The sequence below is a fragment of the Triticum urartu genome, chromosome 1A (assembly GCF_056163025.1).
Source record: "Triticum urartu cultivar PI428250 chromosome 1A, HENAU_Tu73, whole genome shotgun sequence".
Lineage (NCBI taxonomy): Eukaryota > Viridiplantae > Streptophyta > Magnoliopsida > Poales > Poaceae > Triticum > Triticum urartu.
Genome location: NC_141873.1, coordinates 326,379,054 through 326,451,142, shown reverse-complemented (window position 1 = coordinate 326,451,142; position 72,089 = coordinate 326,379,054). Strand labels below are relative to the sequence as shown.

At 43.3% G+C, this 72,089-nt stretch overlaps 1 long non-coding RNA gene across 8 annotated transcripts; it reads right to left on the bottom strand.

Annotated features, from left to right (window-relative positions):
- Window positions 1-31,392: 31,392 nt before the first annotated feature.
- On the bottom strand, window positions 31,393-44,173 carry LOC125532911 (uncharacterized). Of its 8 annotated transcripts, none has more exons than XR_015602241.1 (12): window positions 43,627-44,173; window positions 41,376-41,604; window positions 40,688-40,873; window positions 39,244-39,534; window positions 34,988-35,054; window positions 34,826-34,909; window positions 34,654-34,734; window positions 34,401-34,516; window positions 32,431-33,228; window positions 32,219-32,334; window positions 31,999-32,137; window positions 31,393-31,899 (listed from the first exon to the last, which is right to left on the bottom strand). It is a non-coding gene; the product is annotated as an uncharacterized LOC125532911 (long non-coding RNA). The 8 variants fall into 8 exon arrangements; XR_015602240.1 differs by having other exon boundaries at window positions 32,039-32,137; XR_015602243.1 differs by adding an exon at window positions 33,588-33,658 and having other exon boundaries at window positions 31,457-32,137.
- Window positions 44,174-72,089: the final 27,916 nt, after the last annotated feature.

Sequence of the window (72,089 nt, the reverse complement as noted above, 5' to 3'; positions counted from 1 at the left end):
TATATGAGTATACCGTTATGTCATTTGGCCTGACTAACGCACCTGCTTACTTTATGAACATGATGAAAAAGTGTTTATGGAGTTTTTGGATAAGTTCGTCGTAGTGTTCATTGATGATATTATGGTCTACTCGAAGAATGAAGAGGAACATAAGGAACATTTGCGTTTGGTACTTGGGAAGCTCAGGGAACATCAGCTATACGCCAAGTTCAGCAAGTGTGAATTTTGGCTGAAGGAAGTTGGATTTCTTGGACATGTTATATCCGGAGAAGGAATAGCAGTAGACCCCAACAAAGTTGTCACCGTGACAAATTGGGAAGCACCCACGACAGTTGGAGAGATCCGGAGTTTTCTTGGACTCGCAGGATACTACCAGAGGTTCATTGAGAATTTCTCAAAGATTGCTAAGCCCATGACGGAGTTGTTAAAGAAGGACACCAAGTTCAATTGGACTAAGGAATGTGAGGCCAGTTTTCAAGAGTTGAAGAGACGCTTGGTTACATCGCCAGTGTTGATCCTGCCAGATCAACGCAAGGATTATGATGTGTATTGCGATGCTTCTCATCGAGAACTTGGAGTCGTGCTTATGCAGGAAGGAAGAGTTGTTTCATATGCCTCACGACAGGTTAAACCCCACGAGTTAAACTATGCTACACATGATTTGGAGTTAGCAGCCGTAGTGCATGCGTTGAAGACATGGAGACATTTTCTCATCGGAAACCATTGTGAGGTATACATGGTTCACAAGAGTTTGAAGTATATCTTCACACAGAAGGAGTTGAATCTCATGCAGAGGAGATGGTTGGAACTCATTAAGGATTATGACATGAAGTTGCACTATCATCCCGGAAAGGCTAATGTAGCAGCCGATGTGTTGAGCCGCAAGAGTCATGTCAATACCCTCATGACCGGAGGATTAGCCAGGGAGTTAGCAGAAGACCTTCGTGAGCTATGTTTGGAGATAGTTCCGAGAGGTTATGTAGCAGCTTTGGAGATTCAGTCCACTTTTATGGATAAGATCAGAGAAGAGCAAAACACGAACAAGGAGATCGCCGAAATAAAGGAAAGGATGAGCAAAGGAAAAGCCAAGGGATTTCGTGAGGATGAGCACGATACTTTATGGTTTGAGGACCGCGTATATGTGCCAAATGATCAAGAGATCAGGAAGTTGATTCTGCAAGAGGCCCATGGTTCACCATATTCGATTCACCCAGGAAATACCAAGATGTATCTGGATTTGAAGGACAGTTTCTGGTGGACCGGCATGAAGAAGGATATTGCGGAGTATGTAGCAGTTTGTGATGTATGTCAGAGAGTGAAGGCAGAACATCAGAAGCCAGCAGGATTGCTACAGCCATTGCCTATACCCGAATGGAAGTGGGATAAACTACGCATGGATTTTATCACGGGATTGCCCAGAACTCGTTCAGGCTATGACTTGATATGGGTTGTAGTCGATTGATTGACGAAAGGAGCTCATTTGATTCAAGTAAAGACCACTTACGCCAGTGCTAAGTTGGCAAAGATATATATGACTAGGATCGTATGTCTACATGGAGTTCCGAGGACCATTGTATCAGACAGAGGAACCTAGTGTACTTCAAAGTTTTGGAATCAGTTGCATGAAACTTTGGGAACCAGACTAGAGTTCAGTACAGCTTTTCACCCGCAAACAGATGGACAGACTGAAAGAGTAAATCAGATTCTGGAGGACATGCTGAGAGCTTGTGTGCTAGACTATGGATCTAGTTGGGACAATAATTTGCCTTATGCAGAGTTCTCTTATAACAACAGTTATCAAGCTAGTTTGAAGATGGCCCCTTTCGAAGCACTGTATGGAAGGAGGTGCAGAACACCGTTGTTGTGGGATGAAGTTGGAGACCGACAGTTGTTTGGACCAGATTTGATTAAAGAGTCTGAAGAGAAGGTTAGGCTGATTCGCGATAGACTAAAGGTAGCCCAATCCAGGCAGAAGAGTTATGCGGATTTGAAACGCAAGGAGACAATCTACGAAGTCGGAGATAGAGCATATCTTCGAGTATCACCACTCCGAGGAGTGAAGCATTTTGGAGTTAAGGGAAAGTTAGCACCACGTTTTGTAGGACCATACAGAGTTTTGGAACGTATGGGAGAAGTTGCTTACAAGTTGGAATTACCCGAAGGATTGTATGGAGTTCATGATGTGTTCCACGTTTCTCGGTTGAAGAAGTGCCACGCGGAGATGGCTGAAATTCCTCTGAGAGATACAGTGCCACTAGAAGCAATACAGTTAGATAGTGATTTGACATATGAGGAGAAACCAGTCAAGATACTCGAGTTTGCCAGCCGAGTTACGCGCAACAAGGTTATCAAGTTTTGCAAGGTTCAGTGGAGTCACCATGCCGAGGATGAAGCCACTTGGGAACAAGAAGAAGACTTACGAAAGGATCACCCTCACCTATTTTCTAGCCAACCCGAATCTCGAGGGCGAGATTCATCTTAAGGAGGGTAGGTTTGTAACATCCCAAAATTTCAATTTGGAATGTTATACATTAGAGCATCATTGCATAACATGTTTTATTGCATTTTTTTGATCCTAGAAATTCCACGCAACTCAAGGACCTACAGAGAGAGTTGGGGATTTCGTTATTTTCATATTTGGGTTTTTCTCGAATTATGAAAAGAGGATCGTTTGATTTTAATTATTTTTCTCTAAAATATTTCTTTTATTAAAAATAAAAGAGAGAGGATAAAATGACTTCCTAAAAATAAATAAATATCAGAGATTTAATATTAAAATCAAATAACATTTTAATTCAGAGTTTTGTCGCTATTTTTTTGAATTAGGAAAAATATGTGTTTTCAAAATTGCATTTTAGGCCCAAATAAATGTTCACCTTGTCTGGCTTATTTTTAGAGGACGGGGAAAATTTATTTCAGAATTTTTGGAGTCCGTTTAGTATTTTCTTTCTTTCTTTTTCTGCACGTCGAATTTTTTTAAAGTCAACCGACTTAGGGCCGTATTCAGCCAGGACTTCTCGGGCCGGCCCCTTTAAAAGCCGCCGCCCCGCAGCCCGCTAGCCCCGCCAGCCTCCGAACCCTAACCCTAAACCGCGGCCGCCGCTGCCACGCGCGCCGCCGCCCCGCGCCACCCGCGCCGCCACACCGCCGCCCCGCTGGAGCTGCCGTCGTCGACCCGCCGCCCCTCGCCGTCTCGCCGGAGGTAGCGCCGCCGCCGCCGGTTTTCTTCGGAAAACCACACGGTTTTTTAGATCCGTGGTTTTTATTTATTTATTTAGATCATTTTTTTGCGGTTTAGTTATTTAGCGGATGTTCGTCCGTACGTTCGTTTTAACGAACGGTTCTCACTCGTTAGTTACAGATAACGAACGTTCGTTCGTTAGCCTGTTCGTCAGTTTTCTTTTTCTCGAATTTTCGATCGCGATTATTTTCGATCACGATTTCTGATCCGATTTTCGTTCTAGTATAACTTTTCGCTCGTTTATCGGAATCAAGCGATTCAAGTGCCTACAGTTTCGTCTCGAAACCCTCTTTCCATTTAATCAACTTAAACACGTTTTTGCTAAAGTAAAATATGATCTTAGTCCAGATTAGTAAACGAAGCTTGTTTCTCTCGCCGTTTGAGTTTTGTAGCTTCGTTTGTTTTGATTCTTTTTGCAAACCGGAGTTCTTAAGTTGAACTTTCTAGTTAGATCTCTTATTTGAGTTTTACCTGTGCTTTTGCTTGATTGCTTATTGTATGCTTGTTTGATTGCGATAGAGTACCCGGAGTGCGAAGCGTGCTACACCGAGTCTCTAGGTTTCATGGATCATCAGCAAGGCAAGTAACACTTTGATCATACCTCTTACTACCCAGTTTTCATTGCATTAGATCAACCCTAAAACATTGCATGGTTAGGATCTGAATTAAATTGTGGGGTTTGGGAAGTAGTTGAGCTAGTACCTATTCACCTGTTTATTATCAAACCCTGGGAGTTACTTCTACGTTGCTTATATCGCTATGCTATGTTAGTAGACGTGGATTGGGTTTGAGTGTTTTCATGACAGATGTGAGCTTGTTAAATTAATGGTTACTTAAGGTGGCAACTTTAATACACATCTGGGTGGATTGAGGCACCTGGGGAACCCAGTGATTGCCTGTATTTTTGGAAATCATGGGGTACCGTGTGATTCTCCTATGGACCACCACCCAGGCTCAAAGGGATCATAAGATTATTCATACTGGAAACTTCCGTGTGCAGCCACATGCCAATATGGGCTCTGGCATAGTTGAGTAAGTTGTGGGAAACCTTTCCAAGATGGACTAGCAGATGTAGGGGATTGTATGTGTACCGGCCTATCTATCGGTTAAGGGGACCTCTTCGGAAAGACTGTGTCTCGGTCATCCATTTCTCAAACACCATGTAGTGTGAGAAATCCAACGGAGGAGATCGAGTCTTGTGGGGAAAAGTGCACAAACCTCTGCAGAGTGTACAAACTAATCATGGTTAGCCGTGTCCTCGGTTATGGACATCTTGAGTATCTAGTTCTTGGATTATCATGTGGATCTCATCACTCTTAATATAATTTGATTGGGTTTAATGATGATTACTTTTAATTGGGATTGAGTTGGGTGAACCTTCTCAATGTTTAACAACTACCATGATAGTTGAATAAAATTTATTCCTTTGCAGTAGGGAAAAATTGGCTTTACGTAAAAACATATCAACCATACAGCCTCCACTAGCCACATATGCATGTAGTGATATCTTTACATTGTTCATTAATCTCTTGTGTTACCTTGCCGGCATATTCTATGTGCTGACCCGTTTTTGGGCTGCAATGTATCATGTTGTAGACTTTTCAGATGACGAGTAAGGAGCCTTAGGTCGTGGTCTTTCACTCAGTGATGCCGTTGGAGTTGATGGACTCACTTTATCTTCCAAGCCTTCCGCTGTTATCGTATTAGATGGCCTTATGCCATATTTATTGTAATAAGTTATCTTTTGAGACATTCGATGTAATAAGTGTGTGATTGCTACTCTGTTATAAATCTTCAAGTACTGTGCGTGTCAGCATTACCGATCCAGGGATGACACTGATGCACAGAGATCAGATTGTTTGAGGTCTGGTCGCTGCAGGTAGACATGCCCCCACCCTCATGGACAGGGTGTGGGCCCCTGGTCTTGATTCTTTTGCCAGTATTTTTTATATATTGCAAAAATATTCTCTGTGAAGTTTCAGGTCATTCAGAGAACTTCTATTTCCGCACAAAAATAACACCATGACAATTCTGCTGAAAACAACGTTAGTCCGGGTTAGTTCCATTCAAATCATGCAAGTTAGAGTCCAAAACAAGGTCAAAAGTGTTTGGAAAAGTAGATACGATGGAGAAGTATCAGTGCGCCCCTCCTAGGACAGCCCCCTCCTCCTCCCTCCTTTATATACGTGGGCAGGGGTCACCCCAAAGGCACTCCAAGATTTGTCTTAGCTGTGTGCGGTGCCCCCCTCCATAGTTACACACCTCGGTCATATCGTGGTAGTTCTTAGACGAAGCCCTGCGCCGGTAACTTCATCATCACCGTCGCCACGCCGTCGTGCTGAAGGAACTCTCCTTCGGCCTCAACTGGATCAAGATCCCGAGGGACGTCATCGAACTGAAGTGTGCTGAACGCGGAGGTGCCGTACATTCGGTACTTGGATCGGTTGGATCACAAAGACGTTCGACTACATCAACCGCGTTACTAAACGCTTCCGCTTTCGGTCTATGAGCGTACGTAGACACACTCTCCCCTCTCGTTGCTATGCATCTCCTAGATAGATCTTGCGTGATCGTAGGATTTTTTTTAAAATATTACGTTCCCTAACAGTGGCATCTGAGCAGGGTCTATACGTAAATGTTGTATGCACGAGTAGAACACAAAGGAGTTGTATGCGTGGGTATATACATATTGCTTGCTGTCACTAGTTGTTTCTTGATTCGGCAGTATTGTTGGATGAAGCGGCCCGGACCGGCATTACATGACTGCGTTCATGAGACTGGTTCTACCGACGTGCTTTGCACACAGGTGGCTGGCGGGTGTCTGTTTCTCCAACTTTAGTTGAATCGGATTCAATGAACATGGTTCTTTCTGAAAATCAAAAAGCAATCACTATATCACGTTGTGGTTTTTATTCCATAGGTAAGAACGGTTATTGCTAAGCCCGTAGCAGCCACGTAAAACTTGCAACAACAAAGTAGAGGACGTCAAACTTGTTTTTGCAGGGCATGTTGTGATGTGATATGGTCAGGACGTGATGCGATATAAATTGTTGTATAAGATGATCATGTTTTGTTAAAGTTGTCGGCAACTGGCAGAGCCTTATGGTTGTCTCTTTATTGCATAAGATGCAAGCGCCATATAATTGCTTCACTTTATCGCTATGCGATAGCAATAGTTGCAAAAGCAATAGTTGGCGAGACGACCATGTGACGACACGTTGATAAAGATCAAGATGATGGAGATCATGGTGTCATGCCGGTGATGATGGAGATCATAACGGTACTTTGGAGATGGAGATCAAAGGCACAAGATGATGATGGCCATATCATGTCACATATTTTGATTGCATGTTATGTTTATCTTTTATGCATCTTATTTTGCTTAGTGCAACGGTAGCATTATGAGATGATCCCTTACTAAAATTTCAAGGTATAAGTGTTCTCCCTGAGTATGCACCATTGCGACAGTTCTTCGTGCTGAGACACCACGTGATGATCGGCTGTGATAAGCTCTACGTTCACATACAACGGGTGCAAGCCAGTTTTGCACAAGAAGAATACTCAGGTTAAACTTGACGAGCCTAGCATATGTAGATATGGCCTCGGAAAACTGAGATCGAAAGGTCGAGCGTGAATCATATAGTAGATATGATCAACATAGTGATGTTCACCATTGAAAACTTCTCCATCTCACATGATGATCGGACATGGTTTAGTTGATATGGATCACGTGATCACTTAGATGATTAGAGGGATGTTTATCTAAGTGGGAGTTCTTAAGTAATATGATTAATTGAACTTAAAATTATCATGAATTTTGTCCTGATAGTATTTGCATATCTATGTTGTAGATCAATTGCTCATGTATAGCTTCCCCGTTTTATTTATGATATCTTCCTGGAGAAAACTATGTTGAAAGATGTTAGTAGCAATGATGCGGACTAGGTCCATGATATGAGGATTATCCTCATTGCTGCATAGAAGAATTATGTCCTTGATGCACCACTAGGTAATGGACCTTTTGCAGTAGCAGATCCAGACGTTATGAATGTTTGACAAGCTCGGTATGATGACTACTTGATAGTTTAGTGCGCCATACTTTACGGCTTAGAACCGGGACTTCAAAAATGTTTTGAACACCACGGAGCATATGAGATGTTCCAAGAGCTGAAATTGGTATTTCGGACTCATGCTCGTGTTAAGAGGTATGAGACCACTGACAAGTACTTTGCCTACAAGATGGAGGAGAATAGCTCAGCTAGTGAGCATGTGCTCAGAATGTCTGAGTACTACAATCACTTGAATCAAGTGGGAGTTAATCTTCCAGATAAGATAGTGATTGACAGAGTTCTCTAGTCACTATCACCAAGTTACTAGAACTTCGTGATGAACTATAATATGCAAGGGATAACGGAAACGATTCCCAAGCTCTTCGCGATGCTAAAATTGGTGAAGGTAGAAATCAAGAAAAAATCATCAAGTGTTGATGGTTGACAAGACCAATAGCTTCAAGTAAAAGGGCAAGGTAAAGAAAGGGAACTTCAAGAAGAATGGCAAGCAAGTTGCCACTCCCATGAAGAAGCCCAAAGCTAGACCTAAGCCTGAAACTGGGTGCTTCTACTGCAAAGGGAATGGTCACTGGAAGCGGAACTACCCAAAATACTTGGCGGATAAGAAGGATGGCAAAGTGAACAAAAGTATATTTGATATACATGTTATTGATGTGTACTTTACTAGTGTTCATAGTTAAGGGCAAGGTGACGATGTGTGTTGGAAATGATTCCAAGGTTGATAAGATCACCATCGCACACTCCTTTTACCTTCAGGATTAATGTTGAACCTAAAATAAATGTTATTTGGTGTTTGCGTTGAGCATGAATATGATTGGATCATGTTTATTGCAATAAGGTTATTCATTTAAGTCAAAGAATAATTGTTGCTCTATTTACATGAATAAATCCTTCTATGGCCATACACTTAATATAAATGGTTTATTGAATCTCGATCGTAGTGATACACATATTCATAATATTGATGCCAAAAGATGCAAAGTTGATAATGACAGTGCAACATACTTGTGGCATTGCCGTTTAGGTCATATTGGTGTAAAGCGCATAAAGAAACTCCATGTGGATGGACTTTTGGAATCACTTGATTATGAATCATTTGATGCTTGCAAACCATGCCTCATGGGCAAGATGACTAAGACTCCGTTCCCTAGAACAATGGAGCGAGCCACTGACTTATTGGAAATAATACATACCAATGTATGCGGTCCGATGAGTGTTGAGGCTCGCGGCGGGTATCATTATTTTTTGACCTTCACAGATGATTTGAGCAGATATGAGTATATCTACTTAATGAAGCAGAAGTCTGAAACGTTTGAAAAGTTCAAAGAATTTCAGAGTGAAGTGGAGAATCATCGTAACAAGAAAATAAAGTTTACATGATCTGATCGCGGAGACGAAATATTTGAGTTATGAGTTTGGCCTTCAGTTGAAACAATGTCGAATAGTTTCGCAACTCATGCCACCTGGAACACCACAGCGTAATGGTGTGCCCGAACGTCATAACCGTACTTTATTAGATATGGTGCGATCTATGATGTCTCTTACCGATTTACCACTATCGTTTTGGGGTTATGCATTAGAGACTGCTGCATTCATGTTAAATAGGACACCGTCTAAAAATCCGTTGAGATGACACCGTATGAACTGTGGTTTAGCAAGAAACATAAGCTGTTGTTTCTTAAAGTTCGGGGTTGCGATGCTTATGTGAAAAAGTTTTGAACCTGATAAGCTCAAACCCAAATCGAAGAAGTGTGTCTTCATAGGATACCCAAAAGAAATTGTTGGGTACACCTTCTATCACAGATCTGAAGGCAAGATCTTTGTTGCTAAGAGTGGATCCTTTCTAGAGAAGGAGTTTCTCTTGAAAGAAGTGAGTGGGAGGAAAGTAGAACTTGATGAGGTGATTGTACCTGCTCCCTTATTGGAAAGTAGTTCATCACAGAAATCAGTTCCAGTGATTCCTATACTAATTAGTGAGGAAGCTAATGATGATGATCATGAAAACTTCTGATCAAGTTACTACGGAACCTCATAGGTCAACCAGAGTAAGATCCGCACCAGAGTGGTACGGTAATCCTATTCTAGAGGTCATGTTACTTGACCATGACGAACCTATGAACTATGAGGAAGCGATGATGAGCCCAGATTCCGCAAAATGGCTTGATGCCATGAAATCTGAGATAGAATCAATGTATGAGAACAAAGTGTGGACTTTGGTGGACTTGCCCATTGATCGGCAAGCCATTGAGAATAAATGGATCTTCAAGAGGAAGACATGCGCTGATAGTAGTTTTACTATCTACGAAGCTCGAACTGTCGCAAAAAGATTTCGACAAGTTCAAGATGTTGACTACGATGAGATTTTCTCACTCGTAGCGATGCTTAAGTCTGTCCGAATCATGTTAGCAATTGCCACATTTTATGAAATCTGGTAAATGGATGTCAAAATTGCATTCCTTAATTGATTTCTTAAAGAATATTTGTATATGATACAACAAGAAAGTTTTGTCAATCCTAAAGGTGCTAACAAAGTGTGCAAGCTCCAGCGATCCATCTATGGACTGGTGCTAACATCTTGGAGTTGGAATATACGCTTCGATGAGTTGATCAAAGCATATAGTTTTATACAGACTTGTGGTGAAGCCTGTATTTACAAGAAAGTGAGTGGGAGCACTACACCATTTCTGATAAGTATACGTGAATGACATATTGTTGATAGAAAATAATGTAGAATTTTTTGGAAAGCATAAAGGAGTGTTTGAAAGGAGTTTTTCAAAAGAAAGACCTTGGTGAAGCTGCTTACGTATTGAGCATCAAGATCTATAGAGCTAGATCAAGACGCTTGATAAAAATTTTCAATGAGTAGATACCTTGACAAGTTTTTGAAGTAGTTCAAAATGGAACAGTCAAAGAAGGAGTTCTTGCATGTGTTGCAAGGTGTGAAGTCGAGTAAAGACTCAAAACCCGACCACAAAAGAAAATAGAAAGAGAATGAAAAGTCCTTCCCCATGCCTCAGTCATAGGTTCTATAAAGTATGCTATGCTATGTACCAGACCTATTGTGTACCTCACCATGAGTTTGGCAAGAGGGTACAATAGTGATCCAGGAGTGGATCACTGAACAACGGTCAAAATTATCCTTAGTAGAATAAGGAAATGTTTCTCGGTTATGGAGGTGACAAAGAGTTCGTCGTAAGGAGTTACTTGATGCAATCTTTGACACCGATCTGGATGACTCTAAGTCTCAATCTAGATACATATTGAAAGTGGGAGCAATTAGCTAGAGTAGATCCGTGCAGAGCATTGTAGACATAGAAAATTTGCATAATACATACGGGTTTGAATGTGGCAGACCCGTTGACTAAACTTCACTCACAAGCAAAACATGATCACTCTTTGGGTGTTAATCACATAGTGATGTGAACTATATTATTGACTCTAGTAAACCCTTTGGGTATTAGTCACATGAAGATGTGAACTAATAACATAAAGATGTGAATTATTTGTGTGAAATCACATGACGATGTGAACTAGATTATTGAATCTAGTGCAAGTGGGAGACTGAAGGAAATATGCCCTAGAGGAAATAATAAAGTTGTTATTTATATTTCCTTATATCATGATAAATGTTTATTATTCATGCTAGAATTGTATTAGCCGGAAACTTAGTACATGTGTGAATACATAGACAAACAGAGTGTCCCTAGTATGCCTCTACTTGACTAGCTCGTTAATCAAAGATGGTTAAGTTTCCTAGCCATGGACATGTGTTGTCATTTGATGAACGAGATCACATCATTAGAGAATGATGTGATGGACTAGACCCATCCGTTAGCTTAGCACTATGATCGTTTAGTTTATTGCTATTGCTTTCTTCATGATTTATACATGTTCCTATGACTATGAGATTATGCAACTCCCGAATACCAGAGGGACACTTAGTGTGCTATCAAATTTCACAATGTAACTGGGTGATTATAAAGATGCTCTACAGGTGTCTCCGATGGTGTTTGTTGAGTTGGCATAGATCGAGATTAGGATTTGTCACTCCAATTGTCGGAGAGGTATCTCTAGGCCCTCTCTGTAATGCACATCATTATAAGCCTTGCAAGCAATGTGACTAATGAATTAGTTGCGGGATGTTGCATTACAGAACGAGTAAAGAGACTTGCCGGTAACAAGATTGTACTAGGTATGATGATACCGACGATCGAATCTCGCGCAAGTAACATACCGATGACAAAGGGAACAACGTATGTTGTTATGCGGTTTGACCAATAAAAATCTTCGTAGAATATGTAGGAGACAATATGAGCATCCAGGTTCCGCTATTGGTTATTGACCAGAGATGTGTCTCGGTCATGTCTACTTCTCGAACCCGTAGGGTCCACACGCTTAATGTTCGATAATGATTTGCATTATGAGTTATGTGATTTGATGTACCGAAGGTTGTTCGGAGTCCCGGATGAGATCACGGACATGACAAGGAGTCTTGAAATGGACGAGACATAAAGATCGATATATTGGAAGGCTATATTTGGACATCGGAAAGGTTCTGAGTGATTTGGGTTTTTTTTCGGAGTACCGGAGAGTTGCGGGAATTCGCCGAGGGAAGTAGTGGGCCTTAATGGGCCATACGGGAAAGGAAAGAAGGGACTCAAGGGTTGGCCACGTGCCCCCCCATGGCAAGTCCGAATTGGACTAGGGAGGGGGCGGCGCCCCCTCTCTTTCCTTCTCCCTCTCCTACTCCTTCCCTCTTTCCCCTTTTGGGAAAAGGAAGGGGACTCCAACTAGGATTGAGAATCCTAATTGGACTCCCCTATAGGCGCGCCCCACCTAGGCCGGCCTCCTCCTCCTCCCTCCTTTATATCTGTGGGCAGGGGGCACCCCAAAGGCACTGCAAGATTTATCTTAGCCATGTGCGCTGCCCCCCTCCACAAATACACACCTCGGTCATATTGTCGTAGTGCTTTGGCGAAGCCCTGTTGCCGGTAACTTCATCATCACCGTTGCCACTCCGTCGTGCTGATGGAACTCTCCTTAGGCCTCAACTGGATCAAGAGCCCGAGGGGCGTCATCGAGCTGAACATGTGCTGAACGCGGAGGTGCCGTACGTTCGGTACTTGGATCAGTTGGATCGCGACGACGTTCGAGTACATCAACCGCATTACTAAACGCTTCCGCTTTCGGTCTACGAGGGTACCTAGACACACTCTCCCCTCTTGTTGCTATGCATCTCCTAGATAGATCTTGCGTGATCGCAGGAATTTTTTTGAAATACTCCGTTCCCTAATAGGTAATACTTCCAAAGTCCATACTTTGTTTTCATACATGGATCCCATCTTGGATTTCATGGCCTCTAACCATTTGTCGGAATCCAGGCCCACCATTGTTTCTCCATAGCTCGTAGGTTCATCGTTGTCCAACAACATGACCTCTAAGACAGGGTTACCCTACCACTCAGGAGCTGTACGTACCCTTGTCGACCTACGAGGTTCGATACTAAATTGATCCAAAACTTCATGATCACTATCATTAGTTTCCTCTTCAACTGATGTAGGTGTCATAGAAACACCTTTCTACGCTGCACTACTCACTGGTTGAAGTATAGGTTCAACAACCTCATCAAGTTATATCTTCCTCCCACTCAATTCTTTCGAGAGAAACTCTTTCTCGAGAAAGGACCCATTCTTTGTGACAAATACTTTGACTTTGGATCTAAGATAGAAGGTATACCCAACCGTCTCTTTTGGGTACCCTATGAAGACGCATTTGTCTGCTTTGGGTTCGAGCTTTTCCGGCTGAAGCCTTTTGATATAAGCATCGCAGCTCCAAACCTTAAGAAACGACAACTTAGTTTTCTTGCCAAACCACAGTTCATATGACGTCGTTGATGACCCACAAGTATAGGGGGTCATATGTAGCTCTTTTCGATAAGTAAGCGTGTCAAACCCAACGAGGGGCAAAAGGAAATGACAAGTGGTGTTCAGCAAGGTAATGTCTGCAAGTGCTGAAGTTGTAAGTAGCGGAGTAGTTTGATAGCAAGATAATTTGTAACGAGCAAGTAACCGTAGTAGTAAAAAAAGTGCAGCAAGGTAGCCCAATCCTTTTGAGGCAAATCACATGCCAAAACGGTCTCTTATGATAAGCAAAGCATTCTTGAGAGTACACGGGAATTTCATCTAGTCACTTTCATCATGTTGGTTCGATTTGTGTTCGCTACTTTGATAATTTGAGATGTGGGTGGACCGGTGCTTAGGTGCTGTTCTTACTTGAACAAACCTCCTACTTATGATTAACCCCCCCGCAAGCATCCACAACTACGAGAAAAGTATTAAGAATAAATTCTAATCATAACATTAAACTTTTGGATCCAACCGGTCCCTTACGGAATAGCGCATAAACTGGGGTTTAAGCTTCTCTCACTCTCGCAGCCCATCATATAATTGCTACTCCACAATGCATTCCCTTAGGCCCAAATATGGTGAAGTGTCATGTAGTCGACGTTCACATGACACCAGTAAGGGAATCACAACATACATACTATCAAAATATCAAACACATATCAAGTTCACATGATTACTTGCAACTTGATTTCTCCCGTGACCTCAAGAACAAAAGTAACTACTCAAAAATAATAATCATGCTCAAGATCAGAGGGGTATTAAATAGCATAATGGATCTGAACATATAATCTTCCACCAAATAAACCATATAGTTCCGGTAACAAGATTGAACACAAGAGATGAACTAGGGTTTGAGAGGAGATGGTGATGTTGAGGATGTTGATGGAGATTGCCCTCACGAAGATGGGAGAGTTGTTGGTGATGATGATGATGACGATGATTTCCGCCTCCGGGAGGGAAGTTCCCCCGGTGGAATCGCTCCGCCGGAGGGCAAAAGTTCTCCTGCCCAAGTTCCGCCTTGAGGCGGCGATGCTCCGTCCCGAAAGTCATCCTCTTATTTTTTTTCTAGGTCAAAATGACTTATATACCAGAAGATGGGCACCGGAGGTGGGCCGAGGAGAGCTCAACCCACCAGGGTGCGCCTGGGCTCCCTGGCGCGCCCAGGTGGGTTGTGCCCACTTGGTGGGCCCGCTCTGGTACTTATTGGCTCCAATATTCCTCATATATTCCGTAAAAATCCTCGTGAAGTTTCAGCTCATTTGGAGTTGTGTAGAATAGGTAGTCTGACATAGCTTTTTAAGGTCCAGATTTCTAGCTGTCGGAATTCTCCCTCTTTGTGTATACCTTGCATATTATGAGATAAAAGGCATTAGAATTACTCCAAAAAGCTTTATTATGGATAAAAACATCATAAATAACAGTAAGAAAACATGATGCAAAATGGGCGTATCAACTCCCCCAAGCTTAGACCTCGCTTGTCCTCAAGCGAAAAACCGAAATCGAAAAACATGTCCACATGCTTTGAGAGAGAGGTGTCGATAAAAACAAAATACAGGCATAGAAGCATCATGTTGATTATCATAACAACAGTAAAATTAAACATAGGACTCTTATCATAGAACTTTTATCATATACTTCTCATGAATAAGTAACAGTTCATCACACAATCGAAGTATAAAGCAAAAACTCTATTGAAACCAACAAACTATGTTCTCAGTCAACTTTGCAACTACAATTCATCATCTTTTCAGGAAGGGTCGCGTATCGGAGCCTTTGGGCAAGTCCACATACTCAACCATCATATAGTCTTTTATGATTGCTAACACTCACCGCGTACACATGAGCAAAATGTTTCAACCGAACACATAGAAAGATAGGGGTTTATAGTTTTGCCTCCCAACGTATTCACCTCAAGGGTGATGCCAACAATAATAACTCATGCTATCTATATTCAACTGGACATATGTGCCTAGATCTTTCCTCACCATATGATGCTTGCCAAAAGAGAAAAATAAAAAGGAATAGAAGGAAAACTTTGACTCGCTGCATAAAAGTAAATACATAAATGTAAAAGATAGGCCCTTCGCAGAGGGAAGCAGAGGTTGACATGCGCTTATTTGTTCGTATGCTCAACCCCTTAATGCAAAAGAACGTCACGTTGCATTGCCCCTTGTGATAGCGACCTTTATTATGAAGTCTGTCGAATTTATTCTTCACCATCACAAGTTCGTGCAACGCTCAATTTTCTCTTACACTAAATGATATCACACTTTTAGAAGCAATTTTATTGCCTTTTTGCACCAATGACAACTTACTTGAGGGATCTTGCTCAATCCCTATGTAGGTATGGTGGACACTTGGAAATAAGATTTGGGTTTAAGGGTTTTTGGATGCACAAGTAGTATCTCTACTTAGTGCGGAATTTTTTGGCTAGTAAAGATAGGGGGCAAGCACCACATGTTGAAGGATCTATGACAATATGACTTCTATGTGAATATAAACAAACATAAGCCATTAAGTTGTCTTCCTTGTCCAACGTCAACAATTTTGGCATATAATATTTTGATGAGGACAAACAATCACAAAATATTTCTAGGATAGTATATTTATAAGTGAATCTTCTCTTCCCTTATTAATTCTTTCATGAGTTGCATCATTAACTAATGCTATGTTTGTCAATATCTAATAAATTTTTCTACTTATACTTTTCCTTATGTGGTGCCATCACCTACCATAGGATTATTATATAATCTTTTCTTTCTTTATTTCCTTTCTCTTTTTCTTTCCTTGTATTTGCAATATGAAAGTAAAGAAAGCAAAAACTCAAACTAAACTTTTATTATATAACTTGCACACGATTACAAGGATATGTCACTAAGCAAACTCTCAAAGAAGAAAGGATCGAACTAACTTTTATTCATCTAAAGCAAAAGATCAAACTAAAGCAAGTAAAAGTAAAAAGATAGTGGGATGATACGATACCAGGGCACCTCCACCAAGCTTGGCGGAAGCCAAGGGGAGTGCCCATACCCGATACTCAGTTCTCCTTTGGTGATGAAGAAGAAGGTGGTGGTGAAGAAGAAGAGATCTTGTCCTCAGATTTCCAAGGCAGTGGTCCACCATCATAAGAGGAGGAGTGAGTCTCGCAGGTCCCACAACTAGCAGCCAAACTCATACCCTTAAATCTCGCCTCATATTCAAAGACTTGGTTTTGAAGATCATAGATCTGGCTATGGAGAAAGTTGATTTGCTCATGGAGGGTGAAGATGATGTCCTTCATGGGCTCGCGATCCACCTTGAGATCACGGGAAAGGTCCATGATCATGAGATGACTTCCTACGCTCCACCATCCCCTTGCACCGGAAGACTTCCTACTCCATGGCTTCAAGCCTGGCATCCATGGTTCCCATGCCCTTGGGACCTTGCTCATGGCGGATGTACAGCCCCCCCCCCACATGCATCTGGATGGTTTGAGGGTGCTGCACCACCTCCCATAGATATGGGTTGATGACGTTCTTGAAGAGCTTGTCCTTGGAGGGACTTGAAGAGGCCATGGTAGATGGGATCTGATAGAAAACAGCAAGAAAAGAGAACAGAGGATTTCTCCGCGATACGGTGATCAACGGGTTTGGGAAGTATATATAGATTTTTTATCTTGGAGGACAAGCATACTTTTGAAAAACAGGGTCTGAAAGGTGTCCCAGGTGGGCACAACCCACCTGGGCACGCCAGGCAAGCCTGGCGCGCCCTGGTGTCTTGTGCCCACCAAGGGACGCTTCCTGGAAGTTTCTATATTTCCAAAATTTCTTAATATTCCAAAACTTATAAAAAATATTTTTGCGGATTTTTCAGAATCCGTTTACTTACCGTATCACGTACCTCCTTATTTTGACGATTCTGAAGTGTTCCAGAAGGACTCTTTTATGTGTTCTTCCAGTGTCAAAGTTTGGATAACATTACTTTTAACATTAATAGGAGTACCTGAGATATAATGCTTTATTCGTTGCCCATTGACAACCTTCGGGTTAGTACCTTCGGAATTATTAATTTTGATGTCTCCAGACCGGTAAACCTCCTCAATAACATAGGGGCCTTCCCATTTTGAGAGGAGTTTTCCTGCAAAGAATCTGAAACAAGAGTTGTACAAAAGAACATATTCTCTGACTTTAAACTCACGCTTTTGAATTCTTCTGTCATGCCATCTCTTTTACTTTTTCTTTGAATAACTTTGTATTTTCATAAGCTTGGGTTCTCGACTCATCTAGAGAGTGTCAGATTCAGGGCTCTGTAGACCCTTAAGAGGTTCAAACACTGGGGTGCATATGAAGAACTCCTACACCCCGACCTGCCGGCCCAAAGATTCCATGGCCTAGCTCGATAAACCCAAAAAACGAGGGACACGGAGATTTACCCTGGCTCGGGCCACCTTGCGGTGTAATACCTACTCCAGCTTTGTGGTGGATTGCCTCGAGGGGCTGAGGATTAACTAGTACCGTGGATGAACAGCCTCAGGAGGTGAGGTGTTCTTGAGCTCGATGAGCTGGTGAGTGTGAAGGTGGTCTGAATCGATCCCCCCTCTACGGTGATGGCTAAGTCCTATTTATAGTGGCCTTGGACCTCTTCCCAAATGTTAGGAGGGAAGGGATCCCACAACAGCCAATTTCAAAGTGAGACAACTAGTACAAGTTATCCTGACAAAATTAGTCTTCGCCTGCAAAAGGCTCTAGTGGTGACGCTGTCGTGGGCTCTGCGATGACCTCCGTCCTGCCGGTCTTAGTCTTGTTGCACCGATATGGAAACCTTTGCCTAATTCCTTGGGACTCCATGCCTGTGCTTGCCTCCTTAGCACAAAAAAGGAAACTGGTACACTACGCCCGCTGGCGCCCGCCTGGCCTTGGTTGTCATGGCTCACATCATGTGCACCTCGCGAGGTGCACCCTGCCTTGATATCTCCGCTCCTTGGAAGCCAGCCTAGCGAGGCTGCCCCTAAGGAGGTCTTGGTGTCGTCCCCCTTGCAAGGCTTGGCCCCTCGCAAGCATCTTGTGATGTTGTTGCTGGAACTAGGCCGTACTAGGCCACTGCTGGAGCCGCGCCACGGGCCACAAGCAGGCAAGTCTGGGCACCCTCGGTCCCAGAACGCCGGTAGTAGCCCCCGGGCCCAAGGCGCGCTCAAGCTTGGCTTCGAGGCGAAGCCAAAGGACAAGTGCAGAGCGCCGCGGGCCCAGGTGGGTTGTGCCCACCTCGGTGGCCTCCCATACCCCTTCTTTGCACTATAAATTACCAAATATTCCGAAACCCTTCGGGGTAAACCTAGATCAGAAGTTCCGCTGCCGCAGGGCTCTGTAGCCACCGAAAACCAATCTAGACCCGTCCCGGCACCCTGCCGGAGGGGGGAATCATCTCCGGTGGCCATCTTCATCATCCCGGCAGCCACCATGATGAGGAGGGAGTAGTCCACCCTCGGAGCTGAGGGTTTGTACCAGTAGCTATGTGATTAATCTCTCTCTCTCTCATGATCTATATCATGGGCTTTGTTAATATAGTCGGATCATATGATGTTTCTCCCCTCTATACCCTTGTTGTGATGAATTGAATCTTTACCCTTTGAAGTTTTGTCATGTCGGATTGAATGTTCAGATTTGAAAACACATGATGTATGTCTTGCGTTATGAATACTTGAGGTGACAATGGGGTTTCTTATTGATTCACTTGATATACGTTATGGCACTCAACTTGCGGATCCCCGCGGTGATATTGGGGTAATCTATGCATAGGGGTTGATGCACGTTTGTATTATCTTTTCTCCAATAGAAACTTTGGGGTCTCTTTGTAGTTATTTGTGTGGATTGAGTATTATGAATATGCTTTGGTGTTATTCTAGTACAAACTCTAGGATAGATCGAACGGAAAAAAATAGCTTTGCGTTATTTTAGTACAAACTCTTGAATAGATCGAGCGGAAATAATAGCTTTGAGGTGGTTTCATACCCTACAAACAATTCCTATCTTTTTTTCTCCGCTAATAGGAACTCAGGAGTGATTCTTCGTTGCACTTTGAGGGATAATCATATGATCCAACTATGTTAGCACTGTTGAGAGGTTGCACTAGTGAAAGTACGGACCCTAGGCCTTGTTTTTAAGCATTTCAATACCATTTTTGTGCCCGTTTACTATTTGCTACCTTGCTGTTTTTATTTGTTCAGATTATAAAAATATATTTCTACCATCCATATTGCACTTTTATCATCATCTCTTCGCCGAACTAGTGCACCTATACAATTTGCCATTGTATTAGGTGTTTTGGGGACACAAGGGATTTCTTGTATTTGGTTGCAGGGTCGTTTGAGAGAGACCATCTTCATCCTACACCTCTCACAAATTGACAAGCCTTAGCTCATCCACTTGAGGGAAAATTGCTACTGTCCTAAAAACTCTGCGCTTGGAGGCCCAACACGTGTCTACAAGAATAAAGTTGTGTAGTAGACATCAGAGGTGCACCCTCCACTTCATGTTTGACGCCATCGCGACCCTCTTCGTGAGGGTGTTTGGGGAGGATGGTTGCCGCGCATGGTGCTGCCCCGAAGACAGCAACGATGATGGTGGGCTTGGCCTTGACGACGGTCGCTTTGGCACGGAAGGCGAGCTTGCCCTTGGTGACGACCATGACTCGCGACAGTGGCACCTCCTCCAGCGAGACCACTAGTAGCGGCGGCTACGACCAGCTGCCACGCCGCCGGGCTCGCTTCGATGATGGTGGTGGGTCGTCCCGCTGCATTCCGGTGAAGCGCGAGGAAGGCTCCGGTTGAGTTCGGAGGGCCCTTGGTGCCAACCGTCGTGAGCTGCTGCGGTTGTGCGTGCTGCTTTTGTCTGTCCCTTCTTTTCTTCTTGCATTTTTTTAAACAACAAGCATGGGGCCTTGCGGGGGCGTGTAATGAACTATGGTATTTATGCTGTTATGTTATGTTTATTGCTTCGATGTGTACGGTAGGATACTTAGCTTGGTACGCTCGCGGTAGTTCCCCTCCCTGTGAAGGCACGCACGTCCCACTATCTGGTGAGGCTCTTCTTGTTGTCGGCTCGGGAGTCCCCGACCTCAGGGGAGGTCACGAGGCTACGGAGTTGTTAGAAAGCTTTGTCGGGTGTTTTTCTCTTCTTCGCGCAAGCCCTGAGGCGTGAGCCCATCGTGGCTCGGTACACCACGTCACAGCACCCGGGAGGTATGGACATCAGGAGGGTGTGCAGATCATGAGCCTGCACGAGGGAGTCTCGCGAGGATAAATCGAAGCTGAAGCCCCGAGGAAGCGGGCTTACGGCGAAGTGTGTTTGCTGCGTGGGGCGAGCCTGTCGCACGCACACACCTGCCCAGCCCCCGCGTGCGACACGCATGAGAAGGAGCGACGGGCAACTGCCGCTCCTCTAGAACCAGGATCAAAATGCAAAAGAGAAAATGGAGGGGGAAATCGGCCAGGCAACTGAAAGCATGCGAACTCCAAATTCATTAAAAGGTTGTAAACCAGATACAGAAAGCAAATGACCAGCCGTGTCCGGCACCTAGTCTAGTGTTCTCACCAACACGGAGCTAAGTGCTGCCACTAGGACGTGGGAGGAGCCCCCGTGAGGCCTGCGGGCGGCGCTCAGGAGACTCCGGGGCATGTACAACCCCACTCATTATTACGTGAGAGTGTCACGAGTGGAGACCTTCACAGGCACGGGGCCTTACTTCATGGGTAGAACCTCCGTTGCTGGATGTTCCGGGCGTTTTGGATAGGGATCTCGTCCCGCGTCTCTAGGCGCGCGGTGCTAGGCCTGGAGACGTGGGCAACCCTAAATGGGCCCTCCGACATGGGTGAGAGCTTATGCAGCCCTTCCCTGGAGAGCACCCGCCGTAGGACGAGATCTCCCACCTCGAGCGTCCTGAAGCGGATGTCGCGGCAGTGGTACCGCCGCAGTGCCTGTTGGTACCTTGCCGCCGCAGATATCATGGAGTCTTCCACCGATCAAAATTTCTAGTTGACCGCCATATTATTAGCAGTATTCCCCATGTATATAGTAGTAGTCCGAGCACTGTAATGATAGTTAGGTCAATTGTATGCCCTTGCTTGAATTGATTTGGTGTGTTATGAATGTGTTTGTCTCATGTGCATATGGGTAGTGCTTCCTCACTAGACCTCTTTCTATTCTAATCTCTCCCCTCTAAACCCATCAGATGCCTCTGAGACGTGACCCCAGATTTGTCTTGCCACCGGAGCTCACCCAGTTGATCCAAACGGTAGAATACCCCGATGCAGTTGCTAGTCCAGAACCAAGGCAACAACAACAACAACACACCGCCACCACCTCCAGTTGACAACTTAGCCCGCTTTCTAAGGTTGCAACCACCGGTGTTTTCCAGTAGCACCGAGCCAATAGTTGTTGATGACTGGCTACGAAGGATTGGAAGGGAGTTGGCCACTTCAGGTTGCACATATGCTGAGAAGGTGCGTTTTGCCGCACACTAATTGGATGGACCTTCAGCTTCATGGTGGGAGAATTACACAACCACTTTCCCTATAACCAATGTCAATTGGGAGCAGTTTCAGCAAGCATTCCGCACTGCTCATGTCTCGACTGGGGCTATGAGCATGAAGAAGCGTGAGTTTTGCAACTTACGCCAAGGAAACCGTACTGTGGGGTAGTTCGTGGATGAGTTTAGCAAGTTAGCTTGCTATGCCCGATGTGGGCACAGATGCCGCGAAGCAGGATAAGTTTATGGAAGGGCTGAATGACGAGATGAGTATGCAGTTAATGGTGGCAACATTCAACAACTACCAGGAGTTGGTAGACAAGGCTCTTATGATTGAAGGGAAGCAGCATCAGATTGAGAGCCACAAAAGGAAGTATGGACAAGGGAAGTACAATTCAGGAGCTCAGCAGAAGCCGCGTTTTTCCCTGAACTCGGGAGGATATACCCATAACCATAGAGGTCATACCCCCATTAATAATTTATATGTATCCGGTTTGAGACTTAGAGTCATCCAGATCAGTGTCAAAGCTTGCATTGACGTAACCCTTTATAACGATCTCTTGATCACCTCCATAAACGAGAAACATTTCCTTAGTCCTTTTTAGGTACTTAAGGATATTCTTCACCGTTGTCCAATGATCCACTCCTGGATTACTTTGAAACCTTCCAGCCATACATATGGCAAGGCTGACATCCAGTCTTGTGCACATCATCGCATACATGATAGAGCCTATGGCAGAAGCATAGGGGATGACACTCATCTTTTCTCTATCCTTTGTAGTCGTTGGGCATTGAGTCTGACTCAACTTCACACCTTGCAAAACAGGCAAGAACCCCTTCATGGACTGATCCATTTCAAACTTCTTCAAAATCTTATGAAGGTATGTGCTTTGTGAAAGTCCTATTAAGCGTCTCGATCTATCTCTATAGATCTTGATGCCCAATATGAAAGTAGCTTCTCCTAGGTCCTTCATTGAAAAACTCTTGTTCAAATATTCCTCCATGTTTTCCAAAAGATCTATATTGTTTCCAATCAGCAATATGGCATCCACATATAATATTAGAAATGCTATAGAGGTCCCACTCACTTTCTTGTAAATACAAGATTCTCCAAAAACTTGTATAAACCCAAACGCCTTGATCACCTCATCAAAGCGAAGATTCCAACTCTGAGATGCTTTCACCAATCCATAAATGTATCGCTGGAGTCTGCACACTTTGTCAGCATTCTCTGGATCGACAAAACCTTCTGGTTGCATCATATACGACTCTTCCTTAAGGAAACCGTTAAGGAACGTTGTTTCGACATCCATCTGCCAGATTTCATAATCAAAAAATGCAACTATTGCCAACATGATTCTGATGGACTTAAGCATCTCTATGGGTGAGAAAGTCTCATTGTAGTCAACTACTTGAACATGTGAAAACCCCTATGCCACAAGTCGAGAGTTATAGACGGTGACATTACCGTTCGCATCCGTCTTTTCTTGAAGATCTGTTTATTCTGAATGGCCTTTCGCCCTTCAGGTAATACCTCCAAAGTTCATACTTTGTTTTCATACATGGATCCCATCTCAGATTTCATGGCCTCTAACCATTTGTCGGAATCCAGGCCCACCATCGCTTCTCCATAGCTCGTAGGTTCATCGTTGTCCAACAACATGACCTCTAAGACAGGGTTGCCGTACCACTTAGGAGCTGCACGTACCCTTGTCGACCTACGAGGTTCGATAGTAACTTGATCCAAAACTTCATGATCACTATCATTAGTTTCCTCTTCAACTAACGTAGTTGTCACAGAAACATCTTTCTACGCTGCACTACTCACTGGTTGAAGTATACGTTCAACAACCTCATCAAGTTCTATATTCCTCCCACTCAATTCTTTCGAGAAACTCTTTCTCGAGAAAGGACCCATTCTTAGTGACAAACACTTTGCCTTCGGATATGAGATAGAAGGTATACCCAACCGTCTCTTTTGGGTACCCTATGAAGACACATTTGTCCGCTTTGGGTTCGAGCTTTTCCGGCTGAAGCCTTTTGACATAAGCATCACAGCCCCAAACCTTAAGAAACAACAACTTAGGTTTCTTGCCAAACCACAGATCATACGACGTCGTCTCCATGGACTTAGATGGTGCCCTACTTAAAGTGAATGCAGCTGTCTCTAACGCATAACCTCAAACGATAGTCGCTGTTCGGCAAGATACATCATAGAACACACCATATCCAATAAGGTACGATTACGACGTTCAGACACACCATTAAGCTGTGGTGTTCCAGGTGGCGTCAACTGTGAAACAATTCCTCAATATCTTAAGTGATTGCCAAACTCATAACTCAGATATTCTCCCCCTTGATCGGATCATAGGAATTTAGTCTTCTTGTTACGATGATTCTTAACTTCACTCTGTAATTGCTTGAAGTTTTCAAATGTTTCAGACTTATGCTTCATCAAGTAAATATACCCATATCTACTCAAGTCATCAGTGAAGGTGAGGAAGTAACGATATCCAACCGCTCAACGCTCAACGCTCATCGGATAGCACACATCAGTATGTATGATTTCCAACAAGTCACTTGCCTGTTCCATTGTTCCAGAAAATGGGGTCTTAGTCATCTTTCCCATGAGGCATGGTTCGCATGTGTCAAGTGATTCAAAATCAAGTGACTCCAAAAGTCCATCAGTGATACGTCTCCGTCGTATCTATTATTTTTGATTGTTTCATGCCAATATTATATAACTTTCACATATTTTTGGCAACTTTTTATACAATCTATTGGACTAACATATTGATCCAGTGCCCAGTGCCAGTTCCTATTTTTTTGCATGTTTTTTGTCTTGTAGAAAATCCATATCAAACGAAGTCCAAATGCAATAAAATTTTATGGAGAATTATTTTGGAATATATTTGATTTTTGGGAGTTGGAATCACCGCAAACGAAAGGCCCACACATCCCACAAGACACCAGGGCGTGACCCCGGAGCTAGGCGCATGGTGGCGGGTTGTGCTCACCTCGTATGTCAGTTGGAGCTCTACTTTGGGTGCAAGGAAGCTTATATCTGGAAAAAAATTGTGTTAAAATCTCAGCGCAATTGGAGTTACGGATCTCCCCAATGATAAGAAATGGTTTTTGGCCAGATCTGGGGAACGCGAAACAGAAGAGAACAGAGAGGGAGATCGAATCTCGGAGGGGCTCCCGCCCCTCCGCCGCCATGGAGGCCATGGACTAGAGGGGGGACTCTCCTCCCATCTAGGGGGGAGGCCAAGGAAGAAGAATAAGGAGGGGGTCTCTCTCCCCCTCTCTCCCGGTGGTGACGGAACGCCGCCAGGGCAAGGATCGTGAAGGCGATCTACATCAACAATTTTGCTACCGCCAGCACCAACTCGCTCCCCCTCTATGCAGTGGTGTAACCTCCCTTCTCCCCGCTATAATCACTACTTAAACATGGTGCTCAACTCCATATATTATTTCCCAATGATACATGGTTATCCTATGATGTTTGAGTAGATCCATTTTGTCATGTGGGTTAATCATGATCTTGGTTGGTATGATTGTATATTTTATTTATAGTGCTGTCCTAAGGTGCCCTTCATCTCGCGCAAACGTGAGGGCCCCCCCACTATAGGGTGTTGCAATATGTTCATGGTTTGCTTATTGTCAGTGTTGCGGGGGTGACAACAGCCTAAACGCGGATAAGTGGGTTTTGGCGTATGGGAGTAAAGAGGACTTGATACTTAATGCAATGGTTGGGTTTCACGACCTTAATGATCTTTAGTAGTTGCGGATGCTTGCTAGGGGTCCAATCATAAGTGCATATGATCCAAGTAGAGAAAGTATGTTAGCTCATGCCTCTCCCTCATGTAAAATTGCAAGAATGATTACCGGTACTTGTTATCGATTACCTAGGGACAAATGACTTTCTTGTTGACAAAAGCTATCCACTTTTATTACCTTGCAATTTATCCGTAGTTTTATTCCCGCAAAGTACTCACAGATTTATTCTGGCCAAAGAGTTTTGTACTTGTTTCCGGTAAAGCAAACGTCAAGTGTGCGTAGAGTTGTATTGGTGGTCGATAGAACTTGAGGGAATATTTGTTCTGCCTTTAGCTCCTCGTTGGGTTCGATACTCTTATTTATCGAAGAAGGCTACAAACGATCCCCTATACTTGTGGGTTATCAAGACCTTTTTCTGGCACCGTTGCCGGGAGCAATAGTGTGGGGTGAATATTCTCGTGTGTGCTTGTTTGCTTTGTCACTAAGTAGTTTTTATTTCATGTTCTAAGTTGTTCTCTATCTTTAGTTATGGATATGGAACACGAAACGCCAAAAAATTAGTTGTACTCGCTACTCATAGAGATGGGGAACCACCTAAAACCCTCGAAGCTTGTTATGTGAAAGATATTATGCACTACTTTGATAATCCTGAGAAAACCCCATTCAACTATATAATGGGAGTAACGTTGGATCAATGTGAATACTTTAGGGATTATCGCTTGACTCATAAAGGGAAATTGTTATGGGATCAAATTCATATGTTGCATTGGTATGCTCGGGATTTATGCTTGACATATGATTTTACTTGTTGCTCTAGGATGAATGCTCCACACCTTCCCTTTTCATGCAAATTTAATGATAATGAAACCTTAGCTTCTTATGCTAACGGTATATATGATTACTATGATGTGGAATGAATAGAAGAATTTGTTGCTTTTAAGGGTGCTTATGAAATTGAATCTTTGTTTGAAAAGTTTGAAGATTTTGATGATTCAGTTTATAGACCTGAAAATTTTGCCATCCTTAAATTTTGCTATGATAATTATAAATTAAATTCTGATATTGATGAATTTATTGAGAGAGTCTCCGCTGTCCAAGAATATATTAATATTTTGCAGGAGTCTATGGAAGATGGAATTGATGAAACTGTGAGCTCATTGGATGAAAAAGATGACGAGGATAGCGGAGAACAAGTGGAGGAAGAGCGGATTGATCACCCGTGCCCACCTTCTAATGAGAGTAACTCTTGAACTCATACATTTTTTAATTTCCCTTCGTGCTTACCGAAGGATGAATGCTATGATAATTGCTATGATCCCGTTGATTCATTTGAAATATTCCTTTGTGATGAACTTGATGCTTGCTATGCTTGTGGCCAAGATGCCAATACGAATTATGCTTATGGATATGAACTTGCTATTGTTCCTTATATTAAGAATGAAATTGTTGCTATTTCACCCACACATGATAGTCCTATTATCTTTTTGGATTCTCCCAACTACACTATATCGGAGAAATTTGCACTTATTAAGGATTACATTGATGGGTTGCCTTTTACAGTTGCACATGATGATTTTGATGAATGTAATATGCATATGCTTGCTACTACTACTTGCAATTATTATGAGAGAAGGACTACATCTCCGCCTCTTTATGTTTCCAACACGAAAGAATTGCAAGAAACTGCTTATGCTATGTATTGGCCTTTACTTGATGTGCATGAATTGTTCTTGTATAACATGCCGATGCATAGGAAGAGAGTTAGACTTCGTCATTGCATGATATATGTTTCTTTGTGGTCACTAATAAATGCCGAGTCATTGTTAATTAAAATAGGCTTTGATATACCTTGGGATCTGGGTGGGTCCATTACTTGAGCACTTTATGCCTAGCTTAATGGCTTTAAAGAAAGCGCTGCCAGGGAGACAACCCGGAAGTTTTATAGAGTCATTTATTTTCTGTTGAGTACTTTTATAAAGTTTAAAAACAAAAAATATATAGAGGGAACTTAAAACTTCACAAAAGGAAAAGTGAAAGTGAGATAGACGAGCACCGTGGAAGCGGGAGCATGCCTTGAACTTTGTTCATGCCCATGGAAACTTTTTGAATCTTGAATTGCAGAAACTTTTCAACAAAAATAATTATCCCCTTGTGCAAATCCATTGTATTATAAAAATAATGTTCCAAGATTTGCCTTTGGGATGTTTAGATTGCTTGTTGGTATGTGCGGTGCAGAAACAGAAACTTTGGTTGTAGTGCGCGATTTTGCCTTTTTTTACTAGAACGTCAAAAGTTTCTAAAACCTTTTGCAAAGTCTTTCTATAAAAAATTGTTTATTTTTCCTAATTCTTTCAGAAATTTTGGAGTAACATAAGTATGGTGAATGTTCAAATTACTACAGATTGTCCTGTTTAAGACAGATTTTGTTTTTGATGCATTGTTTTGCTTGTTTTGACGAAACTATTGATTCTATCCGTGGAATAAGCCATGAAAAAAGTATATTACAGTAGCTACAATGGAAAAATAAAATATTAATTGGTTTTCAACAGTACTTAGAGTAGTGATTTTCTTTATTATACTAACGGATCTTACCGAGCTTTCTGTTGAGTTTTGTGTGGATGAAGTGATCAAAGATCGAGGAGGTCTCGATATGAGGAGAAGGAGGAGAGGCAAGAGCTCAAGCTTGGGGATGCCCAAGGCAAACCAAGTAAATATTCAAGGAGACTCAAGTGTCTAAGCTTGGGGATGCCCCGGAAGGTATCCCATCTTTCTTCAACAAGTATCGGTATGTTTTCGTCTTCATTTCGTCCATGTGATATCTGTGAATCTTGGAGCATCTTTTGTGTTTATTTTTCATTTTTATTTTAAGCACCATGCTAGTATGATATAGTCCATAGTTGATTTATAGAATGCTCATTGCACTTCACTTATATATTTTGATTATGGCTTTATAGAATGCTTTATGTGCTTCACTTATATCATTTAAAGTTTGGATTGCCTGTTTCTCTTCATGTAGAAAACTGCTATTTGAATAATGCTCTTTTGCTTCACTTATACTTGTTGGAGCATGGTCTTTTGTACAAAGAATTAAACTCGCATGCTTCACTTAGATCTATTTAGAGAGTTAACAGGAATTGGTCAATTGCATGGTTAGTCATAAAATCCTACATAAAACTTATGGATCACTCAATATGATACGATTGACTCCTTGCAATAGTTTTGCGATATAGAGATGATAATATGTGGGAGGTACTAGTAAATGGTTGTGGTTAGTAAGAATATTGGTGTTAAGGTTTGTGATTCCCGAAGCATGCACATATAGTCTCTTGTTATGCTATGATGTTGGAGCATGATTTATTATTGATTGTCTTCCTTATGAGTGGCGGTCGGGGACGAGCGATGGCCTTCTCCTACCAATCTATCCCCCTAGGGGCATGCATAGTAGTATTTTGCTTCGAGGGCTAATAAACTTTTGCAATAAGTATATGAGTTATTTATGACTAATGTGAGTCCATGGATTATACGCACTCTTACCTTTCCCCAATTTGCTAGCCTCTAAGGTACCGTGCATTGCCCTTTCTCACATTGAGACGTGGTGCAAACTTCGCAGGTTCATCCAAACCCCGTGATCTGATACGCTCTATTACACATAAGCCTTATTATATCTTTCTCAAAACAGCCACCATACCTGCCTATTATGGCTTTTGCATGGCCATTCAGAGATATATTGCCATGCAACTTCTACCGCTTCTGTTTGATGACTTGAGCTTTCATTGTCATATTGCTTTGCATGATCATATAGCTGACATAGTAGTTGTAGCTTAGCCACCGTTCATCATTTTTCATACATGTTATGCTAGATCATTGCACATCCTGGTACATTCCAGAGGCATTCATATAGAGTCATACTTTGTCATAGGTATCGAGTTGTAATTTTTATTTATTTTGAGTTATAAGTAAATAGAAGTGTGATGATCATCATTATTCATTTTTAGAGCAGTGCCCAGTGGGGAAAGGATGATGGAGACTATGATTCCCCCACAAGTCGGGATGAGACTCTGGGCATTTTTAGTATCCTTTACCACACTTGTGCTTCAAAGTAGCACCATGTTTTTCATATGTAGAGCCTCCTATGTTGTCACTTCCATATACTAGTGGGAATTTTTCATTATAGAATTAGATGCACACCCACTTAGTTTCATATTGAGCTTTCATACACTTATAGCTCTTAGTGCATCCATTGCATGGCAATCCCTACTCCTCATGTTGATATCAATTGATGGGCATCTCCATAGCATGTTGGTTAGCCACGTCGGTGTGAGACTTTCTTACTTTTTTGTCTTCTCTATATTTACCCCTATCATCATACTCTATTCCATCTGTAGTGCTATACCCATGGATCGCGCTCATGTATCGCATGAGGGTTGAAAAAGCTGAAGCACGTTAAAAAGTATGAACCAATTGCTCGGCTTGTCATCAGGGTTGTGCATGATAAATACTTTGTGTTAAGAAGACAGAGCATGACAAGGCTATATGATTTTGTAAGGATAACTTTCTTTAGCGTTGATATTTTCAAAGACATGATTATTTGTTGGGATGCCTGAGTATTGATGTCTTTATGTCAAATTATAGACTATTGCTATGAATCACTCGTGTCGTAATATTCATGCCATGACTAGACATATGATCAAGTTTATGCTAGGTAGCATTCCACATCAAAAATTATCTTTTTTATCATTTACCTACTCGAGGACGAGCAGGAATTAAGCTTGGGGATGCTGATACATCTTCATCGTATCTATAATTTTTGATTGTTTCAGGCCAATATTATACAACTTTCACATATTTTTGGTGACTTTTTATATGATTTATTGGACTAACCTATTGATCTAGTGCCCAGTGCCAGTTCCTGTTTTTTGCATGTTTTTTGTCTCACAGAAAATCCATATCAAGCAAAGTCCAAATGCAACAAAATTTTACGGAGAATTATTTGGGAATATATGTGATTTTTGGGAGTTGGAGTCACCGCAAACAGAGGCCCATATAGTCCAGAAGACACCAGGGCGCGACCTCGGAGCCAGGCGCGTGGTGGTGGGTTGTGCTCACCTCGTACGTCGGTTGGAGCTCTACTTCGGGTGCAAGGAAGCTTATATCCGAAAAAACCGTGTTAAAATCTCAGCGCAATCAGAGTTACGGATCTCCCAGAAGATAAGAAACAGTTTTCGACCAGATCTGGGGAACACGAAACAGAAGAGAACAGAGAGGAAGATCCAATCTCGGAGGGGCCCCCGCCCCTCCGCCGCCATGGAGGCCATGGACCAGAGGGGCAATTCTCCTCCCATCTAGGGGGGAGGCAAAGGAAGAAGGAGGGGGGCTCTCTCCCCGTCTCTCCCTGTGGCGCCAGAACACCGACGGGGCAAGGATCGTGACGGCGATCTACATCAACAATCTTACAACCGTCAACACCAACTCTCCCCCCCTCTATGCATCGGTGTAACCTTCCTTCTCCCCAATGTAATCTCTACTTAAACATGGTGGTCAACTCCATGTATTATTTCCCAATGATCTATGGTTATCCTATGATGTTTGAGTAGATCCGTTTTGTCCTGTGGGTTAATCGTGATCTTGGTTGGTATTATTGTAGCTTTATGACAAGACGATGTTATTTTAACATGAGTTTTTATTATCTCCTATAAACAAGGTGTGCAGTTGATATTGCAGATCATAGACGCATACATACATTGCATACATGCTAAAGAGCATCTACAGATGAGGTCAGGTAGAAGTGTGTTCTTAGAGAATGCATGCATCTCTAAGATGATAAAGGAATTTAGCTCTATACAGGATGACGCACCAAGATGGGTATTAGACAGAGCTACCACTTATTTCAAACATGATATGGTGAGTCTCAGTTCCGTACATATTAATATGAATTAAATCAAGGATGAATGTTTGTATAGATGGGACCTAAACTAAAAAAACTCTATTTTTAGATATTCGTTCCATTAAACATTGAAGACTTTCATTGGTACCTAGCAGTTATAAATACAAGGGTGTAACATATCTAGATGCTCGACTCGCAAGGCCCAGGAATGCACCGCTATGGTTAGTTATCAGTCTCGCTGCAACATGTTTCGATAAGATGATTTCTGTTATTCTTCGCTTGTGATGCTAATACGTTGTCATTTATTCATGCAACAGCTGGAAGGACTGGAAAATATATTCCAATATGCATCGCTTCAAATGGAACTAAAATCTGATAAGTGGAAAGAGCTAAACATCACAACATGGCCAAAGGAAAAATGTATTAAGACCAGTCTGCAGACAGATGGGTATATCTCTTTTGATTCAAACCTGTTGCTCCCATCCCCTTTCGGCTACTCCTTCTCCTTCAGGATATCTGAACCAAGGAATTAAAGGCCGCATTATCAACACAGGCACCAACAAAGAGGATGAAAGGAAAATCATAGGCTTGGAAGAAAGCTGAATCTTTTTTTACTGAAGGATTAACAGTCGCCTGCAAGTTGGCGAGAAGGGACCTTCCTAGCCAGTTGGCCACCGTGACGAACGAGACATAACCAGGCGGCGGCAAAGGCAGTGCCTGCCCGAAACACGCCATGGCCCCCGAGCAGCTAACCCTAGGGGATGGACATTGCACACAATGAGGCTATGCACCGATTTGACGGGAAGGAGCAAGCGGTGGGGTCGGAGAGACTAACCTGGACCCGGACGAGTGAGGAGAAGCGTAGGGAGGGTCCTGAGTATTAGCACAACAGGCGGTGGTCATCCTATTCCTAATCAAGGTGGAGGTCGCGAGCGGAAACTGCTCCTGCTCCTGCTTTTGACCAAATCGAACAGAAATCATCAAGATGGGGTCGGAGAGCAGAGCATCGGGATCAAGGGGAGAAGAAGAGTTGGATTGGAACGGGACCTTCATGGAGTCCCGAGCAGAGGGAAGGAAGTTTGTGCCCAGGGGCGGTCCTGAGGTTTTTGGGGGCCCGGGGCAGAGGCAAAACTAGAGGCCCTTAGTATAATCAATACAATAATAATAATGGATATATGTATATATGAAATCTTACCAATAAACACTTGAATGCTTCAAAAATATTATACATATGAAATAATTATACATGTTACCTTTTCAAAAATTATAACATTCCAAGATGCAAAGTCACTTATAGGGTCGATTTCAATCTAGTCCAATAATTTCTTCTCGATACATAGCGTTGTAAAACCGTTTAAACTCCTCGGGGTAATTGTTGATATCAATTAGTTAATTCTATCTTTGTAAAACTTCCTCCAACCGATGTGACGGTTATATGCACTAAGATGGTAAGCAATAGAGGCATTAGGATAAAAAATGACTTCCCTAACAAACCTAAAAATCAAATTATAGACAGTACACGATAGGACAAAGTGAATTTTGTAATCTTTATTTTAGAATAAAAAAAGCAAAACAAGAAGTTCATCAACACTATCAGACTGGGCATGTACACTCGTTGAAATAATTGTACTATCAAGGCCACTTACATTTTTAACACTGATACTGATCAACATTTTCCTCTTGTTAAGATTCAGAATTACCATCATTTTGTTTCTCTTCCTCCACAATATTCGCCGATTTACCATTTGGAATCAACAAAACACCAATATTACTCTTGAAAATTTTATCAAGAGCGCCTCTCTGATTGTATCAACTCATTAACATGTTGCATCTTTTTCCACCATGCTGAAAATAAATAAATAATGGCAGCAAAGGTTGATCGGTATCAGCTATGCACCATGGATGCAAAGGATACTTTACTTAATTTAGTATTAAACGTATAGGGAGTGGGGATTAGGGGACAGTATAATATACCTTGGATGGATTGGATCGGCTTTTATTGGACATTTGGTGGATAATTTATAGTGCATGAATACAGACAAATATAATGTATCTATTATACGAAAATGAAAACAAAAATCAAGGCAAACATAGTCCTTTTCTTAAGGACATTCACATTTTCAACCAGAAAATAAAAATAATAATTGAAAATGTAAGATACAATATTATGTTTGTACTGAGACATGCAATGGAACGAACTTTACCATGGTTCAAAATTCCACATCTCATATGCAACAAATTATATGTAGGTAATCCCAATCTAGGACAAATACCCCTACAATAGCTCACCCGAATGGTGATAAAGTCATATGAGAGGATTCCAAATAGCACAAGATGGACAAACACATAAGCTCAACGTAAGCAACATATAAAAATGGCAGCACACATTCTATTATGGAAAGTAGCCTATGTATAAAACATTATTTGTATAACCTCACAGAAGCTTCTGTTACACTCTTATCTCTTGTTCATTGTAAAACATTGGTAGGGAATTCAAGGACTAAAAATCAAAGAAACAATATATTGCTCAAACATAAACGTTGCTTTCCCCTAGCTATAATAATGAAGAAGTTGGAGATGACATTACTTCATACAAACAATCATGCGAGACTCAAATTGCATGTAATTGTGTCAATATGGTAACACCGTACTAATCTTTCTAGTTGTGGGCCTGTCAAAATGATGAGTGAAACATGGAATGAGGAAATGTGAAAATTAACTAGTAAAATAAAGAATGGCATGGCACTCAACGCCAAAACCATATCCACAAATTAAGCTAACATGGAATGAGTTTTCCTTTCTCAGTGGCATTCAAGCTAACTTGTGTGCCCTCAGAATGCAAAATTTAAAAATTGTACTGGTATGTAGGAAACTTCCCGTTGAATTGAACGAAGGAGATACTATACCATTAAATATAAGTAAATTAACCAATCCATATGATTATTTACTCTATTAACATGAATGTCTTCATTACTGGTGACACAATATGCAATGGGTCAGCAATCAAGTGGGCTTACATCAGATGGAAATTTCTCATCCCATATATCATTCTTTGACAGTTTTCTCTCAAGCGTGAGCTTCTTTTCGATCAATAATTGATATGAAGGGAAGCTTCTTTGTTATATGAAATTTCCTGTAGTAAAGATATCAACAATAGTGATCAGTTAAATATCAATAACTAATATAATATTTGCGTAGATGTCAATCAGAAGTCATGCTGATAATACCAAGTTCTGAGCAACATTTTGGTAGAATAAAGAAGCGCACTACCGTGTGGCATTGCTCAGGACCAGATGAGGTTCCTGACATGTGTAATCCAGACTTGGCCGCAGTAGATTAATAAATTCTCTCCTTGCAAAAAAAGAATAAGAAGTCTTTAGCAACATTAAAAATGTAAATGTTGCAGAAGATTTATTATGGGGCTTTGAGAGTTGAGACCTACATGCTCTATGCATTGGAATTTGTCACTTATCGGCCAAAGTGAAGCATAGCAAACCTTGTAGCTATGCATTTATCTTCATCTACCCTATAACAAAGGTCCTCAATATCGTTACGAATACACCATTACTACTGTGGTGGCATAAAAGACAGATTAGCCAAGTACCAAACTGAAGACTCCTTCCATTAGTCAATGCATTTGGAAAAAATACTTTGCTAACTACATTGACTCTCTGCAAAAAGATAGAGAAAATTATTTTAGTTCTTCATAGGCAAAAAGATTGTCACATGTTTTCTCAGTCTACCAACAAATAACTAATTGCTGCATATCAAGGACATTCCTAAATTCATGTGTAATCGTGTATTAAATAAATTACGTATCAACATCATGGAAGGCACCGTGATTAGAGATGGCAAAGGATAGGTCCCATCCCATCACAATCGGATGGTTTCTGGAGTGCTTTTCCGCAACCATCCTATGTTGAATTAGCAATAAGAACATACACATTGGGAGAACGGGGATACAGAGGGAATGAGCCACCCTCATCATTGTAATCTGATTGTTTCAGGGCTACTATGTTACCAGACCATCAAATCACCTACTCACAGATTCCCTCGCAAAACAAATACTTGCAGATTAACAAGATCCCAATTTCAAATCATGAGGGGAAGGAGACGTGGGGAAGCTGTGGTGGAATACTTCTAGGTACCGACCGGAACACGGGGCATCGGCACAATCGCTAATCAGATTGGCAACAACCGGGTCAGGGCGGGCAGACGAGCGAGAAGATGGGTTGGGTCAGGAGGAGGTGGGAGGGAGGGAGACCTTGAAAGTGGCGCGTTGAGGTCAGGAGATGGCGAAACTTCCTCGCTCCAACAGCCACCTCGTCGCCTCCAAACTAATGGACGACAGAGACATGAATGGATGTACCAGCAAATGATCTTCATGTTCGCCAAGTATTCACCCTTATCTGCCAGACAAAGGCGTAGTGCGAGAGGGCTGGGAGGGATCTCGGCCACCACAGGCATATCTAGGTCACAAAGGAAGCGAGTGATACGTCTCCCTCGTATCTAATTTTCCAAACACTTTTGCCCTTGTTTTGGACTCTAGCTTGCATGATTTGAATGGAACTAACCCGGACAGATGTTGTTTTCAGCAGAATTGCCATGGTGTTATTTTTGTGCAGAAATAAAAGTTCTTGGAATGTCCTGAAAATCAACAGAGAATTATTTTGGAATATAAAAAATACTGGAAGAAGAATCCACGTCGGGGGGGCCTCCACCTGTCCACGAGGGTGGGGGGCACGCCCTACCCCCTGGGCGTGCCCCCCTGCCTCGTGGGCCCCCTGACGCTTCACCGACCTCAACCTTGACTCCATATATTCACTTTCAGGGAGAAAAAACCAGGGAGAAGGATTCATCGCGTTTTACGATACAGAGCCGCCGCCAAGCCCTAAACTCTCTCGGGAGGGATGATGTGGAGTCCGTTCGGGGCTCCGGAGAGGGGAATCCGTCGCCATCGTCATCATCAACCTTCCTCCATCACCAATTTCATGATGCTCACCGCCGTGGGTGAGTAATTCCATCATAGGTTTGCTGGACGGTGATGGGTTGGATGAGATTTATCATGTAATCGAGTTAGTTTTGTTAGGGTTTGATCCCTAGTATCCACTATGTTCTGAGATTGATGTTGCTATGACTTTGCTATGCTTAATGCTTGTCACTAGGGCCCGAGTGCCATGATTTCAGATCTGAACCTATTATGTGTTCATCAATATATGAGAGTTCTTGATCCTATCTTGCAAGTCTATAGTCACCTACTATGTGTTATGATCCGGCAACCCCGAAGTGACACGTCTCCCTCGTATCTACTTTTCCAAACACTTTTGCCCTTGTTTTGGACTCTAACTTGCATGATTTGAATGGAACTAACCCGGACTGACGCTGTTTTCAGCAGAATTGCCATGGTGTTATTTTTGTGCAGAAATAAAAGTTCTCGGAATGACCTGAAAATCAACAGAGAATTATTTTGGAATATATAAAAAATACTGGAAGAAGAATCCACTTCAGGGGGGCCTCCACCTGTCCACGAGGGTGTGGCCACGCCCTACCCCCTGGGCGCGCCCCCTGCCTCGTGGGCCCCCTGACGCTCCATCGACCTCAACCCTGACTCCATATATTCACTTTCGGGGAGAAAAAAACCAGGGAGAAGGATTCATTGTGTTTTACAATACAGAGCCGCCGCCAAGCCCTAAACTCTCTCGGGAGGGCTGATCTGGAGTTCGTCCGGGGCTCCGGAGAGGGGAAAACGTCGCCATCGTCATCATCAACCTTCCTCCACCACCAATTTCATGATGCTCACCGTCATGCGTGAGTAATTCCATCGTAGGCTTGCTGGACGGTGATGGGTTGGATGAGATTTATCATGTAATCGAGTTAGTTTTGTTAGGGTTTGATCCCTAGTATCCACTATGTTCTGAGATTGATGTTGCTATGACTTTGCTATGCTTAATGCTTGTCACTAGGGCCCAAGTGCCATGATTTCAGATCTGAACCTATTATGTTTTCATCAATATATGAGAGTTCTTGATCCTATCTTGCAAGTCTATAGTCACCTATTATGTGTTATGATCTGTTAACCCCGAAGTGACAATAATCGGATACTTACCGGAGATGACCGTAGTTTGAGGAGTTCATGTATTCACCATGTGTTAATGCTTTGTTCCGGTACTCTATTAAAAGGAGGTATTAATATCCCTTAGTTTCCAATAGGACCCCGCTACCACGGGAGGGTAGGATAAAAGATGTCATGCAAGTTCTTTTCCATAAGCACGTATGACTATATTCGGAATACATGCCTACATTACATTGATGAACTGGAGCTAGTTCTTTGTCACCCTAGGTTATGACTGTTACATGATTGATCGCATTCGGCATAATTCTCCATCACCGATCCAATGCCAACGAGTTTTCCATATATTGTTCTTCGCTTATTTACTTTTCCACTGCTACTGTTACAATCACTATAAAACCCCAAAAATATTACTTTTGCTACCGTTACTTTTGCTATCTTCACTACTACTATCATATTACTTTGCTACTAAAGACCTTGCTGCAGATATTAAGTTTCTAGGTGTGCTTGAATTGACAACTCAGCTGCTAATACTTGAGAATATTCTTTGGCTCCCCTTGTGTCGAATCAATAAATTTGGGTTGAATACTCTACCCTCAAAAAATGTTGCGATCCCTTATACTTGTGGGTTATCAAGAACATTTTCTGGCACCATTGCTGGGGAGCATAGCTCTATTCCTTGAGCCACTTGGGATTTATATCTGCTTATCATTATGAAGAACTTGAAAGATCAAAGAACCAAGATTTTTCCCTCGACTACGAGGGGAGGTAAGGAACTACCATCTAGCTCTGCACTTGATTCACCTTCTGTTGTGAGTAAGCTTACGACACCTAAACCTGCTTCTGCTATTAATTCTGCTATGTCGCATGTTATTGATGATGCCACTTCTGCTATGCATGATACTTATGATGAAACTACGTCTATGCTTGATACCATTGTGCCACTTGGTGAATTTCTTGATGAATAACTTGCTAGGGCTAGAGAGAATGAAATTATTGAAATTGATAATATTGATGAAAGTGATGATGAAGATTCTCCCCCTAGATATGAATTGCCTGTTGTTCCTGAGGGTTATGTTATGGATGAAGAAACTGCTAGAGACTTTCTTTCTTGCAATGATAGAGATGGTCTTAAGAACCTGTTAGTTAAGCTGAAAGAAAAGTCTTTGAATGCTAGAATGCAATATGATCCTAAGTTTGCTACTTCACCTATCTTGAAATGATAGAAGTGATCTTAAGACATTATTAGCTAAGATGAAAGAAAAAACTCTGAATGCTAGAATGAAATATGATCCTGCATATGCTACTTCACATATCTTTGTTACTGATAAGGATTATGATTTCTTAGTTGATCCTGAGTTAATTACTTTGGTTCAATCTGATCCTTTCTATGGCTATGAATCTGAAACTGTTGTGGCACATCTTACTAAATTAAATGATATAGCTACCCTGTTCACTAAAGATGAGAAAACTCGATATTATTATATCCTTAAATTATTTCCATTCTCATTAAAGGGTGATGCTAAGATATGGTTTAATTCTCTTGATCCTGGTTGTGTGCATAGTCTTCAAGGTATGATTTACTACTTCTCTGCTAAATATTTCCCTGCTCATAAGAAACAAGTTGGTTTAAGGGAAATATATAATTTTTGCAAATTGAAGAAGAGAGTCTCGCACAAGCTTGGGGGAGGCTTCTCCAATTACTTAATGCTTTGCTTGATCATCCTCTCAAGAAAAATGAAATACTTGATATCTTTTATAATGGACTAACCGATGCTTTGAGAGATTACCTGGATAGTTGTGTTGGTTGTGTTGTCAGGGAAAGAACAGTTGATCAAGCTCAAATTCTATTGAATAATATGTTGACTAATAAAAATAATTGGACACTTCCTGAACCAACTCCTAAGCCAACTCCGAAGAAAAGGGGTATTCTATTTCTCAGTCCTGAAGATATGCAAGAGGCAAAGAAATCTATGAAAGAGAAAGGTATAAAAGCTGAAGATGTTAAGAATTTACCTCATGTTAAAGAAATATGTGGTCTTAATTTGCCTCCTATTGAAGAAACACACGGTCTTGATAACCTGACACAGGTTGTAAAGGTAAATTCTCTCTATAGATTTGATGAAGGTGATATTCCTCGTTATAAGTCTGCTAGCCAATGCTTATATGAGTTTGATAATTTTATTGTTAAACAAGAGAACTTCAATGCTTATGTTGGTAGACAATTGAAACATAATGCTTATATGATTGAACACTTGAGTGATTATATGGCTAGTGTTAAAGGTGAACTTAAACTTATTAGTAAACATGCTTCTATGGTTACCACTCAAGTAGAACAAGTACTTAAAGCTCAGAATGATTTGCTCAATGAATTGAATAGTAAAAACAATGACTTTGCTATTAGAGTCACAACTAGAGGAGGTAAAGTGACTCAGGAACCTTTGTATCCTGAGGTTCATCCTAAGAGAATTGAGCAAGATTCTTAGAGAATTAATATTGATGCACCTAGTCCTTCTAAAAGGAACAGAAATAAAAATGATAGGACTTTGCATGCTTCTAATGAACCTATTGTTGACACACCTGAGAATCCCAATGATATTTCTATCTTGATGCTAAAACACCATCTGGTAATGAACATGAACCTAGTGATAATATTAATGATGATGTTCATGTTGATGCTCAACCTAGTAATGGTAATGATGTAGAGATTGAACCTGCTGTTGATCTTGATAACCCACAATCAAAGAATCAACATTATGATAAGAGAGACTTTGTTGCTAGAAAGCACGGTAAAGAAAGAGAACTATGGGTTCAAAAACCCATGCCTTTCCCTCCTAAACCATCCAAGAAAAAGGATGATGAGGATTTTGAGCGCTTTGCTAAAATGATTAGACCTATCTTTTTGCGTATGCGTTTGACTGATATGCTTAAAATGAATCCTTATGCTAAATATATGAGAGATATAGTTACTAATAAGAGAAAGATACCAGAAGCTGAAATTTCCACCATGCTTGCTAATTATACTTTTAAGGGTGGAATTCCAAAGAAACTTGGAGATCCAGGAGTACCAACTATACCATGCTCCATTAAAAGAAACTATGTTAAAAACTGCTTTATGTGATCTTGGAGCCGGTGTTAGTGTTATGCCTCTCTCTTTATATCATAGACTTGATTTGAATAAGTTGACACCTACTGAAATATCTTTGCAAATGGATGATAAATCAACTGCTATACCTGTCGGTATTTGTGAGGATGTGCCTCTTGTGCTTGCAAACGTTACTATTTTAACGGACTTTGTTATTCTTGATATTCCTGAGGACGATAGTATGTCTATTATTCTTGGAAGACCCTTTTTGAATACTGCAGGAGCTGTTATTGATTGCACCAAAGGTAATGTGCCAGTGTATAACACATTAAAAGCTGCAAGAAGAAAACCACGGATCAATAATTCAGCATTCAACTATTTAAGGGAATTTAGCTTACATACCAAATACAAATACTACATACTCTAGCAGTATTGAAGTGGAGTCCAAAATTCAAAAACATGGTCAAGCAACAAGATCATGATGAAGCAGTAAGAGAACAATGTATTCATAGTCATAACCATCAAAATCAGGTGGGGATAGCACGCATCTTGCTTGTCTAAGAGTCTTCAATAATATACTGAATAAAATACTGAACATTGATAGAATGATTACAAAAATGTTCCTGCTATGGAGGTCAAGCTAGATACAAACTCCTTCTCTAATGTATCTAATGGATTTTATCAATGGATGGTACTCAAAGTGTGGACAACAGGACATCAGGCTCTCTAATGTTTTTGTAACAAAGCAGACAAGGGTAACCAAACTAAAGCATAGCCACAACATGATACGCAAGGAACTTCTCTATTTGACAGATAACATGCGAGCATGATTTTTACGCTAAGATGGAGCAGATGATTCTAGGAGCTTTGCATCGGGATGTGAACAACTTGGTGACCACAGGAGGCAGATGCTAGCGGGAGAGCAAGCGGCATGTGGCTGGAGGAAGGAGCTGCAACACATGAGAGTAGGCGGAGGTGGCTCCAGTAGAGACGTCACGAGCAGGGGCCGGCGGTCATGAGATACGATGTTTGCATAATTCAACACGCCGCCACCACAACTTCTTCCCTGTGGTGAAAAATTCATAACAATGAGATCAATCTTTTTATAGAGGACAAAACCAAAGCTAGGTGCACCACAGATTAGAGAGAGGGAACAACAAATTACAAAGGTGGTTATGTAGTAGTAAGATGATAAAATACGACAGTTTCAGCCTGTGGGCAGTTCTTGTATTATTTATTAGCTGGCTACTTCTTTTTCACCGCTTATTGGTGTGATGGTTATCTCAGCTTACTCATAAATAACTTGGGTGTAATCTGGTACAAAATGTGTTGGTAGGATGACGATCTCTTTGGAATATTTTGTTCAACTAATGTATTTTTGTTCTTCTCACTCAGGATAAAGCGATTGGACGAGGTGTGCCTTGAGAGGTATCAACAATACAATAGAACGTACATCCAATCATGGATTCTTCAGCGTTAGTCTTCCCACACATTTTTTGTGCATTTGAATCTTTATAAAAACCTACATACTTGTGTAAATTAATTGGCTATTTTATGTTTTAATAACCTCTAGTTCAAGAAGCAAACTCGGACCATGACAAAGAAGTCGAAACGTATGGCATGCTATTAGCTTTTCATTCTGAACCGAATCAAGAACAACAAGAATGGCTACTCTTGCTCATATATAATATATTGATGAATCTGTATTAGCAAGCGCCAAAAGAGAAGTTGCACTTTCGAAACAAAGGTAGATTTTTATTTGTGTGTGCACCCATTTTAATGGCGTGTCACAATATCACTGGTGCATAGGAGGCATGTGTGTTGTTCATGCGGAATGGCCATGGTGCATCTGAAACACAGTCTTCTCGATGTCCGGCATGTGCATAAATACATGACTATACCTGCTATCATTAAACTCATCAAGGAGCTCATCCACCACAGAGATCAGGATTTTGTCTTTGACGCAAATACCATGAATCGTTCTTGCTTCTTGACAACATGGACCCAGGGGACTTCAATTTGCAATGGTGTTTGATGCCGCATATATCATGTTGTCGCACTAAAGTTGAATCTCATCCTTCTAGACAGGTAACAGTGTGGTTCTGTATAGAGTTTTAACAAACGAAATATCTTATCTTTGGCTTAAGGCCCAGGCTAAGGAATATCTTGTCTCTAACTAACAACTAACTAACTTGAATGATACTATTTCTAACTTTAAGATAACAAATATTACATCCCTTAATTGGAGCCAACTAAGGCTTCCTTATTCCCTATGCTAGTGAGAACTACACCTTATAGTTGGAACAGAGGGGGTATTAAGCATTGTTGTCTAGTTCTCTGTCTTCAGCATGTCTACATTGGTAGTGCCTAATATGTCAAGATAGGCTATGTGGAATCGGTTGGAAAAGACATCGAATTCGCTGCATTTAAAATTCCCTGCTGCATCATATTTTGTATACTTATACATGGTTCTCATGCTACTGCCACATTTGATGTGTCCAAGCAATTTCTGGATTATTTAGACACTTACCCTTTCACATGTGACCTTCTAACCTTATATATTTTGCATGTACAACCATATATGTAAATTACCCAGCATTATTCAACCTCTTGTATGTTATAGGTAAGGCCCATGTGAATGGCAGAGTTGTGAACAAAGCTGGAACGCAAGTATCTGACAAGTCAGTCATATAAATCAAGGTTGAAATCCCAAAATATGTATGTAGGTGATGCTCTAAATAATTAGCTATATTTAGGTCCATTATCCTATTTAAAGTAATAGTAACGTTAGGTTCACAAAGTTCACAATCATATCATTTGTTGTGACCAAATTCAGGGTTGGGCATAAGCTTGAGGCGGCTATCAAAGAAGTTGGAGTTGACTGTGATGGAAAGATAGCCCGTGATTCAGCGCTATCTACAGGTGGTTTTACCTACTGTTTACTTCAACATGAGGAAATTCAGAAAACCATTCAATTCATGAACTCCAATGGATAAATCTACCCAAAAATTCCATGACATGGTTTCCAATTTGAAAGATCAAACACAACAAACTGGTTGTTTAGCCCAACACTAAAAATCAAACTCACCTCTATTGAATCTCAGGCTAGCGTACTCCTTAGCCTTGCATGGCGAGCCCGCCGGCCGGTCACCGGAGCCTCCATCGCCGGTGAATCCCTCCCTCACCCTGCGCAAGATGCCTTTGTGCAAGATGCCGCCGCCACCGAAGCAAGCCGGCGCACCAGCCGCCAGATCCATCAACGCTGTGCCCAGATCCGCCCGTCCTCCTCGCGCCGCCGCCGCACCTCGCGTCTCCCACCGGCCGCCTACCCGTTCCGGCGAAGTCCAGCGCCACCAGCCTTTTTCCCTGCATCGAGGAGTTGCTCGAAGCGTCGCCATCCGCGTGCTCCCCACATGGTCGACGAGCAGCTGCGGCTGGGTGTCGCGCGAGATGCGGCGGATCTTGCCGATCTCGTCCGGATTTGGCGACCGCACGGATCGAGGACGGGCACCGCAGAGTGGAGGGACGTCGGTGGTAGAGGGATGAAGGCGCGGCGGCGGAGGGATGGGGGCGCGGTGGCGGTGGAAACCCTCGGGTTCTCGTGCGGGGCAGCGATTTCATCGACGGGCGAGTCAGGGCTGTGTACGAACCATTTTTTCCACATTACTTTGGACTGCGGGATGATTTGTGTAAACTTCAGGGGCTTTTTTGCAAAAGTACTAATGACGGACGAGCAGAAGCAATAGCTGTTTTATTAGTAGGTAAAGATTGGAAAAATGTCAACAATTACTATTGGAGGTTTCGAATTTCCTCTTCCTACTGTCAAAAAGAAATATGATATTCTTATTGTTGGGGACATGCATATCCCCGTTGAGGTAACCTAGTGTTATTCGAAAATTCTCCGGTTTTGTGTTATTCGAAATGAGTTTGTTAACAAGAACTGATCAACCTTGTTAGTGGATTACTATTGATGAGCATGAGATGGATGAATTAAGAAAACACAACTCTTTGTACCCTCTTTTTACTTTCTGTTATTTATATTAAATAAAGCAAACATAGTAATTTCTGTCTGTTTTCTAAATTATCAATGCAATAAAAAATACCCCGAAAATAAAAGTTCTCCAAATGCCCTGAAATTTAAATATGATTTTTTCTAGAATATTTGAGAATATCTGGCACTGAGAACACAGCAGGGGGAGCAAGCACCTGGACACGAGAGTCCAGGGCGCGCCCCTGCCTCGTGGGCCCACGCTGGCTCCTCTCCACTTATTCCAGCTACCACACACTCCTTCCTCACACAAAAATCACCAACCATCTCAAACCCGAGTCCAAGCTCATCTTGCTACCATTTTCGATCTCCTTGTTCAAAGCTCCATTCACAAAACTGCTTTGGGGGATTGTTCTTTGGTATGTGACTCCTCCAATGGTCCAATTAGTTTTGTTCTAGTGCTTTATTCATTGCAATTTTTTTGCTTAGGTGACCCTGTTCTTGAGCTTGCATGTCAAATTTACATGGTCAAAAGTAGTTTTGATGCATGATATTGCCTCTAGGCACTTGTAGGAGTAGTTGCTATCAATATTGTTGAGTTTGGTTCACTTTTATTTTGAAGTTACTAAAAATTTCAGAAATTTTCAGAAAAAGATGAAGAGATTTTTGAGGGGCTCATCGAGCCGAAGCTCGAAGGATAAACAAAGTGAAGAGAACAAGAAGCCCAAGTATAATCTCCCTCGCACCGCGGAGGTTCGGCCGTGTGAATGGCCTTGTGATGATTTCTTGAGAGCAGCCGAGATTTATGATGATTTCTGTGAATTGGCTGAGAATGCAGGCCTCACCACCTTCCTCCACAACCAACGCGAACAGTATCTCTTAATCACCAATATCTTTGTGCAAAACTTTCATTTGCATGCTAGGAGCTCACCACCTACGGTGGAATTTTATTTATATGATGAGCATAAGGAGATGTCACTTCATGACTTTTGTCGGATTTGTTTGATCCCTTTTGAGGGCAGTGTAGAGGAACCGCATCGTGACGATGTGGAAGGGTTTATTAATACAATTGCTGTAGGGGAAACGAGGAAAGTTTCCGATGCAAGAATCACTACCATACATTTTTCCTATTTTACGTTACTTTGCAATATTTGCTAGTAGATGCTTAATTGGTTGTGGAAACTGTGGCAACCTTAGTGCCCCCGATATTGTTATTTTGTGCCATGCCTTGTTTTGTGATGACACATTTAGTATGGGCGCTATTGTTGCAAAGCGGTTAAATCTTAACCGTACTAAGCACCCATCTTGGGAGGTATCTTTGCCTCGCGCCTAGCTGCACACTTTAACATACCTGTTAGGCATTACGACAAGGAAGAGAAGTTGCTGCCTCCTATTTTTCTAGACTATAAGAGTATGGTAGCACATGATTTTATCGTTAAGAATAAGGAAAAGATGCTTAAGTACAAGCTGATATTTGATAAAAATCACCCTGAGACTATTACCTTGCCTGCTCCTTCCTTGTTTGACTTATCTACAGGCAAGTACCTTGTTCCGCCGGAGGCCATTCACGCCTACCGAAACCCCACACCAGCTACAGAGCCAGAGCCGGAACCATAATTTGATCCTCACCGGCAGTCTGTTTATCAGTGGAATCCGGAAGAGATTGCCAACCAGTGGCACCAGGGGGATCCTTCTTAGTACGACCCCAACTACAACTTTGGATATCCCCCAGGCCAACCGTGGCCATAGACCAACTTAGGCCAAAAGCCTAAGCTTGGGGGAGTACGTATTTCTCACCAACATTACATTTATGTTCACACACTCATGCTAGTTGTCCGTGCTCATACTTTTTCGCTGTATCATCCATGCTAGTTTATTTTCCCTTTTTATGCTTTCTTCTTGTGTGTTTGATAAACCTTAAGAAAAACCAAAAAAATTAGTTGTAGCTTTTAGTTAGTTTACTTTCTTGCTTGTAGTAGTGATTGAAAGAAAACCCAAAAAGATTTCATGTTCTTCTTTTGCTTGTTGGGAGCTTTCCCATGTAAATAGTTTCATTTCTTGTTCTTTGGGGGTGGAGAGGATAAGACCATAATGAAAATGTTGAGTGGCTCTTATATGCATTGTTGTTGATCTAACAAAGAGCCCATAGTACCTTGTCTTCTCTCTTGAATTCAATGCTTGCAGATTCCAGCTTAGTCCAATGCACGTGCACTATTATTATTATCCACACTATTCGGTTGTGCAAGTGAAAGGCAATAATGATGATTATATGATGAACTTATTGAGATGACAAAAGCTGGTATGAACTCGACCTCTCTTGTTTTTGTAAATATGATTAGTCCATCATTCCTGGTTCAGCCTATTATGAAAGAAACATGTTTGCAATGACAATTAGAGATTGTAGTTGCTTATGCCATGCTTAATTAGTTAGGAGTTTATAATGGTTTGCCTTGCATGCCAACATGCTATTAAAATGGTTGTGATGTGGTATGATAGGGTGGTATCCTCTTTTGAATGATTTGAGTGGCTTGACTTGGCACATGTTCACACATGTAGTTGAAACAAAATCAACATAGACTCTACGATATTTATGTTCATGGTGCATTATATCCTACTCATGCTTGCATTCGGTGCTGATTATTTTTAATGCATGTTCATGACTGTTGTCGCTCTCTAGCTGGTCACTTCCCAATCTTTTTCTAGCCTTCACTTGTACTAAGCGGGAATATTGCTTGTGCATCCAACTCCATAAACCCCAAAGTTATTCCATATGAGTCCACCATACCTACCTATATACGGTATCTACCTACCGTTCCAAGTAAATTTGTATGTGCCAAACTCTAAACCTTCAAATAAACATTCTGTTTTGTATGCTCGAATAGCTCATGTATCAACTAGGCATGTCTGTATCTTCCATGCTAGGTGGGTTATTCTCAAGAGGAGTGGACTCCGCTCCTCACTCACGAGAAAATGGCTGGTCACCGGGATGCCTAGTCCCATGCTTTATGCAAATCAAATCAAAATAACTGCAAAGAAAACTCCCCCAGGACTCTTGTTAGTTGGAGGCACTCGTTGTTTCGAGCAAGCCATGGATTGATGCTTGTTGGTGGAGGGGGAGTATAAACTTTACCATTCTATTTGGGAACCGCCTATAATGTGTGTAGCATGGAAGATATCGAAATCTCTCGGTTGTTATGTTGACAATGAAAGTATATTGCTCAAAATATTATTCATATCTATTTCAAAACCGAGCTCTGGCACCTCTACAAATCCCTGCTTCCCTCTGCGAAGGGCATATCCATTTACTTTTATTTTGACTCATCATCCTCTTATTAAAAAGCACCAGTTGAAGAGCACCGTTGTCATTTGCATCCATTACTATTAGTTTACATTGAGTATGACTTGACTGGATCTCTTTTACCATGAATTACAATGTCTAGTCAGTCCTTGATCTCTAAAGGTGCTTTGCATTCATGTTTTGCGGGCTCAGAAAGGGCTAGCGAGATACCATCCTGTTATATCATATCATGATTGTTTTGAGAAAGTGTTGTCATCCGAGATTTATTATTATTGATCGCTAGTTGATTATGCCATTGATATGAGTAAACATGAGACCTAAGTGTTATTGTGAATATGGTTAGTTCATAATCTTTGCTGAAAACTTGAATGCTGGTTTTACATATTTACAACAACAAGAGCAAACAGAGTTTGTAAAAGTTTTTCTTTATCACTTTCAGTTTATCAACTGAATTGCTTGAGGACAAGCAAAGGTTTAATCTTGGGAGAGTTGATACGTCTCCGTCGTATCTACTTTTCCAAACACTTTTGCCCTTGTTTTGGACTCTAACTTGCATGATTTGAATGGAACTAACCCGGACTGACGCTGTTTTCAGCAGAATTGCCATGGTGTTATTTTTGTGCAGAAATAAAAGTTCTCGGAATGACCTGAAAATCAACAGAGAATTATTTTGGAATATATAAAAAATACTGGAAGAAGAATCCACTTCAGGGGGGCCTCCACCTGTCCACGAGGGTGTGGCCACGCCCTACCCCCTGGGCGCGCCCCCTGCCTCGTGGGCCCCCTGACGCTCCATCGACCTCAACCCTGACTCCATATATTCACTTTCGGGGAGAAAAAAACCAGGGAGAAGGATTCATTGTGTTTTACGATACAGAGCCGCCGCCAAGCCCTAAACTCTCTCGGGAGGGCTGATCTGGAGTTCGTCCGGGGCTCCGGAGAGGGGAAAACGTCACCATCATCATCATCAACCTTCCTCCACCACCAATTTCATGATGCTCACCGTCATGCGTGAGTAATTCCATCGTAGGCTTGCTGGACGGTGATGGGTTGGATGAGATTTATCATGTAATCGAGTTAGTTTTGTTAGGGTTTGATCCCTAGTATCCACTATGTTCTGAGATTGATGTTGCTATGACTTTGCTATGCTTAATGCTTGTCACTAGGGCCCAAGTGCCATGATTTCAGATCTGAACCTATTATGTTTTCATCAATATATGAGAGTTCTTGATCCTATCTTGCAAGTCTATAGTCACCTATTATGTGTTATGATCTGTTAACCCCGAAGTGACAATAATCGGATACTTACCGGAGATGACCGTAGTTTGAGGAGTTCATGTATTCACCATGTGTTAATGCTTTGTTCCGGTACTCTATTAAAAGGAGGTATTAATATCCCTTAGTTTCCAATAGGACCCCGCTACCACGGGAGGGTAGGATAAAAGATGTCATGCAAGTTCTTTTCCATAAGCACGTATGACTATATTCGGAATACATGCCTACATTACATTGATGAACAGGAGCTAGTTCTGTGTCACCCCAGGTTATGACTGTTACATGATTGATCGCATCCGGCATAATTCTCCATCACCGATCCAATGCCTACGAGCTTTCCATATATTGTTCTTCGTTTATTTACTTTTTCGCTGCTACTGTTACAATCACTATAAAACCCCTAAAATATTACTTTTGCTACCATTACTTTTGCTATTGTTACTACTACTACTACTACTACTACTACTATCATATTACTTTGCTACTAAATTCCTTGCTGCAGATATTAAGTTTCCAGCTGTGGTTGAATTGACAACTCAGCTGCTAATACTTGAGAATATTCTTTGGCTCCCCTTGTGTCGAATCAATAAATTTGGGTTGAATACTCTACCCTCGAAAACTGTTGCGATCCCCTATACTTGTGGGTTATCAGCGAGGCGGTGCGGGGAGGGTGTCATACGAAGGCAGAGGGTGGTGTTTGATGTTGTTCTTCCTCGTGGTGTTTATAAGGTAAATGTTTACCCGCGGCGCACAGGCCGAAAGATGGGCTGGCTGATCCCGTGTCGTTGGATTAGCAGTGAATCGTGGCACCCATGTTATGCCACCTCATCCCCATGCCGCTTATAACGCGTGGCTGCGGGACCGCACACCGCCCACGATCGCGTCTTCCTCGCTTATCCCCAATCGATCCCCTTTACTCTTCTCGTGTGTAGAGCTTTTCATCTTCGTCGCCATAGAGCCCCACAACAACGCCGCTCTCATCCTGCCTCCAGATCGTCGACGTCAAGCTACCCCATGCCTCCTCGCCTCTCGGTCGTGAACACAGCCACCCGAGCAGGGAGGAGTGCGTAGTTGGGCGTGCTCATCGCCATGGGTCGCCCGCAGCCAGGTGCACCCCTCTCCATGGCCGGCGAAGCCGGATGTGCTAGCGGCAACGGCCGGCCTGCAACTAACTACGTTGACGGCGAGTTTTTGCTACAACCTTGTTTTGATTTTGCTAGAACCAGGTCATTGTTTTGCTTCCACCCACCCTCACCCAAAATCTGCTCCCACGGTGTTTTTTTGCTGGAACTGGCGAATGATTTTGCTACAACTGTTTTGATTTTTTGTTACTACCGGTGTTTGTCGAATTTTTGCTACATCCCATCTCCATGACATGTGAGACCCTGGACTGTGTGTCTTGATGCAACATTTTGTTAGTTTTTTGTAACCACGGGTGTTGATGATTGCTACATTCATTCTCATGAGATGCTACATCCCTATTTTTCCTGGTCAATTATTTTTGCTACAACCATGTTTGATTTTGCTGGAACCGAAGTCACTTTTTGCCGCTTCCATCCACGTCGGTGTTGCTCGACGGCAGCGATGGATTTTTGTTGCTGCAACCATATCAGAGTTTTGCTACTACCAGAGATGTCATTTGCTACTAACATAGTTTGCTAAGATGGTTGTAGACAATGGACACATTGGTACTGTGACGATATCTAAGGCAATGATCATGAATATATGCATCACGTCTCTGTCAAGTAGACTGAAACGATTTTGTATCTACTACTATTACTCCACACATCGACCTCTATCCAGCATGCATCTGGAGTATTAAGTTCATAAAGAACAGAGTAACGGATTAAGCAAGATGACATGATGTAGAGGAATTAACTCAAGCAATATGATGAAAACCCCAACTTTTTATCCTCGATAGCAAAAATACAATATGTGCCTTGCTGCCCCTACTGTCATTGGGAAAGGACACCACAAGATTGAACCCAAAGCTAAGCACTTCTCCCATTGCAAGAAAAACCAATCTAGTTGGCCAAACAAACCGATAGTTCGAAGAGAATTACAAAGATATCAAACCATGCATAAAAGAATTAAGAGAAGATTAAAATAATATTCATAGATAAGCTGATCATAAATCCATAATTCATCAGATCTCGGCAAACACACTGCAAAAAAGTATTACATCGAATAGATCTCCAAGAACATCGAGGAGAACATGGTATTGAGAATCAAAGAGAGAGAAAAAGCTATCTAGCTACTAGCTATGAACCCGTAGATCTGAAATAAACTACTCATGCTTCATCGGAAGGGCAATGGAGTTGATGTAGAAGCCCTCCGTGATCGAATCCACCTCCGGCAGGATGCCGAAAAAGGCCCCTAGATTGGATCTCACGGGTACAGAAGGTTGCGGTGGTCGAAAAATGTTTTCGTGGCTTGTTCTGGTGGTTTGGGGATATAAGAGTATATGTAGGTGAAAGAATTCGGTCGGTGGAGTCACGAGCGGCCCACAAGGGTGGGGGCGGACCCTCCGTCCTTGTGGCCGCCTCGTGGCTCTTTTGACTTCATCTCCAAGTCTCCTGGTTGTCTTCTGGTCCAAGAAAAATCATCACGAAGGTTTTATTCTATTTGGTATTCCTTTTCTGCGAAACTCGAAAACAGGAGAAAACAGAAACTGACACTGGGCTCTAGGTTAATACGTTAGTCCCAAAAATAATATAAAATAGCATATTAATGCATATAAAACATCCAAAAGAGGTAATATAATAGCATGGAACAATCAAGAATTATAGATACATTGGAGACGTATCAAGCATCCCCAAGCTTAATTCCTGCTCGTCCTCTAGTAGGTAAATGATAAAAACAGAATTTTTGATGTGGAATGCTACCTAACATATTTATCCATGTAATTTCTTTATTGTGGCATGAATGTTCAGATCCGTATGATTCAAAACAAAATTTTAATATTTACATAAAAACAATAATACTTCGAGCATACTAACAAGACAATTATGTCTTCTCAAAATAACATGGCCAAACAAAGCTTATCCCTACAAAATCCATATAGTCTGGCTATGCTCCATCTTCATCACACAAAATATTTAAATCATGCACAACCCCGATGACAAGCCAAGCAATTGTTTCAACTTTTTCAACTTTCACGCAATACATGAGCGTGAGCCATGGACATAGCACTATAGGTAGAATTGACGGTGGTTGTGGAGAAGACAAAAGAAGGAGATAGTCTCACATCAACTAGTGAAAGTGCAACTATCCCTGGGTGGTTTTGGTAATTCCTAACAACATATAGCTCACTGAACTAATGCTCTTTCAATATGATCATTTCATAAAGTTCAATGATTGGCATGGAATAGGAATGCGGACCCCTCAAAATGCTAACGACACATATTGTCTCAAAAGCTCAAGACTCCTCTTTTTCATTTTTGTGATCCAAGATCACATTGAGTCCATAGGAAAGCCAATACTATTAAAAGGGGATGAGGTGTTGCTTAATGGCTTGCTTGCTCAAAATGCTTAGTGATATGCTCCAAAAGCCCTCAACCACTTTTTCATGTCCACATATGTCCCAAACGAAAAGTCAAACTCGGCCCCACCAATTTGATCTATCCGGCGCCACCGAGTTCATTTGACATAGCCATAGCTAGAAACCTAATCAGTGCGGTCTCACCGATAGGGATTTCAGTCTCACCGAGATGGGATTGCAAACTCTCTATTTCCCTTCGTAACGTTTCAGTCTAACCGAGATGAGCGATCGATCCCACCTAGTTCTCAATGCAAACTCTCTGTTTCCTTTTCGTAATGTTTCGGTCTCGCCGAAATAAGCGATCGGTCCCACCGAGTTTGCCTGACCAACTCTCTGTTTGCCTATTATAGAAATTGGTCCCACCTAGTTTATGTGATCGGTCTCACCGAGACTATGTTATGCCCTAATCCTAATGAAATTGGTCCCACCGAGTTGACATGTCTGTCCCACTGAAAATCCTAACGTTCACATTTTGAACTGAATCGGTCTGACCGAGTTTGAGTATTCGGTCTCACCGGGTTTGGTAAGTTGTGTGTAACAGTTAGATTTTGTGTGGAGGCTATATATACCCCTCCACCCAACCTCCATTCGTGGAGAGAGCCATCAGAACGTGCCTACACTTCTACCATTCATTTTCTGAGAGAGAACCACCTACTCATGTGTTGAGATCAAGACATTCCATTCCAACCACAAGAATCTTGATCTCTAGCCTTCCCCAAGTTTCTTTCCAATCAAATCATCTTTCCACCATATCCAAATCTGTGAGAGAGAGTTGTGTGTTGGGGAGACTATCATTTGAACCACAAGATCAAGGAGATTATCATCAACACACCATCTATTACCTTTTGTAGAGTGGTGTCTCTTAGATTGGTTAGGTGTCACTTGGGAGCCTCCGTCAAGATTGTGGAGTTGAACCAAGGAGTTTGTAAGGCCATGGAGATCGCCTACTTAGTGAAGATTTACCCAAGTGAGGCAAGTCCTTCGTGGGCGATATTCATGGTGGGGTAGACAAGGTTGCTTCTTCATGGACCCTTCGTGGGTGGAGCCCTTCGTGGACTCGCGCAACCGTTACCCTTCGTGGGTTGAAGTCTCCATCAACGTGGATGTATGATAGCACCACCTATCGGAACCACATCAAAAATCTCCGTGTCTACATTGCGTTTGCTCCCTCCAAACTCCTCCCTTTAGCTTCATATGCAATGATTTACATTCCGCTGCTATACTCTTAGATTTGCATGTGTAGGTTGATTGCTTGACTTGTGCTAAGTTGCTAAAATCTGCCAAGACTTAAAATGGGGAAAAGGCTAGATTTTTATTTGGTCAAGTTGTCTAATAACCCCCCTCTAGACATACTTTCAATCCTACAAGTGGTATTAGAGCTTTGGTCTCCATTTGCCTTGATTTCCATACCTTTGGTGATCATAGCCTTGCTTTCACAACCTAGGAGAGTATGGCGTCTAGCAAGGGAAATTACCACCGTAGAGGTCCTTACTTTGATGGTAATAATTTTGCTAGTTGGAAGCATAAGATGAAAATGCATATTCTTGGACATAACCCCACCATTTGGGCTATTGTGTGTATTGGCTTGCAAGGTGAATTCTTCGGTGGGAGAGAACCAAACCGTGAAGCTACCGCGGAAGAGTTAAAGATGTTGCAATACAATGCTCAAGCTTGTGATATCCTCTTCAATGGATTGTACCCCGAAGAATTCAACAAAATCAGCTGTCTTGAGAATGCAAAGGAAATTTGGGATACTTTGATTTATATGCACTAAGGTTCTGACTTCGTCAAGGAATCCAAATTGGATGTGCTTCAAAGTCAGCTTGACAAGTTCAAAATGAAGGATGGTGAAGGTTTCGCTGAAATGTACTCTAGGCTTACTCTCATCATAAATGAGATTGCCTGCTTAGGAAGTGAAGAGATGACGGATAGATTCATCATCAAGAAGATCCTAAGAGCCTTGGATGGAAAATATGATATTGTGTGCACATTGATCCAAATGATGCCCAACTACAAAGACCTCAAGCCAACGGAAGTCATTGGAAGAATTGTTGCTCATGAGATGTCACTCAAGGATAAAGAAGAGCTTCACAACAAGTCTAGTGGTGCTTAAAAAGCCTCATGTGATGCTCCTACATCGTCAAGTGAGAAACAAGCCTTCAATGAAGAATTGAGCCCAATGGTGAAGAATTTCAACAAGTTCTACAAGAGTAGAAGCAAGGAAAGAAGTTCCAAGTCAAGGTCCTACAATGACAAAAGATCTTCTAGTCATGAGCATAATTGCTACAATTGTGGAAGACCCGGACACAACTCCAATGAGTGTACGGGTCCCTACAAAAGAATAGAAGACTCACCCAAAAGGAGAAGTAGAAGAGAAGAATCACCTCCAAGAGATAGAAGGAGTAGAGATGATCATTATGAACGAAGAACCTCTCGCAGAAGCAAGGAATCGGAAAGGAAGGACAAGTCATCAAGTTGCCACACAAAACGAAGACATCTAGCTAACGTTGGTGAATGGGTATCCGACTCCGACTCTAGCCATCACTCCGAGAGAATTTATCACTCTGACTCTGAATATACTCAAGATGAAGGTGTTGCCAGTCTAGCACTTGTGTCGACCAACTCCTATGACATATTTGACTCACCAAATGAAGGAATTGGAAGATGCTTCATGGCTAAAGGACCAAAGGTATCACACCCCGAGTATGTTGATTTCAATAGTGATGAAGATGATTTGCTAGGTGATGATGATTTACTTGTTGACAACTCTAGTGATGAAAACTATGATGAACTTGCTATTAATCATGCTAATCAAGATAAAATGAATGACGATGATAAGAAGGAGATTGAGCGTCTAACTAAAGAACTAAACACTCTTGAGTTATCTCATGAAACTACCTTGTAAGATCATTAAGAGCTTTTGAAAACTCATATGAGGCTACGCTTTGAAAAACTCAATCTAGAGCAAGAGCATGGGTTCTTAAAAGAAATCAATGATGATCTTAACAAGAAAAGTTCTTCTTACATCGCCAAGAATTTACTCTTGTCTACTTACATGCCACAAGTAAAATCTAGCAACAAGAACAAGAAAGATTCTTCTTCTAGTATTAACAATAATCATGTTAAATCCAATATTGTTGCTTCTAGTAGTCCTCTTGATTCCACTAATGATTATCTTAGCCAAGTTACACTTGAGCAAGAAAATAGCTTATTGAAGGGAATTATAGAGAAAGGTGTTTACAAGAGCCTTGCCAGAAGTAAGCAATTTGAGGAAATTGTACGCAAGCAAGGAAGGCACTGGAAGAATCAAGGTGTTGGTTTCGAACAAAGTTCAATGCCAATGGAGTTGAGTGGGAATAAGATCAATACCCCAAGACAAAGTTTGTTCCTCAACAAGAGAAGTATGATCCTACTTCTTTCAAGGGGACACAAGCTCAAGATGATCTTCCACCATAAGACCACAAGCACAAAGGCAAGGACAAGCTTCCAGAGGAGATTGATGAATTTGAAGAAGCTCCCAAGGCCTTGGTCAAGTGGGTTCCCAAGACTACATCAAGTTCTACTTCATCAAGTACGACTACAACTCCAAGGATTCCCATCAACTTGATGTGGATCCTGAAGAAGAAGAACTAGAGAGTTCTTGAGGGTGACTCCGCCAACATACTTCACTCATATCATTTTGGCGAGAACAAGTGCAAACAACTTCCACATCTTGCACTAGTTCAGGGAGTCACAAACCCTCTTATTGGTAAGACAAGGTACAAGGTAACCTAATGCTTTCATGGACATCATCTTGTGTGAACTTCACTCTATGTCTATGGATATCTTTGTTTGTTCCTTGTGGGACTAACCCATGTAGGTATTGAAAGTGCAACTCACTCTAATGGACTGCTCCAAATGATCTATATCAACATTGAGCATCCACATCTTCAACATCTACATGAAGTCATCATCGATAAAACCTTAGGTTATTTTATCCCTCTTAGGGGGGATATCACATCTAGGGGGAGCTTTACTCTAAGAATTGAGCTAAAGCAACTCTAATGATGTGAACACAACAATTCTTTATGTAAAAGTGATAACCCCACTTGTGCTTAAACGATGAGTATGACCTAGGTTCAACTGTTCTCATTTGACTCCTCAGTCAATATACTCATATATAGATGACCTAGTCATCGCAAAATTGCTTGATAGATGCTAGAGTGTTTATGCATGCTTTGTCACATATTTCATTTGCCATTTTATTATGTGAGCATGTTGGTTGCATACTTTTCCCATTCAAGGACATCCATTTGTTGCTTTGATTGTTTGGCTCTTTTTCTTTTGCCAAATGGATGGACAAGAATGCCTAAGAACTTCCTCTAGATATCTATGCTTTTCTCGTCTCAAACTCCATTCATGCTACATCACAAAGTTTGGTCAAGTCAGATTCGAACACTCTGTGTGAGGAGCAATCGGAGTCACCGATTCGTCATAGACTTAAACTTCCAAAACCTATCTGTGCATTTTGGTCTGACCGATTCATCCTTTTTGGTCTGACCGAGTTCACTGAGTTGATCTAGGTTTTCAATCTCGGTGCAACCGATTACAACTTTTCGGTCACACTGAGTTGCAGTAACCGCTTGCGATTCTGCATCTCAGTGCCACCGGGTTGTTCCACTCGGTCACACCGATAGGGTCAGGATATATATACCAACGGGTAAATTTTGGAAATTTCTCCAAAACCTCTTTACCCGCACGTGTCCTGCTTTGCCGTCTCGGGACTCCGGATTGTCCTCTCGTCGCCAGCAACCTCCCGCCGCTGGTCTCCACCGCCGTTAACGGAATTCTAGACCGTCGTTGCCGCCGTAGCGAGCTCATCACCGAACTAGGGTGTGAGTTCGAATCTTTCTGCGATTCTTTCCTCCGATTCTTAGCACAAAGAAAATGCCATGTTTCTTACCACGTATGAGATCATCCTGTCCAGCAAAAACTTCCTTTAGATTAGATTTGATTTGAAAATTTAGGGTTAGGTTTCCGTCAAACTCATCTCGGACCGATCGAGTTGTGGAAATTAATCTCGTCGATTAGGCTTAGGCCATTGCACTTGCACTTTTCGGTCTAACCGAAACTTGCAAATCGGTGTGACCGAGTTCAACTCTCAATGAAACCCTAGCAATCTCGGGGTCACCAAACTGTGTCTCAGTCTGACCGATTTCACTAGTTTAGACTCCAAAAGTTCCTTCGGTGTCACCGATTTTAACAAATTGGTAGCTCCGAAATGCTTTTTGTGGAAAACTAAAACTAAGTTTTTGACTCATCTGTTTTGCAAAACCTCTGCACTTTGTGATGCTCATCTACTCTATCTCATCTATAACTATTCACAGGGTCAGCTGTCAGCTTGCAGTGCCAGAATGTCTGATCAGAGTGATAGCCAGAATAAGTTAGAAGAGCAGGTGAATCTGAGTGAGGGCACTAGTCCCTCTGGCAGTTATGATGAAGGCAGCAGAAGTACTCCTAGCAACCTGCCTAAGGCTGCTACTAGGCAGAGGAGGAAGAGAAATTCTGAGTCTGAAGATGAAGACTATGTAGCTGCTGAGGAGGAGGTCAGCTCCAAGAAAAAAGGTTGCTAAGAAGGAGTTTGGCATAGCTGCATCCACAGAGCCTGGTATGCACAAAAAGGCTCTTGCAAAGAGAGTGCCCATGTCAAAGGCCAGAGCCTCCACTCTTGGGACTTCCAGATCAATTGAAGAGGCTTCTGGTGAGGGCAAGAAGAGAAAAGAAAGGGTCAACAAAACTATGGCCAAAGTCATTGGGAGATGCTCTATGATGGAAGACCCAGCCGAGGATGAAGAGGAAGAGGAAGAAGAGGATGTTGCACCAGCACCTAAAGCTCCAAAGCTGATGGGGTGCCATTAAGTCTGGGGCTGCTTCCTCTAAGCCCAAGACTGGTCCCAAAGCCTCTGCTCCAGCTCCCAATACTGCACCAAAGAGGAGCACAAGGAATATACCGGCTGCTGAAAAGAACAAGGCCCCAGTGCCTGAGACTGAGATTGAAGAAGAAGAAGAAGAAGATGCTGAAGCCCAAGTGTTTAGGAAGATGAAGCCCAAGATCCCTGTCCACGATGACAATCATCCAGTGGCAGAAAACATGAAGATCAGAAAGGATGTAGGTCTCATACTATGGAGACAATCTTATCCATATGCTGTGAGGAGAAGGACTGCTGTGGACTATAGGTTTCACACCAAGGAACAACAAGACTTCTATGAGACCATTTTGCTTGATAAGAAGCCAATTGTCTGTGATATGAAGTGGGCAGACTGGAAGTATATTGACAACAATGAAGACCACTTTCCAGGAGTGCATGAGAGCTTCAGGCTATGTGGAGTGGACAAATTTGTGGGTCAGAAATTGACCAAGTGGAACGATGAACTCATCATGTAATTCTACTCAACAACACATTTTTGTTCTGATGGCAGAATTGTCTAGATGTCTGAGGGTACTAGGTACCAATCAACAGTTGCTGAATGTGCTAAACTGGTCAATGTCCCTCCAGAGCATGAAGATGGCATAGATGTATATGCAAATAAGAAGAAGGATCACAATTCCATGGCTAACATGTATAAGGAGATTCCTGACAAAGATTTGGAGACTCACAAAATGGGCTCTGTGTACTATCTACTGTTTGTCCTGACCACCATCAACACAATCTTGAGGCATACCCTGTTGCCCAAGTCAGGATATCATAGAATGATCAGAGGCCATTCCATTAACTTGCTACAGTTGTTTGATGTTCCCCAGAAGTTTAAAGTAATGAGTTTGAATGTTGAGACAATCAAGTGGACAGCTGCAGACCAGAAGAGATCATGTGGGTATGCTCCACACATCTAGATGCTCATCAACTCCAAGATGGGCACAGGCACCTACCTGTTGGACAACAAACATCTACCGTTGAGGCCAGATTTTGAGGACAACACAATTGTCATGAATGCTGAAGATCCTACTTCTATAGAGGCTCAAGAGAAAGGGAAAAAGCTAAAGCTGAGAAGGCAGCAAAGATGCCAAGTGCTGAAGAGGCTTCTCAAGTGTTTCTCAAGTCTAAGCAAGATCGACTTGGATATCTGATTCAAGCCACCTTGACGATTGAGAAAGGACTGGCCACCTTGACTCAGAACCAAGAAAGCCTCGAGAGGATCATTGAAACAAAATTCTATGATCTTGATCTGAAGGTGACAGAGATGCAGACAACTGTTGAGTGATAACCCACAAGTATAGGGGACCGCAACAGTTTTCAATAAGTAAGAGTGTCGAACCCAACGAGGAGCTAAAGGTAGAACAAATATTCCCTCAAGTTCTATCGACCACCGATACAACTCTACGCACGCTTGACGTTCACTTTACCTAGAACAAGTATGAAACTAGAAGTACTTTGTAGGTGTTGTTTGATAGGTGTGCAAGATAATAAAGATTACGTAAATAAAAAGTAGGGGCTGTTTAGATTAAGAAACAATAAAGTAAATATAGCGAGTGTGGAAAAGCGGTGGTAGGAGTTGCGAAATTGCCCCTTAAGTAATTGACTACTCTACTAGACCAATAGCAAGTATTATGTGGGAGAGGCCACTGCTAGCATGTCATCCCTGACTTGGAATTCTATGCACTTATGATTGGAACTATTAGAAAGCATCTGAAACTACTAATGTTCATTAAGGTAAAACCCAACCATAGCATTAAGATATATTGGTCCCCCTTCAATCCCGTATGCATCAATTTCTATGCTAGGTTGAAGCTTCTGTCACTCTTGCCCTCCAATACATAGTCATATCAACATACAACTAACCCTATGGTGTGATCCACGTGCGCAATCATATGATGGGCACCAAAGGACGACAACATAACCACAAGCAAATTAAATCAATCATAGCAATTCATCAACCACCGATAGGACAACGAAAATCTACTCAGACATCATAGGATGGCAACACATCATTGGATAATAATATGAAGCATAAAGCACCATGTTCAAGTAGAGGGTACATCGGGTTGCGGCAGAGTGGACCGCTGTAGATAGAGGGGGGAAGGCGATGGAGATGTTGGTGAAGATGGCGGAGGTGTTGGTGTAGATCGCGGTGATGATGATGGCCCCGGTGGCACTCTGGTGCCACCGAAAGCGAGGGGGAGAGAGCCCCCCTCCTTCTTCTTCCATGACCTCATCCCTAGATGGGAGAAGGGCTTCCCCTCTGGTCCATGGCCTCCATGGCACGGGAGGGGCAAGAGCCCCTCCGAGATTGGATCTGTCTCTCTGTCTCTCTCTGTTTCTCCGTTCTCAGATTCTTCCCTTTCACCGTTTCTTATATTCCCGGAGATCCGTAACTCCGATTGGGCTGAAATTTTGACACGATCTCTATCCGTAAATTAGCTTTCTTGCGGCGAAAGAAGGGCATCAACCTCCTTACGGGGTGGCCACGAGCGTCAGGGGCGCGCCTGCCTCCCCAGGGAGCGCCCCCTACCTCGTGGGCCCCCCGAGCATCGTCTCGCGTGGATTCTTCTTCCCAAAAATCATATATATTCCAAAAAAAATCTCCATCAGTTTTTATTCCGTTTGGACTCCGTTTGATATGGATATTCCGCGAAACAAAAAACATGCAACAAACAGGAACTGGCACTGGGCACTGGATCAATATGTTAGTCCCAAAAATAGTATAAAAAGTTGCCAAAAGTATATGAAAGTTGAATAATATTGGCATGGAACAATCAAAAATTATAGATACAACGGAGACGTATCAGCATCCCCAAGCTTAATTCCTGCTCGTCCTCGAGTAGGTAAATGATAAAAAAGATAATTTTTGTTGTGGAATGCTACCTAGCATAATCTTGATCACGTATCTAATCATGGCATGAATATTAAGATACGAGTGATTCAAAGCAATAGTCTATCATTTGACATAAAAACAATAATACTTCAAGCCTACATAAAGCAATCATGTATTTTCAAAATAACATGGCCAAAGAAAGTTATCCCTACAAAATCATATAGTCTGGCTATGCTCCATCTTCACCACACAAAATATTCACATCATGCACAACCCCGATGACAAGCCAAGCAATTGTTTCATACTTTTGACGTTCTCAAACCTTTTCAACTTTCACGCAATACATGAGCGTGAGCCATGGACATAGCACTATAGGTGGAATAGAATATGATGGTGGAGAAGACAAAAAGGAGAAGATAGTCTCACATCAACTAGGCGTATCAACTGGCTATGGAGATGCCCATTGTCGGTGTTAAAAGCGGCGGATCTCGGGTAGGGGGTCCCGAACTATGCGTCTAGGCCGGATGGTAACAGGAGGCAGGGGACACGAAGTTTTACCCAGGTTCGGGCCCTCTCGATGGAGGTAAAACCCTACGTCCTGCTTGATTAATATTGATGGTATGGGTATTACAAGAGTAGATCTACCACGAGATCAGAGAGGCTAAACCCTAGAAGCTAGCATATGGTATGATTGTTGATGTGTATGTTTTCCTACGGACTAAAACCCTCCGGTTTATATAGACACCGGATAGGGTTAGGGTTACATAGAGTCGGTTACAATGGTAGGAGATCTGAACATCCGTATCGCCAAGCTTGCCTTCCACGCCAAGTTCGGTAGTGCTCCTTTAAAAAAGCGCCTAAGCTGGCGTCCACGGAGCCCTCAAAGGGAAAGCGATAGGGACATCGTTTATCTCATGGGCCGAATAAGATTGTTGGCCCATTCTGGACTAACCATGATCGGATTTATGGCCGAATGCATCATGCGGGGGGTGCAGCCGCTTCAGTACAGAAGCCACCCCATGTGGGATTTCAACGGGGAGGACGACGCCACCCGCTACGGCCGTAAAGGGCCAGATTCAGTTGCTGCTCTATTAAAGATCTTGTCCACTTTGTACAAGGGGGAAGAGGAGGAATTTCTCCGCGTCAACCCACAGGGTGGATTCTCTATGCACAATCCCCCAAGCTGGGTAATTGGTCGCATTTACTTGCTCATCCATTTAGTGTTCCCATTGTTGAATACTTAGTCTGATGACTTCAACGCAGGAACTGCGCCGGGCCATAAAGGACATAAGCAGACCGCCTCCACAACCTGAGGACTCAGGACGGTCTCTCGACCCGGCCTCTCAGGAGGATCCGGACATATCTGTGGAGTTGATTGATGGAGTGTTCCATCAATTGAGCGAGGACAGCGCCTTGGTGGCCATTACGGCCGATTACCCAGGGTTAATCCGAACACCCCAGGTACCTGAGACCAAAGTCCTTGTACCCCGGACAGGGGTCCGTCCACGCGTGTTTAATTTCCTGATTGCAACCGAACTTTGCAGGGGAGGTTTCTGAGGCAGAAGGCCGAACCTGCGGCGACAAACCAACCAGCGGCCGCAGGGCCCCATGGGCAGAAAAGAGGTGCAGTCCGGACCGAGGCGTCAACGCGAAGGTATGGCGCGCCCCTTTATCCCAGTCGTTATACCTTCGAGGCACACTTGACACTCGTGCCCTTTTCAGGATGAAGAGACCTCGCCGGGCTATATCCGGAGAGGTTGCTAATCGCGCCTCCACCAGCCAGGCTCCAAGGCCTGGTCCGGGGGAGGAAGCGAACGCAAGGCGTATGCCAGACATTCCTCCGACGGAAGATGCGGACGGGTTATCTGCCACCAACTCAGAGGTGGAAAGTGCCATGAACCACAGGCGTCGCCGGACAATTCTTCGCGACGCTTGCTTCTCCCAAGAGGCATTAGATGCCTTCAATTCAGGAGATGCACACCTCCGTGCCGCTCAAAATGGTCTAGCCAGAGCCACGGAGCAATATGTAAAGGACATACGGGTAAGAAAATTTTGATAAATATATATGTAGCAGTAGCCCCCGAGATTGAAAATAGTTAGAATAACTGGTTTAAGGATCATTTGAAATGCAGGTTCTTACAGAAAAGAATTCCCTGCTGACCCAGGAGCTGGAAGAGTGCAAAGCCCAACTAGAGGCCGCACTAGCCGTGGCAGGGGAGCCTAAGGAGACCCCCTCTAGTAATATTCATTTCGAAAGATAAGTATGTGGTGAAGCACGGCTTGTGTGCGAATCTGACAAATAAAATCGCAGATGGCGCCGGATTGAATCCGGAAAGGCAACACCTCGAACGCCAACTAAAGGCTGGTGAGAGGGTGTTGTTAAAGGTGATGGGGGAGAAGAACGTTCTCCAAGATGCCAACACCCGGCTGGGCGTCGAGCTAAAAGATGTTCATGCCCAGCTGTCAGACTCCGTGAAGGAGAATCAGCGGCTTCGGCGCGGCATATTTAGTAAGTGCTTGAACGAACCTTTTAAAAGAAAGTTCGGCGGTGCTGTTGATTAACAGAGCAATATCCGTAGGTATGTTAACAGGTCATCCTGCAGAGGAGATGCCCGGTTCTACGGGTGACCTTCTTCCCGAGCTCTTGCAATTGCTCGATCGAGTTCGACAGGCGATGCGAGGCGTCGTCCAAGTCCTGTGGCCATCCGTCTCCACACCCGAAGGTCTTGGGGAGCTTGCGGAGAAGCTGAGGGGAGCACGGCGGCGATTCCAGTTGTGGAAGATATCAGCCTGCCGTCAAGGCGCTAGGGAGGCCTGGGCCATGGTGAAGATGCGATATTCACAGGCCGACCCCAACAATATGGCCGAGGTTGGTCCTGTAGGGCCCGATGGGAAGGAGATCCCTGTGAGCTTAGTATACGGCCAAGTAGAGTGGGCCGCAAAGTATTCCCAGCAGGACTGTAAATTGGACAGCCTGTTAGATGGTATTGAAGAGGAGTACAGTCAGTCAAAATGACTATGTAATTTTAATTGACATTTATAATGCCTTCTAGCCGGATTGTAGATCATTTGTCATGGCCGACCTTTTCGCTTCAGCCTCGGGACCCGACGGTCCGGAGTGTGTCCGAATTCCCATGCGGTTATATAGGAACCGGGGAATACGTGGAGACCAGACGTAGGGGTCATTGTGGCGTGAACAGACAAGTGCCCGACTAGTTATGATATATTACATGGTTAGTAAGAAATATCTTCCAGGGAGAATAGTTTCGTTAGGGGTTCCTTTCCCTGGGAGGCATGCCCTAAAGTGCATGTCCATGCTGCGAAGAGAAACGCAGAAAAAACATCTGGGGGCACATGGAAAAAATAAAAAAGTTTGTCTTTAGTTCACCGACCGAATATTCCCTTAAGAACGCTAGCTTTCGGCGTCACCCAGTCTGAGGTACACGTCCGGCTGACCCGGCAGTAACAATCGCAGAGGTGCTCCCTTTACCGCCTAGCGGAACAATCGGGAACGTAGGGGTAAGCACAGGAGCCAGGCAACCCAGCTTGGCCAAAACTTAAGTCATATCGATGCATATAGTGGTGAATAAAAGGTACATGCGGAAGTTTGACACATGTGTTGGGCGTGAAGCCCGTAGAAGTAAGCTTCTGTCGAAAGAAGCCCCCAGGTTTGCTGAGCGCGGATAGCGCATCACTTTGTGAGCCTCTAAAGGCTATAAGAGGGGAAGAGAGAGAGAGAAGGAGAGAAATGTAAGGCAGAAGGTACATATAAAAAATGGACAGAGTAAGGAGACGAACACGGGATCCGGCGCTAGGCATAGAATCTTCAGAGGCGGGCGGCGTTCCATGGGTTCGGCTCGAGTCAGTTATCCGATGCACTTCGCAAGCGGTACGCACCACTAGTCAGGACATGGTCAATGATGAAGGGACCTTCCCACTTGGGCTTGAGTTTCTCCTTTTTCTTGTCTGGCAGGCGTAGAACTAGTTCACCAACGTTGTAATTTTTGGCCCGTACTTCTCTGCTTTGGTATCCTCGAGCCTGCTGTTGATAAAATGCGGAACGGGCCTTTGCCACGTCACGCTCCTCCTCTAATGCGTCCAAACTGTCCTGCCGATCGAGCTCGGCTTCTCTTTCTTCGTACATGTGCACCCGAGGTGAGTCATGAATTATGTCGCAAGGCAAAACTGCCTCAGCGCTGTACACCATGAAGAATGGTGTGTATCCGGTGGTGCGATTCGGCATGGTCCGCAGCCCCCATAGTACGGAGTCGAGCTCCTCTACCCAGTGCATGTTAGATTCCTTGAGGGACCGCACTAACCTGGGTTTGATGCCGCTCATGATAAGACCATTTGCACGTTCGACCTGGCCGTTGGTTTGTGGGTGATAGACGGAAGCATAATCGAGCTTGATGCCCATGTTTTTGCACCAGAGTTTTACCTCGTCGGCCGTGAAGTTCGTGCCGTTATCAGTGATGATGCTGTGGGGGATGCCGCAACGGTGTACAACCCCGGATATAAAGTCTATCACAGGTCCGGATTCGGCCGTCTTAACAGGCTTGGCTTCTATCCATTTGGTGAACTTATCCACCATGACCAGTAAGTATTTGTGCTTGTGGGTTCCGCCTTTAAGCGGTCCAACCATGTCAAGCCCCCAGACCGCGAAAGGCCAAGTGATGGGGATGGTTTGGAGGGCAGTAGGTGGCATATGGCTTTGGTTTGCAAAGAGCTGGCAACAGGTGCATTTTTGGACTAAGTCCTGGGCATCTGCCCGAGCCGTCGGCCAATAAAAGCCTGTACGGAAGGCCTTGCTTACAAGGGACCGAGCTGCAGCGTGATGACCACCGAGCCCGACATGAATTTCAGCCAGGAGGTCCCGCCCTTCCTCTTCAAAGATGCACCTTTGAAGGACTCCGGTAGTGCTTTTCTTATAAAGCTCTCCTTCATGGACTTTGTAGACTTTGGATTGCCGCACTATGTAGCGTGCCTCATTTTGGTCCTCGGGGAGTTCCTGCCTAGTAAGGTAGGCGAGGAATGGTTCTGTCCATGGGGTGATGACAGCCATTATTACGTGGGCTGAGGGTGTTATTTCATTGGCAGAGCCGCCGATTGTGTCAGAATGTTCGATGTCGGGCAGTGCGGTTGGGTCCGGGCTGTTGTTGTGTGGCTCCCCTTCCCATACTACGGATGGCTTGAACAGCCTTTCCAAGAAGATGTTGGGGGGGACTACATCGCGTTTTGCGCCGATGCGTGCTAGGACATCTGCCGCCTGATTATTTTCCCGGGCTATGTGGTGAAATTCAAGCCCTTTGAACCGAGCTGACATTTTTAGGACGGCGTTACGGTAAGCTGCCATCTTTGGATCTTTGGCGTCGAAGTCTCCATTTATTTGGGATATTGCGAGGTCCGAGTCCCTGCGCACCTCTAGGCGTTGAATGCCCATGGATACTGCCATCCGAAGACCATGTAAAAGGGCCTCATATTCGGCTACATTGTTGGAGTCTGTGTACATAATCTGTAGTACGTATTGAACTGTGTCTCCTGTGGGGGACGTCAAAACGACACTAGCTCCCAGTCCGGCCAACATCTTGGAGCCGTCGAAATGCATGATCCAATTTGAATATGTGTTGTACTCTTTAGGGAGTTCGGCCTCCGTCCATTCTGTGACGAAATCGGCCAAAACTTGTGACTTGATGGCTCATCGTGGCTTATAAGTTATGTCGAACGGGAGGAGCTCGATGGCCCATTTCGCGATCCGGCCCGTTGCGTCACGGTTGTTAATAATGTCATTAAGTGGTACTTCCGAGGCTACTGTTATTGAACACTCTTGGAAGTAGTGTCGTAGCTTCCGGGATGCCATGAATACCGCGTATGCAATCTTTTGATAATGCGGGTACCGTGATTTGCAGGGAGTGAGGACAGTGGACACATAATAGACAGGCCTTTGAAGGGGGAATTTGTGTCCGTCCGCTTCTCGTTCGACGACGAGCACTGCACTTACAACCTGATGTGTTGCTGCGATGTACAATAGCATTGGTTCACCGGTGTTTGGCGCGGCCAGGACTGGGTTTGTTGCCAGTATGGCTTTTATTTCGTCGAGTCCGGCCGTGGCTGTGTCCGTCCATTTGAAGTGTTCGGTGCGCCGAAGGAGTCGGTAAAGGGGGAGGGCCTTTTCTCCCAGGCGGGAGATAAAGCGGCTTAGAGCCGCCACACATCCGGTTAACTTTTGTATTTGTTTGAGGTCCTTTGGGATATCCAATTGCGACAGATCTCGGATCTTGGATGGATTTGCTTCAATTCTTCTACTGGATACAATGAAGCCCAAGAGCTTTCCGGCTGGGACGCCAAAAACACATTTTTCCGGGTTGAGCTTGATGTCGTATGTTCGGAGATTATCAAATGTGAGCATCAAGTCGTCTACTAGAGATGCAACATGTCTTGTTTTGACGACCACATCATCTACGTATGCCTCCATCGTTTTACCGATCTAGCTTGCCAGACATGTCTGAATCATGCGTTGATATGTTGCGCCGGCGTTTTTGAGCCCGAAGGGCATCGTATTGAAGCAGAATGGCCCGTATGGTGTGATAAATGCCGTTGCGGCTTGGTCTGATTCTGCCATCTTGATTTGATGGTAGCCAAAATATGCTTCAAGGAAACACGACGAATCATGTCCTGCGGTGGCATCGATAATTTGATCGATGCTGGGGAGAGGGAAGGGATCCTTTGGGCAAGCCTTGTTGAGGTCTTTAAAATCGACACACAGGCGCCAGGATTTGTCCTTCTTTGGTACCATCACCAGGTTTGCTAGCCAGTCCGGATGTTTTATATCTCTGATGAATCCGGCTTCCAATAGCTTTGCTAGCTCCTCTTCCATAGCATGTCTCTTAGGTTCAGAAAAATGCCGAAGAGCCTGTTTGAAAGGTTTGAATCCTGTTTGGATATTTAAGCTGTGCTCGGCCAACCTGCATGGGATTCCTGGCATGTCCGAAGGATACCAGGCGAAAATGTCCCAGTTCTCCCGTAGGAACTCTCGCAATGCGGCGTCGACATCAGGGTTTAACTGTGCCCCGATGGAAGCTGTTTTGTTGGGGTCCGTTGGATGGACTTGGAATTTGACTATTTCGTCCGCTGGTTTAAAGGAGGTGGACTTGGATCTTTTGTCGAGTACCACGTCGTCCCTATTCACGGTAGAGCGCAGCGCAGTCAGTTCCTCGACTGCTAGGGCTTCGGATAGTGCCTCGAGGGCCAGTGCGGTTGTCTTGTTTTCGGCGCGGAGTGCTACATCCGGATCACTAGCGAGAGTGATGATCCCATTAGGCCCGGGCATCTTGAGCTTCATGTACCCGTAATGGTGTATTGCTTGGAAGATTGTGAATGCTTCCCGCCCTAGCAAAGCGTGATAACCACTGCTGAACGGGGCCACGTGGAACGTGACTTCTTCGGACCTGTAATTGTCCGGCGTGCCGAACACCACATCCAGTGTGATTTTTCCTGTACAGCGCTCTTCCCGACTGGGGATTATTCCTCTAAAGGTTGTGCTGCTTCGCGTGATGTGGTTCCAGTCTATATCCATTTTTTGCAGGGTTTCCTCATAGATGAGGTTCAATCCGCTGCCGCCGTCCATGAGTACCTTGGTAAGACGAAAGCCGTCCACTATTGGACTGAGGACCAATGTGGCTGGTGCTCGGGCTGTTCGGAATTTAGGTTCATCACTAGCGTTGAAGGTAATGGCCCTGTCACTCCACGGGTTTACTGTTGCTACTTGGTAGACTTCGGCAAGGCTGCGGAGTGTCCTTTTTCGCATATTATTTGATGCGAAGGTCTCGAAGACTGTTAGTACCGTATTGGAGTCTCTGGGGTGGCTTTCTGTGGTCTCCGTGATTAGGAGGTTCTCGCCGATCTTGGCCACCTGCTGGAGTATCCAACATGCTCTAAGGATGTGAGTTGGTGTGGCGTCCTCTGTGCTATGAATTTTACAGGGTCCATTAAGCCATCCTTCCAGTACGGTTCCATGCCCTGTAGAGGGTTTTTGCTTTTTGGTGTTTGACCCGGGTGTCTGGCGATAATGCACCCTCTTGTTTCGGACTGGGCTTGCATTAAGGGCCGGATTGTCCCAAAATTTTGTTTCGGTTTTCCGGGCGCTTTCCATCACACAGTACTTTCGTAATATGGATGCTAAGTCAACGAAGCGTGTAAGATCACGGCGACTTATGGCGTTGAGTATTCTCTTGTCCATGCAATTATTGCAAAAGGATAGAATTGCGTCTTCCTCACGGCAGTCCTTTATCCTGTGCATAACCAGGAGGAATCAGGCCCAGTAATGATGTACTATTTTGTTGGGCTCTTGCCTGATTTGGGATAGATCGCTAGTGTTCGGGTGGGTGGGTGGAATTAAATCCGAAGCCTTACCCCTTCTGAGGCTCAGAGGCCGAGGAATTTCCGAACTCAAAAATTTGGATTCCTGGATGTCGTCCAATGAATCCAGTCCGTCCCCTGATTCTAGGTTCAGGTCTTGAGTGATATCCTCCCCTCCACGGACATCCGGCTTGGAGGGATCGGGAATCCGGACTGTTGGAAATATGCCCTAGAGGCAATAATAAATTGGTTATTATTATATTTCCTTGTTCATGATAATCGTTTATTATCCATGCTAGAATTGTATTGATAGGAAACTCAGATACATGTGTGGATACATAGACAACACCATGTCCCTAGTAAGCCTCTAGTTGACTAGCTCGTTGATCAATAGATGGTTACGGTTTCCTGACCATGGACATTGGATGTCGTTGATAACAGGATCACATCATTAGGAGAATGATGTGATGGACAAGACCCAATCCTAAGCCTAGCACAAAGATCGTGTAGTTCGTATGCTAAAGCTTTTCTAATGTCAAGTATCATTTCCTTAGACCATGAGATTGTGCAACTCCTGGATACCGTAGGAGTGCTTTGGGTGTGCCAAACGTCACAACGTAACTGGGTGGCTATTAAGGTACACTACAGGTATCTCCGAAAGTATCTGTTGGGTTGGCATGAATCAAGACTGGGATTTGTCACTCCGTGTAACGGAGAGGTATCTCTGGGCCCACTCGGTAGGACATCATCATAATGTGCACAATGTGACCAAGGAGTTTATCACGGTATGATGTGTTAAGGAACGAGTAAAGAGACTTGCCGGTAACGAGATTGAACAAGGTATCGGGATACTGACGATCGAATCTCGGGCAAGTATCGTACCGCTAGACAAAGGGAATTGTATACGGGATTGATTGAATCCTTGACATCGTGGTTCATCCGATGAGATCATCGTGAAACATGTGGGAGCCAACATGGGTATCCAGATCCCGCTGTTGGTTATTGACCGGAGAGTTGTCTCGGTCATGTCTGCACGGTTCTCGAACCCGTAGGGTCTACACACTTAAGGTTCGATAACGTTAGGGTTATAGGGAATAGATATACGTGGTTACCGAATGTTTTTCGGAGTACCGGATGAGATCCGGGACGTCAAGAGGAGTTCCGGAATGGTCCGGAGGTAAAGATTTATATATGAGAAGTCCTGTTTTGGTCGCCGGAAAAGTTTCGGGTTTTATCGGTAATGTACCGGGACCACCGGGAGGGTCCCGGTGGTCCACCAAGTGGGGCCACCAGCCTCGGAGGGCTGCATGGGCTAAGTGTGGGAGGGGACCAGCCCCAGGTGGGCTGGTGCGCCCCCCCACCAGGGCCCAAGGCGAAGAGAGAAGAAAAGAAGGGGAAACCCTAGGCTCAGATGGGCCTAAGGCCCACCTAGTGGTGCGCCCCCCTCTCTCCCCCCTTGGCCGCCCCCCTAGATGGGATCTAGGGCTGGCCGCCACCCCTAGGGGTGGAGACCTAGGTGGGGGCGCAGCCCCTCCCCTCCCCCTATATATACTTGAGGTTTTGGGCTGCCATAGACATGAGAACATCTCCTTCTTGGCGCAGCCCTACCCCTCTCCCTCCTCGTCTCTTGCGGTGCTTGGCGAAGCCCTGATGGAGTACCACGCTCCTCCACCACCACCACGCCGTCGTGCTGCTGCTGGATGGAGTCTTCCCCAGCCTCTCCTTCTCCCCTTGCTGGATCAAGGCGTAGGAGACGTCACCGGGCTGTACGTGTGTTGAACACGGAGGTGCCGTCCGTTCGGCAGTAGGATCATCGGTGATTTGGATCACGACGAGTATGACTCCATCAACCCCGTTCACTTGAACGCTTCCGCTTAGCGATCTACAAGGGTATGTAGATGCACTCTCCTTCCCCTCATTGCTAGATTACTCCATAGATTGATCTTGGTGATGCGTAGAAAATTTTGAATTTCTGCTACGTTCCCCAACAGTGGTATCAGAGCCAGGTTTATGCGTAGTTTCTATGCACGAGTAGAACACAAGTTGTTGACTAGTTGCATAAGGTGGCTAGCGAGTGTCTGTCTCTCCCACTTTAGTCGGATCGGATTCCATGAAAAGGGTCCTTATGAAGGGTAAATAGAAATTGGCATATCACGTTGTGGTTTTGGCATAGGTAAGAAACGTTCTTGCTAGAAACCTATAGCAGCCACGTAAAAACTTGCAACAACAATTAGAGGACGTCTAACTTGTTTTTGCAGCATATGCCTTGTGATGTGATATGGCCAAAAGGATGTGATGAATGAT